The 67,778-nt window shown below is 44.1% G+C and overlaps 2 protein-coding genes across 2 annotated transcripts; both read left to right on the top strand.

The window, feature by feature from the left end:
- The first annotated feature begins 10,759 nt into the window (after positions 1–10,759).
- LOC115171814 (transmembrane channel-like protein 6) lies at positions 10,760–40,915 on the top strand. The gene is made up of 12 exons (XM_029728965.1): positions 10,760–11,338; positions 13,990–14,114; positions 14,632–14,787; positions 15,579–15,734; positions 17,430–17,538; positions 17,725–17,800; positions 17,958–18,215; positions 18,614–18,816; positions 19,213–19,357; positions 21,402–21,545; positions 22,715–22,887; positions 40,789–40,915. The coding sequence occupies exons 1-12, from the start codon at positions 11,286–11,288 to the stop codon at positions 40,835–40,837; spliced, it is 1,647 nt and encodes a 548-aa protein (XP_029584825.1). The 5' UTR covers positions 10,760–11,285; the 3' UTR covers positions 40,838–40,915.
- A 9,725-nt stretch (positions 40,916–50,640) lies between these two features.
- On the top strand, positions 50,641–52,167 carry LOC115171813 (centromere protein X). The gene is made up of 5 exons (XM_029728963.1): positions 50,641–50,720; positions 51,022–51,073; positions 51,218–51,271; positions 51,562–51,650; positions 51,754–52,167. The coding sequence occupies exons 1-5, from the start codon at positions 50,673–50,675 to the stop codon at positions 51,766–51,768; spliced, it is 258 nt and encodes an 85-aa protein (XP_029584823.1). The 5' UTR covers positions 50,641–50,672; the 3' UTR covers positions 51,769–52,167.
- The last annotated feature ends 15,611 nt before the right edge of the window (positions 52,168–67,778 follow it).

Here is a 67,778-nt window from a genome sequence, read left to right as displayed (position 1 = left end):
CCCTTACACACACCCCACTGTGTACACAATGGCTTGTATTTTTATTAACATGTTATCAACTATTAGTTTTCACACGTTTTCCGAATAATAAGTAGGCTTATGTAGCCTACTGGCTGACATCATTGTGGTGTGGAAGAGAGCAAGATAAACAATAATTCTGGCTATAGTGTATAACATCTTTATTGTCAAGGTTATAGCTCATCTTTAAGGCTATGATGGTGGCATCCACAGGAGGTTGGTGGCACCTTAATTGGGGAGGACAGGCTCATGGTAATGGCTGGAGCAGAATTGTTGGAATGGTATCAAATACATCAAACACATGGTTTCAATGTGTTTGATGCCATTCTATTTGCTCCATTCCAGCCATTATTATGGTCCGTTCTTCCCTCAGCAGCCTCCACTGGCCTCCCAATCAGCAAGGATGCTGCCTTTTGACTGGGACACAGGCTGTGCTTAATTATAATTTTTTTAACCTTTATTTAACTAGGCAAGTCAGTTAAGAACAATTTCTTATTTTCAATGACAGCCTAGGAACAGTGGGTTAACTGCCTTGTTCAGGGGCAGAACGACAGATTTTTACCTTGTCAGCTCGGGGATTTGATCCAAATCAAATCAAATCAAATGTATTTATATAGCCCTTCTTACATCAGCTGATATCTCAAAGTGCTGTACAGAAACCCAGCCTAAAACCCCAAACAGCAAGTAATGCAGGTGTAGAAGCACAGTGGCTAACAAAAACTCCCTAGAAAGGCCAAAACCTAGGAAGAAACCTAAAGAGGAACCTGGCTATGAGGGGTGGCCAGTTCTCTTCTGGCTGTGCCGGGTGGAGATTATAACAGAACATGGCCAAGATGTTCAAATGTTCATAAATGACCAGCATGGTCAAATAATAATAATCACAGTAGTTGTCGAGAGTGCAACAAGTCAGCACCTCAAGAGTAAATGTCAGTTGTTTCATAGCCGATCATTGAGTGTATCTCTACCGCTCCTGCTGTCTCTAGAGAGTTGAAAACAGCAGGTCTGGGACAGGTAGCATGTCCGGTGAACAGGTCAGGGTTCCATAGCCACAGGCAGAACAGTTGAAACTGGAGCAGCAGCACGGCCAGGTGGACTGGGGAGAGCAAGGAGTCATCATGCCAGGTAGTCCTGAGGCATGGTTCTAGGGCTCAGGTCCTCCTAGAGCGAGAGAGAAAGAAAGAAAGAAAGAAAGAAAGAAAGAGAGAATTAGAGAGAGCATACTTAAATTCACACAGGACACCGGATAAGACAGGAGAAATACTCCAGATATAACAGACTGACCCTAGCCCCCCGACACATACACTACTGCAGCATAAATACTGGAGGCTGAGACAGGAGGGGTCAGGAGACACTGTGGCCCCATCTGATGATACCCCCGGACAGGGCCAAACAGGCAGGATATAAACCCACCCACTTTTCCAAAGCACAGCCCCCACACCACTAGAGGGATATCTTCAACCACCAACTTACCATCCTGAGACAAGGCCGAGTATAGCCCACAATGATCTCCGCCACAGCAAAACCCAAGGGGGTTAGGGTTAGGGGGTTAGGGTCTTCCTGTCTGCCAACCCAGACAGGAAGACCACGTCAGTGACTCAACCCACTCAAGTGACGCACCCCTCCTAGGGACGGCATGGAAGAGCACCAGAAAGCCAGTGACTCAGCCCCTGTAATAGGGTTAGAGGCAGAGAATCCCAGTGGAGAGAGGGGAACCGGCCAGGCAGAGACAGCAAGGGCGGTTCGTTGCTCCAGAGCCTTTCCGTTCACCTTCACAGTCCTGGGCCAGACTACACTCAATCATAGGACCTCCTGAAGAGATGAGTCTTCAGCAAAGACTTAAAGGTTGAGACCAAGTCTGCGTCTCTTACATGGGTAGGCAGACCATTCCATAAAAATGGAGCTCTATAGGAGAAAGCCCTGCCTCCAGCTGTTTGCTTAGAAATTCTAGGGACAATTAGGAGGCCTGCGTCTTGTACCGTAGCGTACGTGTAGGTATGTACGGCAGGACCAAATCAGAAAGATAGGTAGGAGCAAGCCCATGTAATGCTTGTAGGTTAGCAGTAAAACCTTGAAATCAGCCCTTGCCTTAACAGGAAGTCAGTGTACGGAGGCTAGCACTGGAGTAATATGATAACATTTTTTGGTTCTAGTCAGGATTCTAGCAGCCGTATTTAGCACTAACTGAAGTTTATTTAGTGCTTTACCCGGGTAAGTAGAGCATTGCAGTAGTCCAACCCAGAAGTAACAAAAGCATGGATTAATATTTCTGCATCATTTTTGGACAGAAATGTTACGTAGATGGAAAAAAGCTGTCCTTGAAACAGTCTTGATATGTTCTTCAAAAGAGAGATCAGGGTCCAGAGTAACGCCGAGGTCCTTCACAGTTTTATTTGAGACGACTGTACAACCATCAAGATTAATTGTCAGATTCAACAGAAGATCTCTTTGTTTCTGGGACCTAGAACAAGCATCTCTGTTTTGTCCGAGTTTAAAAGTAGAAAGTTTGCAGCCATCCACTTCCTTATGTCTGAAACACAGGCTTCTAGGGAGGGCAATTTTGGGGCTTCACCATGTTTCATTGAAATGTACAGCTGTGTGTCATCCGCATAGCAGTGAAATTTAACATTATGTTTTCGAATGACATCCCCAAGAGATAAAATATATAGTGAAAGCAATGGTGGTCCTAAAACGGAACCTTGAGGAACACCGGAATTTACAGTTGATTTGTCAGAGGACAAACCATTCACAGAGACAAACTGATATCTTTCCGACAGATAAGATCTAAACCAGGCCAGAACTTGTCCGTGTAGACCAATATGGGTTTCCAATCTCTCCAAAAGAATGTGGTGATCGATGGTATCACAAGCAGCACTAAGATCTAGGAGCACAAGGACAGATGCAGAGCCTCGGTCTGATGCCATTAAAAGGTCATTTACCACCTTCACAAGTGCAGTCTCAGTGCTATGATGGGGTCTAAAACCAGACTGAAGCATTTCGTATACATTGTTTGTCTTTAGGAAGGCAGTGAGTTGCTACGCAACAGCTTTATCAAAATATTTTGAGAGGAATGGAAGATTAGATATAGGCCGATAGTTTTTTATATTTTCTGGCTCAAGATTTGGCTTTTTCAAGAGAGGCTTTATTACTGCCACTTTTAGTGAGCTTGGTACACATCCGGTGGATAGAGAGCCGTTTATTATGTTCAACGTAGGAGGGCCAAGCACGGGAAGCAGATCTTTCAGTAGTTTAGTTGGAATAGGGTCCAGTATGCAGCTTGAAGGTTTAGAGGCCATGATTATTTTCATCATTGTGTCAAGAGATATAGTACTAAAACACTTTAGTGTCTCCCTTGATCCTAGGTCCTGGCAGAGTTGTGCAGACTCAGTACAACGGAGCTTTGGAGGAATACGCAGATTTAAAGAGGAGTCCGTAATTTGCTTTCTAATGATCATGATCTTTTCCTCAAAGAAGTTCATGAATTTATTACTGCTGAAGTGAAAGCCATCCTCTCTTGGGGAATGCTGCTTTTTCGTTAGCTTTGCGACAGTATCAAAACAAAAATCGGATTGTTTTTATTTTCCTCAATTAAGTTGTAAAAATAGGATGATCGAGAAGCAGTGAGGGCTCTTCGATACTGTACAGTACTGTCTTTCCAAGCTAGTGTGGCACCATTTCCGTTCCAATTTTCTGGAAGCTTGCTTCAGAGCTTGTGTATTTTCTGTATACCAGGGAGCTAGTTTCTTATGACAAATGTTTTTAGTTTTTAGGTGTGCAACTGCATCTAGGGTATTGCGCAAGGTTAAATTGTCACGACAGTGACGGATGGTGGCGCCCCTCCTCGGCCGGGCGGAGCTCGGCGGTCGTCGTCGCCGGCCTACTAGCTGCCATCGATCCCTTTTTGTTTCACTTTCGTTTGGTTAGGTCTAGGTAGGCACGCACCTGTTTTGGGTTAGTCATTAGTAAGGGGGGGTTATTTAGGTTAGCGTAGGATGTATGTGGTTGTACGTGATTGTGTTGCTTGTCCGGGTTTTGTGTTCGTAAAGAACGTGTACTGAATTTTTCCCTTCTGCCAGTGGTTTGTTTTATTTGTGTACACCACCGCAGAATCGTTCAGGGCTGCGCCCCTATACCTTGTCGACCACGTACAGTGCTTCCAATAAAGAAGTGTGGTCACGAACTCTCTCTGTCTCCTGCGCCTGACTCTACCTCTCCTGTTGTTCCTCGAGCCAGCCCGTGACAGAAATCACGTACCAAAACTTAAATGGAGTCAGCAGGAGCTTCAGCGCCAGCCATGTCCATGGAGGAAACCGTGGACCAACACTCTACCCTGCTCCACCGGCTGGGGAACGCCATGGATCAGGTGTTGGCGCGCCTGGAGAGCTGGGACCGACGCGCTCTCGGCCCCCCGAACGCGGCAGTCCAACAGCCTGCGCCCCCTCCAGCACCCACAGCCCCCAGTGCCAGTGGGGTGAAACTCGCTCCCCCCAGGGAGTACGATGGAACGGCCGCTGGGTGTAAGGGCTTCTTACTCCAGTTGGAGTTATACCTGGCGACCGTTCGTCCTCCTCCCTCGGGGGAGGAGAGCGTCAGCGTCCTCGTCTCCTGTCTCACGGGTAAGGCCCTGGAATGGGCAAACGCCGTGTGGGACAGTCCGGACTCAGCCAGGGACAACTACCCAGAGTTCACCCGCCGCTTTCGGGCAGTATTCGATCATCTCCCGGAGGGGAGAGCGGCGGGTGAGCGGCTGTTTCACCTGAGGCAGGAGACGAGGAGCGCGCAGGATTTCGCTCTCGAGTTCCGGACCCTGGCCGCGGGAGCAGGGTGGAATGAGAGGGCCCTTATAGATCACTACCGTTGTAGTTTGAGGGAGGACGTCCGCCGGGAATTAGCCTGTCGGGACACGACCCACACACTGGACCAACTGGTGGATCTGTCCATCCGACTGGACAATCTGCTGGCCGCCCGCGGACGTCCGACCCGGGCCCTGCTCATTCCACCCTCCAGCCCTCCTGCTCCCACGCCTATGGAGATAGGGGGGGCAGCAGCCAGGAAGACTGGAGGGGGAGGTCGCTCCTGCACCTCATGTGGTCGCAGAGGGCACACTGTGGACCGGTGCTGGGGAGACTCCCCTAGGAGTCCAGACGGCAGGCAGAGCGCTCCTTTGACACCTCAGGTGAGTCAGCACCAGCCTCACCCAGAGCCCCCTGTACGTCACATGTATGTGTCAGTGTCTTTTCCTTGTTTCTCCCCTCACTCCCAGTTTAAGGCGCTAGTCTATTCAGGCGCAGCAGGGAGTTTTATGGACCGTGGGGTCGCGGCTAAGTTAGGGATTCCCTTGGTCCAGTTGGACCAACCCTTCCCCGTGCACGCCCTAGACAGTCGACCACTAGGGTCAGGGCTGGTCAGGGAGGTCACTGTACCTCTGGTCATGGTAATGCGGGGGGGTCATGAGGAGCGGATTAGTCTTTTCCTCATCGATTCCCCAGCGTTTCCAGTGGTTCTAGGGATTCCCTGGCTAGCCACTCACAACCCTAAGATTTCGTGGGGACAGAGGGCTCTTAAGGTGTGGTCAAATGAGTGCTCGGGCAGGTGCATAGGAGTTTCCATCGGTGCGACTACGGTGGAGAGTCCAGACCAAGTCTCCACCGTGCGCATTCCCTCAGAGTATGCCGATTTGGCTATCGCCTTCAGTAAAACGAAGGCGACCCAATTACCACCTCATCGACGAGGAGACTGTGCGATAAACCTCCAGGTGGGCGCTGCCCTTCCTCGTAGTCACGTTTATCTCCTGTCTCAGGAGGAGACAGCGGCTATGGAGACATATGTCACTGAATCCTTGAGGCAGGGATACATTCGGCCATCTCACTCACCCGTCTCCTCGAGCTTCTTTTTCGTGAAGAAGAAGGAGGGAGGTCTGCGCCCGTGCATTGACTATAGAGGTCTAAATGCCATCACAGTGGGTTTCAGTTACCCACTACCTCTCATCGCCTCGGCGATGGAGTCATTTCACGGGGCGCGCTTCTTCACGAAATTGGATCTCAGGAGCGCATATAATCTGGTGCGTATCCGAGGAGGGGACGAGTGGAAAACTGCATTTAGTACCACATCTGGCCATTATGAGTACCTCGTCATGCCGTATGGGTTAAAGAATGCTCCCGCAGTCTTTCAATCCTTTGTGGACGAGATTCTCCGGGACCTGCTCGGTCAGGGTGTAGTGGTGTACATCGGTGACATTCTGGTCTACTCCGCTACACGCGCCGAGCATGTGTCTCTGGTGCGTAAAGTGCTTGGGCGACTGGTGGAACATGACCTATATGTCAAGGCTGAGAAATGTGAGTTTTCCAAACCAGCCGTCTCTTTCTTGGGGTATCGCATTTCCTCATCAGGGGTAGTGATGGAATGTGACCGCGTCTCAGCTGTGCGTAATTGGCTGACTCCCACCACGGTGAAGGAAGTGCAGCGGTTTTTGGGATTTGCCAATTACTACTGGAGGTTTATCCGGGGCTTTGGGCAGGTGGCGGCTCCCATTACCTCACTGTTGAAGGGGGGCCCGGTGCGGTTGCAGTGGTCCGCGGAGGCGGACAGGGCCTTTAGTCGTCTGAAGGTTTTGTTCACCGACGCCCCAGTGCTGGCGCACCCGGACCCCTCTTTGCCCTTCATAGTGGAGGTGGACGCGTCCGAGGCTGGGGTAGGAGCCGTGCTGTCCCAGCGCTCGGGCGCCCCCCCCAAGCTCCGCCCCTGCGCCTTCTTCTCTAGGAAGTTGAATCCGGCGGAGCGTAACTATGATGTGGGGGACAGGGAGCTGTTGGCTGTGGTCAGAGCCCTGAAGGTGTGGAGACATTGGCTTGAGGGGGCGCGTCACCCTTTTCTCATCTGGACTGACCACCGCAATCTGGAGTACATCCGGGCGGCGAGGAGACTGAACCCGCGTCAAGCCAGGTGGGCGATGTTCTTTACGAGATTTCGGTTTAACATCTCGTATATCCCAGGTTCCCGGAACACTAAGGCCGACGCACTGTCTCGTCTCCATGACGCCGAGGAACGGTCCACCGAGCCCACGCCCATCCTTCCAGCCTCCTGCTTGGTGGCACCGGTGGTCTGGGAGGTGGACGCGGACATCGAGCGGGCGTTACGGACGGAGCCTACTCCTCCGCAGTGTCCAGTGGGTCGTAAGTACGTTCCGCTCGGTGTTCGCGATCGGCTGATTCGGTGGGCTCACACGCTTCCCTCCTCGGGTCACCCAGGGGTTGAGCGGACAGTGCGTGGTCTTAGTGGGAGATACTGGTGGCCCACCTTGGTGAGGGACGTGAGGCACTATGTCTCCTCCTGTTCGGTGTGCGCTCAGAGTAAGGCTCCCCTAGAGGGAAATTACAACCCCTCCCGGTTCCACAACGACCATGGTCCCACCTGGCGGTGGATTTCTTGACCGATCTCCCGCCGTCTCAGGGCAACACTACGATCCTGGTCGTTGTGGACCGGTTTTCTAAGTCCTGCCGTCTGATTCCGTTACCCGGTCTTCCTACGGCCCTGCAGACCGCGGAAGCCTTATTCACCCACGTCTTCCGGCACTACGGGGTGCCCGAGGATATCGTCTCAGATCGAGGCCCCCAGTTCACGTCCCGAGTGTGGCGGGCGTTTATGGAGCGGCTGGGGGTTTCGGTCAGTCTGACCTCGGGGTTTCACCCCGAAAGTAATGGGCAGGTGGAAAGGGTAAACCAGGAGGTGGGCAGGTTCCTGCGGTCCTACTGCCAGGACCGGCCAGGGGAGTGGGCAAGGTTCGTGCCATGGGCCGAAATGGCTCAGAACTCTTTGCGCCACTCCTCCACCAACATGTCACCATTCCAATGTGTGTTGGGTTATCAGCCGGTCCTGGGGCCATGGCATCAGAGCCAGACGGAGGCCCCTGCAGTGGAGGAATGGGTGCAGCGCTCAAGGGAGACCTGGAACGCTGTGCAGGAATCCCTGGAACGAGCCAGGGAGCGACAAAAAGCGAGCGCTGACCGGCACCGCAGCGAGGCCCCCGTGTTCACCCCAGGGGAGAGAGTCTGGCTCTCGACCCGGAACCTGCCCCTCCGCCTGCCCTGCGGGAAGCTGGGTCCGCGGTTTGTGGGGCCATTTAAAGTCCTGAGGAGAATAAACGAGGTGTGTTACAGATTACAACTTCCTAATTATTATCGCATTAACCCCTCGTTTCATGTGTCTCTCCTCAGGCCGGTGGTAGCTGGTCCGCTGCAGGAAAATGAGGTACGGGAGGTCCCTCCACCCCCCCTGGACATCGGGGGGCCCCCGGCGTACACAGTCCGGTCCATCTTGGACTCCAGACGCCGGGCGAGGGGCCTGCAGTACCTCGTGGACTGGGAGGGGTAAAGCCCGGAGGAGAGGTGCTGGGTACCGGTGGAGGACATACTGGACCCAGCGCTCATCCGGGAGTTCCACAGCCTCCATCCGGATCGCCCTGCGCCTCGCCCTCCGGGGCGTCCTCGAGGCCGGCGTCGGCGCGCAGCAGGAGCCGCGCGTCAGGGGGGGAGTACTGTCACGACAGTGACGGATGGTGGCGCCCCTCCTCGGCCGGGCGGAGCTCGGCGGTCGTCGTCGCCGGCTACTAGCTGCCATCGATCCCTTTTTGTTTCACTTTTGTTTGGTTAGGTCTAGGTAGGCACGCACCTGTTTTGGGTTAGTCATTAGTAAGGGGGGGTTATTTAGGTTAGCGTAGGATGTATGTGGTTGTACGTGATTGTGTTGCTTGTCCGGGTTTTGTGTTCATAAAGAACGTGTACTGAATTTTTCCCTTCTGCCAGTGGTTTGTTTTATTTGTGTACACCACCGCAGAATCGTTCAGGGCTGCGCCCCTATACCTTGTCGACCACGTACAGTGCTTCCAATAAAGAAGTGTGGTCACGAACTCTCTCTGTCTCCTGCGCCTGACTCTACCTCTCCTGTTGTTCCTCGAGCCAGCCCGTGACATAAATTGAGTTCCTCAGTTAGGTGGTTAACTGATTTTTGTCCTCTGACGTCCTTGGGTAGGCAGAGGGAGTCTGGAAGGGCATCAAGGAATCTTTGGGTTGTCTGAGAATTTATAGCATGACTTTTGATGCTCCTTGGTTGGGGTCTGAGCAGATTATTTGTTGCGATTGCAAACGTAATAAAGTGGTGGTCCGATAGTCCAGGATTATGGGGAAAAACATTAAGATCTACAACATTTATTCCACGGGACAAAACTAGGTCCAGAGTATGACTGTGGCAGTGAGTAGGTCCAGAGACATGTTGGACAAAACCCACTGAGTCGATGATGGCTCCGAAAGCCTTTTGGAGTGGGTCTGTGGACTTTTCCATGTGAATATTAAAGTCACCAAAAATTAGAATATTATCTGCTATGACTACAATGTCCGATAGGAATTCAGGGAACTCAGTGAGGAACGCTGTATATGGCCTAGGAGGCCTGTAAATAGTAGCTATAGAAAGTGATTGAGTAGGCTGCATAGATTTCATGACTAGAAGCTCAAAAGACGAAAACGTCGTTGTTGTTTTTTTGTAAATTGAAATTTGCTATCGTAAATGTTAGCAACACCTCCGCCTTTGCGGGATGCACGGGGGATATGGTCACTAGTGTAACCAGGAGGTGCGGCCTCATTTAACACAGTACATTCATCAGGCTTAAGCCATGTTTCAGTCAGGCCAATCACATCAAGATCATGATCAGTGATTAGTTAATTGACTATAACTGCCTTTGAAGTGAGGGATCTAACATTAAGTAGCCCCATTTTGAGATGTGAGGTATCACGATCTCTTTCAATAATGGCAGGAATGGAGGAGGTCTTTATTCTAGTGAGATTGCTAAGGCGAACACCGCCATGTTTAGTTTTGCCCAACCTAGGTCGAGGCACAGACACGGTCTCAATGGGGATAGCTGAGCTGACTACACTGACTGTGCTAGTGACAGACTCCACTAAGCTGGCAGGCTGGCTAACAGCCTGCTGCCTGGCCTGCACCCTATTTAATTCGATCTTGCAACTTTGCGGTTACAAGTCCAACGCTCTAACCACTAGGCTATCTGCCTCCCCAATGTGCCTTGGACATGAAAACATTGCATTTTGACCGCCAAATAGAAAACATTTATTTATCTGCATATCACTGTTATTCACTTCAATATTTTAGATTCTCTAACTAATATAGTCTCAAACAACTGCTATCATATCCCACTTAACTCCATTCATAATGTAGGTTTACCAGTAGACGACAGCAGAAACACACATAAGGGATTCCTGCTGTGAAAGACAGACAGTTTATTATGGATTATATATTCACTTCATTTTAATCTTTAGTGATGTGCCAATGCATTTCAGTTGTGCACCACTGTAATGCAGGATTGCAATTAGAATGTTACATCATTGACTTACAAAATGTATTCAAACTGTTTAGAATTAACTTGACATTCATTTGCAAATATTTTATAAACGTTTTCGAAACTTTTCGCATAATGAATACACCTCTATTGAGGATAATGTATTTCATTGGTTGAGTCTGCGCCAGAGAAAGACGCTCGAGCTGAAAGTTGCTGAGCTGAGAGTTCCATGCGCCGTAAGTGTGAACAAACAGGCAGAATCTCTTCCGTTTGATTGGTGGTTTGGGGCTGTGCATGGCAGTCTTAAAAAATGAAGTCTTCAAAAATGGTGAGGGGTAGAACATACATCGATAATGCAAGTCTTCTGCATCAAACTATTCAATTTGAAGTTACTTTTTGCAGTTACAATACATATGCAGTTTTGGTAAGTCATAAGCTACTGCCTATGAATAATGATTCAGAAGTTTAGTGTACTGACTGGTGTTGTAGGTTCTATTGTGTTTCCATCTGGAAACCTGTGGAAATGGAACTAACACAATGAATCAATTCTCAGCTGTTAATCAGTGGAGGCTGTTGGGAACAGCTATAGGAGGATGGGCTCTGTGTAATGGCTGGAATGGAATTATTGGAACGAAGTCAAACATGAGGTTGGTAGATAATGAGTTGAGAGTGTAAGTTGGTCAGAAGAAGTCCTAACTCCTTTACCCTAAACCCACCCACTAAGAGCTCCTAATAGTTCTCTCTCCTGGGAACTGGAAGACATGACTGGGACGATGCACTAACTACAGTATATAACACAACAGTACCTCTGTTCCACCAATCCTCTCTTCTTGGTGGGCTCCCCTATGCTTCTGTCTGTAACTGGAAAAAGGTAAGTCCATGATACAGCAGACAGGTGTGGCCACGCAGACTGAAGACCAGGAGGATGGCATACAGTGTGGACTTCAATCTGAGCCCTATAATGGAGCTTGAGTTAGAGTAAGTTGCTCTTTACTCTCATCTCTCTGTTAATGATGGGATGTTAAAGTAGAATTGAGCTGTGTTTTGTAGCCCATGTCTGTCCACAATTGCATACTCTTAAGGAGATACTGAATTATTGTGTGTGCTTTGTTGTTCCTCGTTGTTAGTTGTAGTTTCACAAACACTCTCTCTGTCTGGTTGTACATAGTTGGTGCATAGAACATCATTAGTTTGGAATAGGTCAAGGTTTAATCTTAGTTAACCCAGAACAAAAAGATTGTGTAATTTGTTCAGATGCTGGATTATGGTACCATTTATGTTTATGCAGTCTGTTCACGAGAGATTAGTCAAGGTCTAAACATCCCATTCAAAAGTTCCTTTACTGCTGTCCAACTACTATACATTTTAGTCATTTAGCAGACACTCTTATCCAGAGCAACTTACAGTAGTGAATGCATACATTTCATATATATATATATATTTTGTACTGGCCCCCCGTGGGAATCGAACCCACAACCCTGGTATTACAAACACCATGCTCTACCAACTGAGCTACAGGGAAGGTTGTAAGGGAAGGGAACACTGGGAAAGGAACACTGCCGCTCTCTAAACCAAGGTTGATTTGAGGAGCAAACTGAAGCGAAGAGCTTTTGGAGGACAGTGGAAGTTGATAAAAGTGCTTCTTTATTGAATCGACATTTAGGAATTGTAGATTCTCCCAGACTGTCTAGTGTTTATTTTAGTGAATGTTAGTTATCAAAGACAATCTTATTTAAAATATATAGCTACACTATCTGTTCTACATACTTTATATGTGGTTTCAGTAGTTAACGTGTACACAGAATTCTTTTTACAGAAAAATGATTTTCAATGTATTTTTATTTTTTTTCACCTTTATTTAATCAGGTAGGCTAGTTGAGAACAAGTTCTCATTTACAACTTGCAACCTGTCCAAGATAAAGCAAAGCAGTGTGACAAAAACAACACAGAGTTACACATAAACAAACGTACAGTCAATAACACAATAGAAAATAAAAATGTAAAAATCTATGTGCAGTGTGTGCAAATGTAGAAGAGTAGGGAGGTAGGCAATAAATAGGCCATAAAGGAAAAATAATTACAATTTAGCATTAATACTGGAGTGACAGATGTGCAGATGATGATGTGCAAGTAGAAATACTGGGGTGCAAAAGAGCAATAGGGTAAGTAATAATATGGGGATGAGGTAGTTGGGTGTGATATTTACAGATTGACTGTGTACAGGTACAGTGATCGGTAAGCTGCTGACAGCTGATGCTTAAAGTTAGAGAGGGAGATATAAGACTCCAGCGTCAGAGATTTTTGCAAATCGTTCCAGTCATTGGCAGCAGAGAACTGGAAGGAAAGGTGGCCAAAGTAAGTGTTGGCTTTGGGGATGACCAGTGCAATATACCTGCTGGAGCGCGTGCTGGTGGGTGTTACTATGGTGACCAGTGAGCTGAGATAAGGTGGGGCTTTACCTAGCAAAGACTTGTAGATGACCTGGAGCCAGTGGGTTTGGCGACGGATATGTAGTGAGGGCCAGCCAACAAGAGCATACAGGTCGCAGTGGTGGGTAGTATATGGGGCTTTGGTGACAAAACGGTTGGCACTGTGATAGACTACACCCAGTCTGTTGAGTAGAGTGTTGGGGGCTATTTTGTAAATGACATCGCCGAAGTCAAGGATCGGTAGGATAGTCAGTTTTACGAGGACATAGGCAGCATGAGTGAAGGAGGCTTTGTTGTGAAATAGGAAGCCGATTCTAGATTTAATTTTGGATTGGAGATGTTTAATGTGAGTCTGGTAGGAGAGTTTACACTCTAACCAGACACCTAGGTATTTGTAGTTGTCCACATATTCTAGTCAGAACCGTCCAGAGTAGTGATGCAAGTCGGGCGGGAGGGTGTGGGCAGCGATCGGTTGAAGAGCTTGCACTTAGTTTTACTAGCATTTAAAAGCAGTTGGAGGCCACGGAAGGAGTGTTGTATGGTGTTGAAGCTCGTTTGGAGGTTTGTTAGCACAGTGTCCAAAGAAGGGCCAGATGTATACAGAATGGTGTCCGTGGCGGTCCAGAATATATTCTGTATTTTGCAGTGAGCCTGCATGTTACGGGTACTCTAGTTTTAATGGTCTTTGCAGATGTTTTAGTTATTGAAGCCTGCGGTGCTATTTGTCCTCTGGTCTGTTTCTCTCTTTTGGATATGTTCCAGTGACCCCAGTTGCCTTGGGAACATTGGAGCCTTGAGTTTGATTAATCATTGTCCTGAGAATTGGAAAACATAACACCGACAAACAGGAGCTATTTTTTCTGTCAATCATATTGAATTTGTTTTATTTGTAGATAAAACCAAGAATAAGGGAAAGGGGGATACCTAGTCAGTTGTCCAACTGAAATGTGTCTTCCGCATTTAACACAACCCCTGTGAATCAGAGAGGTGCGGGGGAACAGTGGGTGACTTCCTTGCCCAGGTTACTGGCCCAAAGCTCTAACCACTAGAATAACACTGCTGTGTGTGTGTGTGCATTTGTTTACGCATTTACAAGTATCTGTCCATTCAGCCGTCCAGACGTCTGTTGATGCATGCACGTGTACCATAGCCCTCTGTCTGGTATAACCCTCTACTATTCCATTGCTCAACGTTCACCAGGAGTCTTAGGGGTGATGATATGGCCCAGGACTCTATGTGCCAGCTCATCAGGGTGACGGGAACAGGTTTGGAGAGTGGCAGTCCTGAAGCCCTGGAAATGGAGGTCCTTACAACGGAAGGCAGAGGTACTTCTATATGTGGTTGTATCCCAAGTGGCACCTTATTCCCTATGGACCCTGATCAAAAGTAGTGCACTATGTAGGCAATCGGTTGCCTTTTAGGATACACCCAGTTTGTTACAAGTGCAATGTTTTCCAGTGAACTGATATGCTCATTGAGGTGAGGACTGATACCTTCTAACCACTACATCCATAACAGTATTAGCCTGGTCCTATACTGTGCTGTAGCCAACTTGTCTTTATCGTTGCCATGCCTACTTGTATGACAAAGAACATAATACACAGAGGAGTTGGATAAAGCACAAACAGACGACCACCAGAGTCGTGTTCATTAGGCACCAAATGTAACAAAACTGACTGAAACAAGGAGAGGCGACTTGGACTTGTTCAATAAGAAATGTTTGCAGTTGAAACATTTTTAAGCATTTTCCATTGCATTCCCTAATGAACACAACCAAGGCCAGTGGAGTGCGTCTTACTGAATAAATGTGATTAATCATATTCAATCATATGTTCCCCACAGATAGGCTGGCCAGCCAGATGAGTGATGTCAGAGAGCGGGCAGATGAGAGGAGGCTGCAGAGGAGTGAGCAATCCATGCAGACCAACTTTCTGGTCAGGAACCGCTGGTCTGCCGCCACCCTGAGGGTCCTGTCCTCCATGCCCAGTCGCAGCGTCGGTGAGACCATCCTTTCGGTCACAAGCCGGTTTGTTAAGTGGAAACCTCGGGGTTGTGTTTATTAGATACAGAAGGGAAGAAAACGGCTTGAAACCGTGAGGTTTTACCACGTTGTGCTCTAATGAACAAGACCCAGGCCAAAGGTTTTTGTGTGACTTATAAAGAGACTATGGGTGATATTTTGAAAGCGTACAAAAATGTTGCAGTTCCTCTTGTATCTTCCTTGTTACCCATGTGGCTCAGTTGGTAGAGCATGGCACTTGCAACGCTAGGGTTGTATGTTCGATTCCTACCGGGGATCAGTATGAAAACCTATTCATGCACTACTGTAAGTCGCTCTGGATAAGTGTAAACGCACCACACACATTTTAAATACGTACAACGGTCGAATCTATTGGGGGTATAATCCAATTATCTTTTTTAATATTAGCAATGTTTTTGGATGGTCAAAATGGGGGGCCTAAGTACATTAATAAGTCATTAGATGAGTTTCCTGTCTCTTGTCTTACTGTGTCAGAAGTTTCAGAAAACTACTGGAGGAGAATATGGCCTATGCAAAAGCCACTGACCTCAGAAGTGGTTGACGTTTTAATAAACTACTGGGGTGTATTCATTAGTGCACACCATAGTGAACCATGTATGCTGTGCAACAGAATACTTATTGGACAAGTTCAGGTTAATCCCTCCCTGTTTTGGCCGTTTGTTTACGTTTGGTTCCTAGTGAATACACCCCGGTAGTAAATGTAATCTTCCTCCTTTTAAACCTCAGGAAATGGTCTCTCCTCACACAGGGCAGCAGAGTCGTCTTGAAATCATCTCCCAGTGCAACATCCGTTCTACTCAGCTGCGCAGGTACCACCGCCAGACCCAAGACGTTTCCCTCTCCTCTAGACCTAGTATCCGTGGCTATGGGATTGAGGCAGACTCTGAGGATGTCTGTGAGGAAGGTGAGTGCCATCCCCAAACCCACTTCACCGTCCACCTCTGAAGGCAATAGTCTTTCACCAGCTTTGAGGGGCCTTTTACCATCCACACTACAGACACAGGACAATGTGTATGGCATTTGAAACTAGACAGTTTTAGATATTTTTACCAATGCTGTATGAGGTGAGCGCCTCTTGTTCAACCTTTGAATAGAGTGAACATTCCCTGACTGTCCCTTCGCTGGGAGTCAGTGTCTGTTTTGTGTGCTCTGCTGAGATGGGCTGTACCAACAGGAATGACTCCGCTGTTAAAAGTTAAAGATATCAAGGTTTGGTTCGAAAATGCTATACTGAACAAAAATGCAGCAATTTCAAAGATTTTACTGAGTAACAGTTCATATAAAGAAATCAGTCAATTGAAATACATGTCATTCGGTCCTAATCTATGGATTTCATATGACTGGGAATCACAGTAGTTTGTTGGCACCTTAATTGGGGAGGACGGGCTTGTGGTATTTGCGGAGCGGAATAAGTGGAATGGTATCAAACACATGTTTTTTTTTTGGGTCACAGATTTGATGGTCACAGATACCTTAAAAAAAAAGGTAGGGACGTGGCTCAGAAAACCAGTCAGTATCTGGTGTGACCACCATTTGCATCATGCAGTGCATCTTCTTCATATAGAGTTTATCAGGCTGTTGATTGTGGCCTGTGGAATGTTGTCCCACTATTCACTGGCTGTGCGAAGTTGCTGAATATTGGCGGGAGCTGGAACACACTGTCGTACATGTCAATCCAGAGCATCCCAAACATGCTCAATGGATGACAGGTCTGGTGAGTATGCAGGCCATGGAAGAACTGGGACATGTACAGCTTCCAGGAATTGTGTACAGATCCTTGTGACATGGGGCCGTGCATCATCATGCTGAAACATGATGGCGGTGGATGAATGGCACGACAATGGGCCTCAGAATCCCGTCACGGTATCTCTGTGCATTCAAATTGCCATCGATAAAATGCAATTGTGTTCGTTGTCCATAGCTTATGTCTGCCCATAACCATAGCCCCACTGCCACCATGGGGCTCTCCGTTCACAACGTTGAAATCAACAAAACGCTTCCCTCACATCTGCCATCTGCCTGGTACTGTTGAAACCGGGATTCATCCGTGAAGAGCACACTTCTCCAGCATGCCAGTGGCCATTGAAGGTGAGCATTAGCCCACTGAAGTCGGTTACGATGCCCAACTGCAGTCCGGTCAAGACCCTGGTGAGGACAACGAGCACACAGATGAGCTTCCCTGAGACGGTTTCTGACAGTTTGCGCAGAAATTGTTTGGTTGTGCAAACCCACAGTTTCATCAGCTGTCTGTGTGGCTGGTTTCAGATGATCCCACAGATGAAGAAGCTGGATCTGGAGGTCCTGGGCTTTTGTGATTACACGTGATCTGTGGTTGAGGCTGGTTGGACGTACTGACAAATTCTCTAAAACAATGTTGCAGGCGGCTTATGGTAGAGAATTTAATGTTAATTTATCTGGCAACAGCTCTGTTAGACATTCCTGCAGTCAGCATGCCAGTTGCGTGCTCCCTTAATAGCCAGGCAAATGAAAGCCTGTCTCTAATATTCGCCGGTTGTGTTCAATGATTGAAGCAAATAAATGCCTGGGCTATTTAATGGAAGTTTTACTGTATCCTTTTAACTTTATGTGTGGATTACAGAGACCAAGAGACAGGAGCTGGTCAACAATCTTCAGAGTCTGTCGGCCGGTGACCGTGTGCGTATGCTGCGTGCCATGCCCCTCAGTCTGGCTGAGAAGACTAAGCTGAGGTATGTGCCATATTCTCTTCCTTGTTTGTAATTGGTTATCTTAATTGTTCCAGGACACCATTTGCTTTACATGATGCCAATGTAAAATTTGACAATAAACAAATTACACAAAAGCTACTTAAACCCTTCTCTCTCGTCATTGCTGAATCTTTAAAGACCCCTTTTACAGTCAACATCTCTCCTTAGGAAACTTGCATTCAGTGACAAAGTTGGACAGTCCATCTTGAGCAGCCAGGTTCCCTGCTGTAGCCTCCTTAAGCGAGTGAGTATAACCAAGCTATCACTAGCATAAAACATGATGTTGGCAATTTCATGGCTATCATTCAGATGTAAAATCTGAGGAAAGTGCTCCAAGCCTGACGTTAATCTCTGCACAGAGATTTTAGGCATGAAAGTAACTCTGCGTCCTGTGTCCACAGGCTTTGTATCACATCTTGTTCGGATGTCTCTTCATCCTCAGTTCCCTGCAGTTGTGGCAGGTGGCTTTGAAGAGGCTGGGCGGCCGCTTTGGCACTGGTGTGCTCTCCTACTTTCTCTTCATCAGGACTCTTCTGCTCTTCAACGTCTTCGTCTTCCTCATCAACGGACTGTTCCTGGTCCTCCCCCAGGCCATCCACCCGCCCCTTCACACCCCCAGCTCCCACAGAGTCACAGGCCTGGAGCTGTTCACCGGCACGGTAAGATGAGGGTCATGATTGGTTGGTTGGTTGGTTGGTAGATTATGTTCATCCACAAGGTTTTGACTTTAATGTGATTTTCTCTGAAGTTTAAACTCCACTGATCGTCCTAGCAAAATGTGACCGATTGCGTTGTTACAATTTCTGGCATGCACCAAAATCTCTGCTGTGTGCGGTGAAGTCACAAAGTGGTTGTTGAGCCTCTACAGAGTACACCTAGTGGAGTGTAAATCCAGCATACGCCAATAAAACAACAGCTGCTGTCATACCTAGCTATGTCACAATGCAATGCCCCCCCATACAAATGTAAAGCACCTGCAAAAGCACTTCTATATCAAAACACTACATCAGTGTTGTCAGTCTGTTTCTGAAACCACACCACCTCTCTTCCCTCTCAGGGTTATCTCTCTAACTCTCTAATGTTTTATGGCTACTACACCAACTCCACCATCAACACCAGTTGTAGACCTGCTGAAGCCACCGCCGGGACCGGCTGCGGCACCACCAGTGACCCACACATGATGGCCTACAACATTCCCTTAGCCTACTTCTTCACCATCGGCATAACATTCTTTATCACCGGCATCGTCCTCGTTTACAGGTTGAACAACAGGCCTCAAATCTTTTGAAGTGCTGATATAGGATCAGTTTATCGTTTTTAGGCTGCGTTCACACAGGCAGTCCAATTCTGATATTTTGTCCAATTATTGGTGAAAGATCTGATCTAATTGTTCAAAAGACCAATTACTGGCAAAATATCAGAATTGGGCTGCCTGTGTAAATACAGCCATTGATCATAATGTGAATACGACCCTGATCTATTCATTTGGAATCTCTGTTAGCCTGGTCCCAGATCTGTTTGTGCTCTATAGCCAACTGCTATGGTCCGTGTTGGTGTGAAAATGCCCATAAGAGTTGGCAGGACAGATTTGTGACGTTTTCCTCTTTGTTGGTCTTTCATGGGAATAATAAAATGTTTTCATTGTACTTGTCTTAGCATGTCCAAGTCCTTTGGGAGGAGTTTCCGTGTGTTCAAGTCTCAGGGAAACTTGGCCATAAAGGTCTTCTGCTCCTGGGATTTCAAAGTCAGCAAGAAGATGTCTGTCAGGCTGCAGTCGGAGAATATCACCACCCAGCTCAAGGTACGGTACAGGATCATGTTCATTAGGGCTCACAATGTAAAAAAAAAGAAACAAAATTCTAGCCAAAAACTCAAATAAGCATTTCTTATTGGACAAATCCAAGTAGTCCCTCCCTGTTTCAGTCTGTTTATTCAATTTTGTGCCTAATGAACACGACCCAGGGGTTTCCAACTCCAGTGCTGAAGAGCTAATATCAACAGGTGTGCACGTTTTTGCACAAGCCCATCACTAATACGCCTTATTCAGCCAAATGTGGTCCATGATTCACTGACTATTTGCTTAAGGTGTGATGAACCATGATAATTTGTTTAGGTGTGATGAGCCATGATAATTTGTTTAAGGTGTGATGAACCATGATCATTTGCTTAAGGTTTGATGAATCATGATCATTTGCTTAAGGTTTGATGAGCCATGATCATTTGTTTTTAAGGTGTGATGAGCCATGATCATTTGTTTAAGGTGTGATGAGCCATGATCATTTGTTTAAGGTGTGATGAACCATGATAATTTGCTTAAGGTTTGATGAGCCATGATCATTTGTTTTTAAGGTGTGATGAGCCATGATCATTTGTTTAAGGTGTGATGAACCATGATCATTTGCTTAAGGTTTGATGAGCCATGATCATTTGTTTTTAAGGTGTGATGAGCCATGATCATTTGTTTAAGGTGTGATGAACCATGATCATTTGTTTAAGGTGTGATGAACCATGATCATTTGTTTAAGGTGTGATGAACCATGACCATTTGTTTAAGGTGTGATGAGCCATGATCATTTGCTTAAGGTTTGATGAGCCATGATCATTTGTTTTTAAGGTGTGATGAACCATGATCATTTGCTTAAGGTTTGATGAGCCATGATCATTTGTTTTTAAGGTGTGATGAGCCATGATCATTTGTTTAAGGTGTGATGAGCCATGATCATTTGCTTAAGGTTTGATGAACCATGATCATTTGTTTAAGGTGTGATGAACCATGATCATTTGTTTAAGGTGTGATGAACCATGACCATTTGTTTAAGGTGTGATGAACCATGATCATTTGAATCAGGGATGTTAGTAATGGGCAGGAGCAAAATCCTGCGTAGACTGTAACAAACAAAATAGAACAGATAAGATATAGGCCTGATCAAGCTCATATTCTATGCACACAGTCAGAGACTGAAGGCCACTCCCAGTCAGTCAGTCAGAGACTGAAGGCCACTCCCAGTCAGTCAGTCAGTCAGTCAGAGACTGAAGGCCACTCCCAGTCAGTCAGTCAGAGACTGAAGGCCACTCCCAGTCAGTCAGTCAGAGACTGAAGGCCACTCCCAGTCAGTCAGTCAGAGACTGAAGGCCACTCCCAGTTAGTCAGTCAGTCAGAGACTGAAGGCCACTCCCAGTCAGTCAGTCAGAGACTGAAGGCCACTCCCAGTCAGTCAGTCAGGGACTGAAGGCCACTCCCAGTCAGTCAGTCAGGGACTGAAGGCCACTCCCAGTCAGTCAGTCAGTCAGTCAGGGACTGAAGGCCACTCCCAGTCAGTCAGTCAGTCAGAGACTGAAGGCCACTCCCAGTCAGTCAGTCAGGGACTGAAGGCCACTCCCAGTCAGTCAGTCAGTCAGTCAGGGACTGAAGGCCACTCCCAGTCAGTCAGTCAGAGACTGAAGGCCACTCCCAGTCCGTCAATTTGCCTCTGATAGATCTGCATATTTACAGTATCTAAAGGACAACTGTTCTAGCTGGTATTGAAATACACACAGGATCTAGGTCTAGGTGTTTGTGGTGTAGGGTGCCTATAGAAAGCTACATTCTTGCCCAGTGTCAACAAACAAGAATATGCATCCATTTTAAGATGTGCAAATAAGACTAAGTTAGGAACAAGGAACTACATTATGACACAGATTAAAATACTGACTGGGAAAGTTATTTTTCAGTGTTGTAGTTTCACTGACTCTACATTCACAAACACTTTGGCTACTAATAAAAATGAGCTGTATTGTCGGATTGTTGGTTATTGTGTACTGTCCTTGTTAAATAAATAAATAGACGGTCTCTTCGTTCTTTCTAGGAGCTGTTATCGGAGGTGAAAGGCGGAGAGGGGAAGGGCAGGCTCTCTGGGATGGCAGTGCACCTGCTAGCATGGAGCATTTCTCTGGGGAGCACCTTCTTCTGTGCACTCGGCATCCACTGCTTTGCCAAGGACATGCACCTGGTTAGTGTGTGTGTGTGTGTGGTAGGGAGGAGGGGGGGGACTCGTATCACACCATAGAACGCTATGCAAATCCAGCCGCAGCTAAGCTGTTGCACCCTTTTCACACTGCTGAGCCAAGCATGAGCTGTACTGCACTGGCCTGGTTAGGCATCCTCTATAGCGGCTGGCACTGTGCTGGAGAAGACAATGTGGAAAGAAAATGGGCTATACGTACCAGCACAGTACAGTTCAGGTTTGCACAATAAGGGTATTACTGCCAGAGTTTTTTGTGGCTGCTCTCTCAAAGGTAGATGAGCCTTTACCAAGGAAAGAGAGAGCTTACTCTGTCACTGACCCACTGCTGATGTTGTCACACCAGCCCATTAGCTACCTTCCAGTTTTCATACTAGCATACCACATAGAATACACTGCCCAACACTGTACACTTCCTTTTAAGTAGAACATTAGTGGGTGGATATTGGCAATACATAACTTCCTTCTAAGTAGTAAGTTAGTGGGTGGATATTGGAAGAGGGCTATCGCCACTTTACTTTCAAGTATTGCCACAGTTTTTGGGGGATAGGCTTTTTTCAGAGTTTATCTCTGAGAATCAGACAGGAACGTTTTTTGTTTGTTGCAGAATTATACTTTGGTGAGTCAACAGAGGAAATCACATTGTGAAATCAGAAAGCAGCTTAAGACATGTTGTTGCCTGCAAAACAAGACAGGGAGATGTCTCGGGGCCTACTCGAAGGGAATGCAACATTCTCAATGTTGGAGTAGGTCAGAAGCCTGGTCCCAGATCTGTGGTGTATAGCCCACTCCTATGGACTTTGTCATGCCAAATAACACAAACAGATCTGGGAGGACCAGACTATAGTCAGCGATGTAGAGCCTTACCTTAATGTCTGTCTGCACTGCAGTGTTTCTATAGCCAGGTCCCAGATCTGTTTGTTCTGTATAGCCAACTCCTATGGTTGTACGTTTGACAATGACCATAGGAGTTGAGAAGACTGATCTGCCACCATTGCCCACCCAACTAATATTCATAGCAACGATGTTCTATGGATAACGCATCCAGCACACCTGGTCTCTACTGTAGGCCTATGCAACACTCCTGCTATTTTGTTACACTCTCTCTTCTTGACAAGACAGTCCTTTGTTTAATGTTTTTCCTTCAATATGACCAGAGGAGACTTGAGGATGCAGAGGGGGAGGTCAGTTTGGTGCATGAGGCTCGTCTGCTGGCTCTGCCTGGGGTTGTGTCCTGTGGGAACCTGCTCCTCCCTAGTCTCTTCAACCTCATGTCTTGGATGGAGAACTTCAACTCGCCCATTGTATGTCTCTATGTTTCCATCTTCAGGTAAATACGACTAGAACTATGTTCAGAGATGTTCAGTGTTTGACACATATTAGTACATTAGCATTCTGGTAACTTTCCTGCTTATTCTGGGAATCTTCCAACTGGGCTTTCTGAAAAAACAGCTAATTTTGGTGAAAATGACAAATGTACAACCCTGGTTGTCCAACAAGATAAGTTGGTGAATTATCTTACCAAAGCTAATGTCACAATCCAATATGAATGGAAATATGTAAATGACATGTTGCTTAGTCTATATTAACCATTCATTTTGGATTGTGACATTAATGGGCTTCCGAGTGGCGTAGCGGTCTAAGGCACTGCATCTCAGTGCTTGAGGCGTCACTACAGACACCCTGGTTTGATTCCAGGCTGTATCACAACCAGGTGTGATTGGGAGTTCCATAGGGTGGCGCACAATTGGCCCAGCGTCGTCCGGGTTTGGCCGCTGTAGGCCGTCATTGAAAATAAGAATTTGTTCTTAACTGACTTACCTAGTAAATAAAGGTTACATTTTAAAACAATTTTGGGGTTGAAGCATACTGCTAGCTCTACACAACCGGTCGTGTGGAATGTGGACAAATCTTCAGACTACAGAAAAACATCTGACGAGTGTAATGTCCCTTTTTAATTCAAAGCATGACTGACAAGCAACAAATGTCCTAAGGAGGTTCAAATGTATGCATCTTTCCCCAGTGACATTCCCATATAATCAAGTTGCACAGGGAACATTTTGTTGGCTCTTACGTGGACAGAAAGCCAATCCAACAAGTGCCTGTATTGGTACATGGTGCACAGTGGAAACTAATGGGAGGTATTCTGAATGGCTTGTGAAGTTTCGTCTTGAGTTATTTCAGATGTCAAGTTAACTGGTCTGTACATGAGCCCATAACACAATCACAAGATGTTTCACACAGACACAACCATTGAGTCTTGTTTATTTTTCACCATATTAAAAAAAGATACCATTTGGAAAGAAGTAGAGGGTCCTCAACTACAGTGAGTCGAAGTGAAACCTAAAAATGTGTAAACATCATTGGACAGGAAAAGGCGCAACTCTGGCTCACCATTCACAATTCTTAGTTTTATTAGGCAAGTTTAAAAGATTGACGTTTCGGCCGTCAAAATAATCACAAAGGGAATGGACAAGTTTCATATAGGGCACAGGGAAGACAATTGGGGAGAACCCGCTTCAGCTGATGGTGGTAATGAGAGACAGTGGTGGACCATACAGGGTGGTACTCAAGGTGTGGGTTACTATGGTCAATGTCTCCACCTAGTGATGAAATACAGAAGTGGAAGACGTAAAAATCTATTGGAAAACTGGGCAAGTTTTTTTTCAACTGCAGTAGGTGAAATTTATAAAATACATGTTGAATATGTTGGGTATTGGAAAATAAACAGGGCTAAGCAAAACTAGGGATAGCAACAAAAAAAACATCAACAGCTTAGGCAAAGAGGTCTAACAACTGGTTTGGACAACAGTTAGTGAGCTAGAAACTCCCTCCATGTGTAAACAAGAAGTACAAATGGGAGGGTGTTGTCAATGGACCATCAAAGGGATGGGGCCCTTCATAAAAGTATACTATACCACAGATACCATAACTTCAGAGTAAACCTTTTTAGGTGCTCCTATCAAAGTGGTTAACAGAGGCCCAATTGGGGGGGGGGGGGTAATAAAGCTCTCCATCCAACGGCCAAAGTAGTACAGCAGGGTCATGTTCATTAGGCATCAAACGGAAGGAAATGAACTGAAACAGAGGGACTACCTGGTCTTGTCCAATAAGAAATGCTCATATTTGCTGTACGTTGCTGTACGTTTTTAAAAAGCGTGCCCTAACAAACTCAACAAATGTTCCTTCCTCTCTAACAATATCTGGAGCCGTGTCTCAAGCTTCTCAAAGTAGAAGTGCTGATCTAGGATCATCTCCTCCCAGGAAATGTAATCTTATTATTTGTGATCTGAAAGGCTAAACCAGTGGATGGATATTGTAATTTATTGCCGTAGTAACAAACTCTCACAGTGCGACCCCAAACTGTTCAAACCTCTCTTGTTGGCAGAGAGAAAATGTTGCAGTTTAAAGCTAATTTCCTGCAATTCTACATGTCTAATGTGTGTTCATATGATACCTGAGTGACTCAGCAAAATCAATGGGGGGCCCTGGGCACGTAATCCAGCCACGATAACTGCAAGATTTAGATAGGTAAATTAGGCTAACCAGTTATCTGGCTGACACTTACCCACAGTGCATTCGGAAAGTATTCAGACCCCTTGACTTTTTTCACATTTGTTACGCTACAGCCGTATTCTAAAATTGATTCAGTTGTTTTTCCCCCTTCAATCTACACACAATACCCCATAATGACAAAGAAAAACAGGTTTCTAGAATTTGTTTGGAATGTATACAAAATGTAAACTGAAATATCAGATTTACATAAGTATTCAGACCCTTTACTCAGTACTTTGTTGAAGCGCCTTTGGCATCGATTACAGTTTTGATTCTTCTTGGGTATGATGCCAGAAGCTTGGCGCACCTGTATTTGGGGAGTTTCTCCCTTTCTTCTCTGCAGATCCTCTCAAGCTCTGTCAGGTTGGATGGGGAGCGTTGCTGCACAGCTATGTTCAGGTCTCTCCAGAGATGTTCGATCAGGTTCAAGTCCGGGCTCTGGCTGGGCCACTCAAGGACATCAAGATGTCCCGAATCCACTCCTGCGTTGTCTTGGCTGTGTGCTTGTTGTCCTGTTGGAAAGTGAACCTTCACCCCAGTCTGAGGTCCTGAGCGGTCTTCATCAAGGATCTCTCTGTACTTTGCACCGTTCATCTTTCCCTTGATCCTGACTAGTCCCTGCCGCTGAAAAACATTCCCACAGCATGATGCTGCCACCACCATACTTCACCGTAGGGATGGTGCCTGGTTTCCTCCAGACGTGAAACTTGGCATTCAGGCCAAAGAGTTCACTCTTGGTTTCTTCAGACCAGAGAATGTTGTTTCTCATGGTCTGAGAGCCTTTTGGCAGACTCCAAGCGAACTGTCATGTGCCTTTTTACTGAGGAATGGCTTCCGTCTGGCCTCTCTACCATAAAGGCCTGATTGGTGGAGTGCTGGAGCAATGGTTGTCCTTCTGGAAGGTTTTCCGATCTCCACAGAAGAACTCCAAACTTCTTCCATTTAAGAATGATTAAAGTGGTTTTCCACTTTAATTTTGAGTGTGACTCCAAATCCAGACCTCCATGGGTTGATAAATTGGATTTCCATTGATTATTTTTGTGTGATTTTGTTGTCAGCACATTCAACTATGTAAAGAAAAAAGTATTTCATAAGATTATTTCATTCATTGAGATCTAGGATGTGTTGTTTTAGTGTTCCCTTTATTTTTTTGAGCAGTGTATATGCGACACATCTTCCACCAACAGGTTTCTGTCCCAATGCACCACACAACCAATAAACAAAGCATACCAATTTCATGCACTTCAATATCATGATTTGCATTTTCAGCACCACAACAAATAGACTGACAATCTTGACCAACTAGAAATACATCCCTCCCTACCTTGTAGGCCTACCCAGTATTGAAGGCTTGTGTTGACAATCTCCGACTGTCATTAAACTGTCATTTTGGTGTTTTGTAACAGATGCCTCTTTCTGTTTGTCAAATGGCCGCTGCACAGTTTGGATTGATCTATTTTTTTATTTGTCACAAGTCCTCAACTGGCAGCTTCATTAAATGGTACCCGCAAAACATTAGTCTCAACGTCAACAGTGAAGAGACGACTCCTGGGTGCTGGCCTTCTAGGTGGAGTTCCTCTGTCCAGTGTCTGTATTCTTTTGCCCATTTTAATCTTTTCTTTTTATTTGCCAGTCTGAGATATGGCTTTTTCTTTGCAACTCTGCCTAGAAGGCCAGCATCCCGGAGTCGCCTCTTCACGGTTGACGTTGAGACTGGTGTTTTGCGGGTACTATTTAATGAAGCTGCCAGTTGAGGACTTGTGAGGTGTCTGTTTCTCAAACTAGACGCTATAATGTACTTGTCCTCTTGCTCAGTTGTGCACCGGGGCCTCCCACTCTTTCTATTCTGGTTAGTGCCAGTTTGCACTGTTCTGTGAAGGGAGTAGAACACAGCGTTGTATGAGATCTCCAGTTTCTTGGCAATATCTCACATGGAATAGACGTCATTTCTCAGAACAAGAATAGACTGACGAGTTTCTGTCACGTCCTGACCATAGAGAGTCCTTATTTTCTATGGTGGAGTAGGTCAGGGCGTGACTGGGGGGTTGATCTAGTTTATTTATTTCTATGTGGGGTTCTAGGTTAGATTTTCTATGTTGGCGATTTGTATGATTCCCAATTAGAGGCAGCTGGTTATTGTTGTCTCTAACTGGGGATCATTTAATCCACTTGTGGGTTATGGGATATTGTTTATGTGTAGTTGCATTGTCGTCACGTTTCGTTTATTCTTTATTATTGTTTTTGTATTTTGCTTAGTTTCACTTTCTAATAAAAGATGTGGAACACTACTCACGCTGCGCCTTGGTCTGTCTATACACACGAACGTGACAGTTTCAGAAGAAAGTTCTTTGTTTCTGGCCATTTTGAGCCTGTAATCGAACCCACAAATGCTGATGCTCCAGATACTCAACTAGTCTAAAGGTGGCCCGTTTTATTGCTTCTTTAATCAGATCAACAGTTTTCAGCTGTGCTAGCATAATTGCAAAAGGGTTTTCTAATGATCAATTAGCCTTTTAAAATTATAAACTTGGATTAGCTAACGCAACGTGCCGTTGGAACACAGGAGTGATGGCTGCTGTAGATATTCCATCTGCCGTTTCCAGCTACAATAGTAATTTACAACATTAACAATGTCTACACAGAAACAAAAAAATTGCTTTTCTTTCAAAAACAAGGACATTTCTAAATGACCCCAGACTTTTGAACGGTAGTGTGTGTGTGTGATACATATATAAATATATATATATATGTGTGTGTGTGTGTGTACACACAGTACATGGATTTTTAAGTGACCGGTATTGCACAATAAATAATTGCTTGTTCTTTAGATGTTTGGGACTGCTGGTGAACCATGATGTGCAGGCATAATCAAGTGACACTGGACTAGCACACTTGCCAGAGTCTTTATGGTGTCTAGCTAGGTTTCCATCCAATTGGCAACAGATTTTCATGTTAATGTTCTAAAATCTGCATCAAAACAATGTGCTCAGTTGTGTTTCCATCAAATTTTACTTTTGCAGTTAAATTCCCATGTACCGAATAAAAGTAAAGTGCAAGGGGTTTCCATGGCATTTTCATCTCTAGGCCGACTGATGGCTGTGCCACAAAGTATGCGTAGCTGTAGCGAATGTACCCACTCTAGTACTGGCACATGCACTGTAGCCAGCAGCTCACAGATACAGTGGGGGTATAACCTACTACATGATGAGATTATTTATATTTGTCAAACATCAGCCAATCATCATGTCACCAGAATAAGACCCTGGATATTTATTGAAAGGAGCATCAAGCTCATCACTGTGCACTTTCACCACCCTGTGAAGTTCCTCATAACCTATTTCATCTGTATCCTAATAAACAGCATGCTTTCCCCTGACGCCGTGACATTTCTATCCAACATAAAAAGGTTGGATGGAAACCTGGTTAATGTCAAGCCATTTTGAGGATGCTGGAATGATATTCTGGACAAACGTGCGCAGACCTACAGGAGAGTTTAGAAGTCGCCTAATCAGATTAAAACATTGACTGGGTGTGTTAATTCCACATATAAAAGGTAATGCATGTTAAAAGTAAATTTATAAATATTTAGGCTACATTAAAGGGTTGTTTCTTTATGTAGATTGATGAGGGGGAAAAACAATTTAATCCATTTTAGAATAAGGCCGTAACGTATCAAAATGTGGAAAAGGGGAAGGGGTCTGAAGACTTTCCGAATGCACTGTAGGTATGTGAGGAATAGTAGCTTGGATTGCAGAGGAGGCAGAGCACATGAGGCTTTCCTGAATAACTGAGCATGCCAGGAGAATACTGTATGTGGCCACATTTTATAATAGGACGACTTGGGAGAATGATGATCTGCAACAGATAACACATCTCAGTATCAGAAGTAAAAATACAGCCAGACTAGACCTACTACTGTGCATTTCTAGACCTTATAGACTGTCCAGAGTAGACCCACAACTGATCCAAATGGAATTAAACATTCAAATCACAGGGCTTTTGCGCCATTATTCAAGTTACTGTACATATTCACTGCAGCCTAGAGTAGAATGTTGTACTCACTTGAAAACAATAATGCAATTATTAATTGAGGTGTTGTAGTCTAGGTGGGATCATTCTATTGTCCCTTAATAACAAGATCAATAGGTGAGCTTTTTGACCTGTGTGTTTCATTGCTTAACTGTTCTTTCAGGCGCAATGATGCACCAGGCCTCTCTGCTGCCTATCAGCTGTTCCTTTTTGTTCTTCTGGATTCATATTTAAAATGTATGCAGCTTTCAATGCTTTTGTAACCGATGTGAAATGGCTAGTTAGCTAGCGGTGGTGCGCGCTAATAGCGTTTCAATCGGGTGACGTCACTCGCTCTGAGACCTGAAGTAGTTGTTCCCCTTGCTCTGCTTTTGTGCCGTGGCTTTTGTGGCGCGATGGGAAACGATGCTTCATGGGGTGTCAGTTGTTGATGTGTGCAGAGGGTCCCTGGTTCGAGCCCAGGTAGAGGCGAGGAGAGGGACGGAAGCTATACTGTTACATTGGTGCCGTGACCCGGATCACTGGTTGCTGCGGAAAAGGAGGAGGTCAAAAGGGGGGTGAGTGTAACCGATGTGAAATGGCTAGTTAGTTAGCGGTGGTGCGCGCTAATAGTGTTTCAATCGGTGACGTCACTCGCTCTGAGACCTGAAGTAGTTGTTTCCCTTGCTCTGCAAGGGCCGTGGCTTTTGTGGCGCGATGGGTAACGATGCTTTGTGGGTGTCAGTTGTTGATGTGTGCAGAGGGTCCCTGGTTCGAGGCGAGGAGTGGGTTGGAAGCTATACTGTTACACTTTTATGTGGGGTATGATTGACTATTGCAGATATGGACATACGATCCAACTACAACTATTGTCACTGAATGGCGGATAGAGCTCAGAAAAGCCTAGTGCATAAGGGAAGTACCAAAACTCCTTGATATAGGGGAGGCTCATCTGCTTGCATGAGGACATTTGGCAAGGATGGAATAAATTATATTATAAAACCTGCAAAAGACCACAATGTAAACCAGTGAAAAAAACTCCCTACCCTCCCCTGTGTACATAAAAAACTCCCTACCCTCCCCTGTGCCCAATACAAAATGTACATAAAAAACTCCCTACCCTCCCCTGTTCCCAATACAAAATATATATAAAAAACTCCCTACCCTCCCCTGTTCCCAATACAAATGTATATATAAAAAAACTCACTACCCTCCCCATGTGCCCAATACAAAATATATATAAAAAACACACTACCCTTCCCTGTGCCCAATACAAAATATATATAAAAAACACACTACCCTCCCCTGTGCCCAATACAAATATATATAAAAAACACACTTCCCTCCCCTGTGCCCAATACAAAGTATATATAAAAAACACACTACCCTCCCCTGTGCCCAATACAAAAAATATATAAAAAACACACTACCCTCCCCTGTGCCCAATACAAAATATATATATAAAAAACTCCCTACCCTCCCCTGTGCCCTATACAAAATGTACATAAAAAACTCCCTACCCTCCCCTGTGCTCAATACAAAATATGTATATATAAAAACACACTACCCTCCCCTGTGCCCAATACAAAATGTATATAAAAATAACTCACTACCCTCCCCTGTGCCCAATACAAAAATATATTAAAAAAACACACTACCCTCCCCTGTGCCCAATACAAAGTATATATAAAAAACATACTACCCTCCCCTGTGCCCAATACAAAATATATGTCACGTCCTGACCAGTAAAGGGGTTATTTGTTATTATAGTTTGGTCAGGACGTGGCAGGGGGTATTTGTTTAGAGTGTTTCGGGGTTTGTTGGGCTATGTGTTTAGGTAGAGGGGTGTTTGTTTAGTGTTCCGGGGTTTTTGGTTATGTTCTATGTTAGTATATTTCTATGTTCTGGTCTAGTCTTTTTAGTTCTATGTCTAGGGTTATTGGATGGACCTTCAATTGGAGGCAGTTGTTCCTCGTTGCCTCTGATTGAAGGTCCTATATAGAGGGGTGTTTTTGTAATGGGTTTTGTGGGAAGTTGTTTTTACACTGCTGTGTTAGCCTTCAATACTGTTCGTTCGTTTTCTTGTTTTGTTAATTAAGTGTTCTAAATAAAAGATAAAATGAGCACTCAACCCGCTGCACCTTGGTCCAGTATATACGACGATCGTTACAGAACTTACCACCAACGGACCAAGCAGCGGGGTAAGGAGTTATTGTGAGTCGTGGACTTGGGAGGAGATTTTAGCCGGAGAGGGACCATGGAGGAAGGCTGGAGAGGACCGGGACTGTTATACTGGAACACGACTGGCATGGAAGCCTGAGAGGCAGCCCCAATAATTTTTTTTTGGGGGGGGCACATGGGTAGTTTGGCTGGGCCAGGGTTAAGCCCCAAGCCAACTCCCCGTGCTTACCGGAGGCAGCATGTTACTGGTCAGGCCCCATGCTATGGGGTGATGCGCACGGCGTCGAGGCCGAGCATTCATAGGCCGGTGTGCGCGGTGTCAGCGTCCCGCATTTGCCAGGGGGAAGCGGGCATTCAGCCAGTAAGGGTGGTGCCAGTACTGCGCTCGAGACAACCAGTGCGCCTTCACGGCCCAGTGTATCCTGTTCCCGCTCCTCGCACTAGCCCTGAGGTGCGTGTATCCAGTCTGGTGTCTCCAAAGCCAGCACCACGCACCAGGCCTTCAGTGCGTCAGCCCAGTCCAGGATGTCCTGTTCCCGCTCCTCGTACTAGCCTTGGGGTGCGTGTCTCCAGTCTGGTACCTCCACTACCAGCCCCACGCACCAGGCCTCCAGTGTGTCAGCCCAGTCCAACTCGTCCTGTTCCTGCTCCTCGCACTAGCCCTGAGGTGCGTGTTTCCAGTCTGGCACTTCCAAAGCCAGCACCATGCACCAGGCTTTCAGTGCGCAGTCCTCGTCCAGAGTGTCCGGCGACAGTGCCCCGTCCAGAGTGTCCGGCGACAGTGCCCCGTCCAGAGTGTCCGGCAACAGTGCCCCGTCCAGAGTGTCTGGCGACAGTGCCTCGTCCAGAGTGTCCGGCAACAGTGCCCTGTCTAGAGCTTCCGGTGTCAGTGCCCCGTAGGGAGACGGCCCACAGTCCGGAACCAAGAGAGACGGCCCACAGTCCGGAGCCGAGAGAGACGGCCCACAGTCCGGAACCGAGAGAGACAGCCCACAGTCCGGAACCGAGAGAGACGGCCCACAGTCCGGAGCCGAGAGAGACGGCCCACAGTCTGGAGCCGAGAGAGACGGCCCACAGTCCGGAGCCGAGAGAGACGGCCCACAGTCCGGAGCCGAGAGAGACGGCCCACAGTCCGGAGCCGAGAGAGACTGCCTACAGTTCGGAGCTCCCAGAGTCGCCCTACAGTCCGGAGCTCCCAGAGTCGCCCTACAGTCTGGAATCGGCGCAGCGAGAGTCGCCCTACAGTCTGGAATCGGCGCAGCGAGAGTCGCCCGAAAGTCCGGAATCGGCGCAGCGAGAGTCGCCCTACAGTCCGGAATCGGCGCAGCGAGAGTCGCCCTACAGTTCGGAATCGGCGCAGCGAGAGTCACCCTACAGTCCGGAATCGGCGCAGCCAGCGACGCGCTTCAGCCCGAGGTCTACAGCGACGCGCTTCAGCCCGAGGTCTACAGCGATGCGCTTCAGCCCGAGGTATTCAGCGGGGGTGGACAGGTTAGGTGGGGGACTAAGGCCAGAGCCTGAGCCACCTCCACAGTAGGAGGATTGGGGAGGGGGGGGGTGTAGCACGGGAACCGTTGGTGACGGTAGCCACCCTCCCTTCCCTCCCTTTAGCTGGGGGGTTTATTTTTCTATTTATTTTTTGTGTGAGGTGCACCCGGGGTCTGCACCTTTGGGGGGGGTACTGTCACGTCCTGACCAGTAAAGGGGTTATTTGTTATTATAGTTTGGTCAGGACGTGGCAGGGGGTATTTGTTTAGAGTGTTTTGGGGTTTGTTGGGCTATGTGTTTAGGTAGAGGGGTGTTTGTTTAGTGTTCCGGGGTTTTTGGTTATGTTCTATGTTAGTATATTTCTATGTTCTGGTCTAGTCTTTTTAGTTCTATGTCTAGGGTTATTGGATGGACCTTCAATTGGAGGCAGCTGTTCCTCGTTGCCTCTGATTGAAGGTCCTATATAGAGGGGTGTTTTTGTAATGGGTTTTGTGGGAAGTTGTTTTTGCACTGCTGTGTTAGCCTGCAATACTGTTCATTCATTTTCTTGTTTTGTCAGTGTTCAAATAAACGTTAATATGAGCACTCAACCCGCTGCGCCTTGGTCCATTATATACGACGACCGTTACAATATATATATATATAAAAAACACACTACCCTCCCCTGTGCCCAATACAAAATATATATAAAAACACACTACACTCCCCTGTGCCCAATACAAAATATATATAAAAAACACACTACCCTCCCCTGTGCCCAATACAAAATATATATAAAAACACACTACCCTCCCATGTGCCCAATACAAAATATATATAAAAAACACACTACCCTTCCCTGTGCCCAATACAAAATATATATAAAAAACACACTACCCTCCCCTGTGCCCAATACAAAGTATATATAAAAAACACACTACCCTCCCCTGTGCCCAATACAAAATATATATAAAAAACACACTACCCTCCCCTGTGCCCAATAAAAAATATATATAAAAAAACACACTACCCTCCCCTGTGCCCAATGCAAAAATATATATAAAAAAACTCACTACCCTCCCCTGTGCCCAATAAAAAATATATATACAAAACTCATTACCCTCCCCTGTGCCCAATAAAAAAATATACACAACCCTCCCCAAAGCACTTTTTTTTGTATTTTTGTTGGAAAACCCTCCCTTATTTTGGACCACCCCCACACACACACCTCCTAATGTAGGCCTTGCAAGTGAAGCAATTTTGCTGTCCCACAAAATGAGTTCCCATATTTGGGATCGTATAGACTCTTTCAGATGACAATTAGTCTGTTAATGAGCTCCCACCACAGTTGTTGTAATGTAACTTTTGGCTTTGGTATCTTGGTCTGTCTCTACAGTGCTGGGAGAGCTTTGTTGGTCAGGAGCTGTATCGTTTCCTGCTCGTGGATTTCATATTCACGGTTCTCAACACAGTCTTCGGAGAATTTATTTGGAAGTAAGAAGTGTTTTGTGGTAATAATTCCTGTAAGATGTACTGATACTCCCCTCTGTATCCCCAATGTTGTGGAGATTTGTTTGTGTTAACCTACAGTACCAGTCAAAAGTTTGGACACGCCTACTACTTTGGAAACGTTTTTCTTTATTTTTACTATTTTCTACATTGTACAATAAGAGTGAAGCCATCAAAACTTTGCAATAACACATATGGAATCATGTAGTAACTAAAGAAATGATAAACAAATCTAAATATATTGGAGATTCTTCAAAGTAGCCACCCTTTGCCTTGATGACAGCTTTGCACACTCTTGGCATTCTATATGTAGTCACCTGGAATGCATTTCAATTAAAAAGTTAATTTCTGTCATTTATTTTCTTGTTAATGCGTTTGAGCCAATCAGTTGTGTTGTGACAAGGTAGGGGGATGTATACAGAAGACAGCCCTGTTTGGTAAAAGACCAAGTCCATATTATGGCAAGAACAGCTCAAATAAGCAAAGAGAAACGACAGTCCATCATTACTTTTTAAGACATTAAGGTCAGTCAATCCGGAACATTTCAAGAACTTTGAAAGTTTCTTCAAGTGCAGTTGCAAAAACCATCAAGTGCTATGATGAAACTGGCTCTCATGAGGAACGCCACAGGAATGGAAGACCCAGAGTTACCTCTGCTGCAGAGGATAAGTTCATTAGAGTTACCAGCCTCAGAAATTGCAGTCCAAATAAATGCTTCAGAGAGTTCAAGTAACAGACACATCTCAACATCAACTGTTCAGAGGAGACTGTGTGAATCAGGCCTTCATGGTCAAATTTCTGCGAAGAATCCACTACTAAAGGAAACCAATAAGAAGAAGAGACTTACTTGGGCCAAGAAACACGAGCAATGGACGTTAGACTGGTGTAAATCTATCTTTTTGTCTGAGGAGTCCAAATGTTGAGATTTTTGGTTCCAACCGCCGTGTTTTTGTGAGACACAGAGTAGGTTAACGGATGATCTCCGCATGTGTGGTTCCCACCGTGAAGCATGAAGGAGGAGGTGTGGGGGTGCTTTGCTGGTGACACTGTCAGTGATTTATTTAGAATTCAAGGCACACTTAAACAGCATTGCTACCACAGCATTCTGCAGCGATATGCTATCCCATCTGGTTTACGCTTAGTGGGACAATGACCCAACACACCTCTAGGCTGTGTCTATTTGGCCAAGGAGGAGAATGATGGCGTGCTGCATCAGTGTGTAGGTGTACAGGTTAGAGGTAATTTGTACATGTAGGTATGGGTGAAGTGACTATGCATGGATAATAAACAGAGAGTAGCAGCAGTGTACAAAACAAATGGAGGGGGGTGTCAATGTAATAGTCCGGTGGCCATTTTGATTAATTGTTCAGCAGTCTTATGGCTTGGGGGTAAAAGCTGTTAAGGAGCCTTTTGGTCTCTGACAATTTTATGGACTTTCCTCTGACACCGCCTATTATATAGGTCCTGGATTGCAGGAAGCTTGTCCCCAGTGTTGTACTGGGCCGTACGCACTACCCTCTGTACCAACTGCCGAGCAGTTGCCATACCAGGCGGTGATGCAACCGGTCAGGATGCTCTTGATGGTGCAGCTGTAGAACCATTTGAGGATCTGGGGACCCATGCCAAATCTTTTCAGTCTCCTGAGGGGGAATAGGTTTTGTCGTTCCCTCTTCACGACTCTCTTGGTGTGTTTTGACCATGATATATCGTTGGTGATGTGGACACCAAGGAACTTGAAACTCTCGACCCGCTACACTACAGCCCCGTTGATGTTCGGTCCGCCTTTTTCCTGTAATCCACGATCAGCTCCTTTGTCTTGCTCACATTGAGGGAGAGGTTGTTGTCCTGGCACCACACTGCCAGTTCTCTGACCTCCTCCCGATGGGCTGTCTCATTGTTGTCGGTGATCAGGCCTACAGTACCACTGTTGTGTCATCATCAAACTTAATGATGGTGTTGGAGTCGTGTTTGGCCACGCAGTCGTGGGTGAACAGGGAGTACAGGAGGGGACTAAGCACACACCCCTGAGGGGTCCCAGTGTTGAGGATTAGCGTGGCAGACGTGTTGTTGCCTACCCTTACCACGTGGGGGCGGCCCGTCAGGAATTCCATGATACAGTTGCAAAGGGAGGTGTTTAGTCCCAGGGTCCTTAGCTTAGTGATGAGCTTCGTGGGTGCTATAGTGTTGAACGCTGAGCTGTAGTCAATGAACAGCATTCTCACATAGGTGTTCTTTTTGTCCAGGTGGGGAAGGGCAGTGTGGAGTGTGATTGAGATTGCGTGATCTGTTGGGGCGGTATGGGAATTGGAGTAGGTCAAGGGTATCCGGGAGGATGCTGTTGATGTGAGCCATGACCAGCCTTTCAAAGCACTTCATGGCTACTGATGTGAGTGCTATGGGGCGGTAATCATTTAGGCAGGTTACCTTTGCTTTCTTGGGCACAGGGACTATGGTGGTCTGCTATAAAAATGTAGGTATTACAGATTCAGTCAGGGAGAGGTTGAAAATGTTAGTGAAGCCACGTGCCAGTTGGTCCGCACATGCTTTGAGTACACGTCCTGGTAATCCATGTGGCCCTGCCGCTTTGTGAATGTTGACCTGTTTTAACTTCTATGGGCTACATGGGATCTGCGGGACACAGCCAGTGAAATATCAGGGCGACAAATTCAAAACAACAAAATTTCATAATTCAAATTTCTCAAACATACAACTATTTTACACCATTTTAAAGATACACTTGTCCTTAATCCAACCACATTGTCCGATTTCAAAAAGGCATTACGGCAAAAGCATAAAGTTAGTTTATGTTAGGACAGAGTGTCAACAAGAAAAACCACACATGCATTTTCCAAGCAGGAGAGGGGTCACAAAAACCAGAAATACAGCTAAAAGCACTAACTTTTGACGATCCTCATCAGATGACACTCCTAGGACTCAATGTTACACAATACATGTATGTTTTGTTCGATAAAGTTCATATTTATATCCAAAAACTCAATTTTACATTGGCGCGTGATGTTCAGAAAATATTTTGCCTCAAAAACTGCCGGTGAATCAGCACAACAATTTACAAAAATACTCATCATAAATGTTGCTAAAATATTAAACTGTTATTCAAAGAATTATAGATAAACATATCCTTAATGCAACCGCTGTGACAGATTTCAAAAAAGCGGGGAAAGCACACTTTGCAATAATCTGAGTATGGCGCTCAGAACAATACATCATACAATACAGATACCCGCCATTTTGGAGTCATCTAAAATCATAAATAGCATTATAAATATTCACTTACCTTTGATGATCTTCATCAGAAGGCACTTCCAGGAATCCCAGGTCCACAATAAATGTTGTTTTGTTCGATAACGTCCATAATTTATGTCCGAATACCTCCTTGTTGTTTGCGCATTCAGTAAGCTACTCCAAATGTAGGAATTGCGCCGAAAACTTCACGACGAAAAGTCAAAAAAAGTTATATTTACGTTCGTAGAAACATGTCAAACGTTTTATAGCATCAATCTTTAGGGCCTTTTTAACATAAAACTTCAATAATATTCCAACTGGACGATTCTAATGTCTTGAAAAACGTTATGGAACACAGCTACCTCATCACTTAAACGCGTGTCATTTTCTGAGTCACCAACTTCCCGGCCTTCTTGTTCGCTCTCTGTTCACTGCAAAAGCCTGAAACAAGGTTCTAAAGACTGTTGACATCTAGTGGAAGACTTAGGAAGTGCAAAATGTGTCACTGTGTCACCGTGTGTTAGATAGGCAATGACTCGAAGCGAGCATTAAAGGCATTTACCTCGTCTGGTAGGCTCGCGTCACTGGGCAGCTCGCGTCTGGGTTTCCCTTTGTAGTCCGTAATAGTTTTCAAGCCCTGCCACATCCGACGAGCATCAGAGCCGGTGTAGTAGGATTCAATAATAATCCTGTATTGACGCTTTGCTTGTTTGATAGTTCGTTTGAGGGCATAGCGGGATTTCTTATAGGCGTCTGGATTAGTGTCCCACTCCTTGAAAGTGGCAGCTCTTGCATTTAGCTTGATGCAGATGTTGCCTGTAATCCATGGCTTCTGGTTGGGATATGTACGTGCGGTCACTGTGGGGACGACGTCGTCGATGCACTTATTGATGAAGCCAATGACTGAGGTGGTATACTCAATGCCATTGGATGAATCCCGGAACATATTCCAGTCTGCTTGCAAAACAGTCCTGTAGTATAGCATACGCTCCATCTGATCACTTCTGTATTGAGCGAGTCACTGGTACTTCCTGCTTTCGTTTTTGCTTGTAAGCAGAAATCAGGAGGATAGAATTATGGTAGGATTAGCCAAATGGAGGGCGGGGGAGAGCTTTGTATGCATCTCTGTGTGTGGAGTAAAGGTGGTCCAGAGTTTAAAAAAATATATTACATTTTTTCCACTGGTTGCACATGTGACATGCTGGTAAAATGTGTTAAACTGATTTAAGTTTGCCTGCATTAAAGTCCCCGGCCACTAGGAGCGCCACTTCTGGATGAGCATTTCTTGTTTGCTTATGGCCTTATAGAGTTGGTTGAGTGCACTCTTAGTGCCAGCATCGGTCTGTGGTGGTAAATAGATGGCTACGAATAATATAGATGAGAACTCTCTTGGTAGATAAGCTGTAGACCAGACTATCATAAGGTACTCTACCTCAGGCGAGCAATACCTTGAGATTTCTTTAATATTAGACATCGCACACCAGCTGTTATTGACAAATAGACCCACACCCCCACCCCTCATCTTTCCAGACGTAGCTTCTCTGTTCTGCCGGTGCATTGAAAATCCCTCCAGCTCTATATTGTCTGTGTTGTCGTTCAGCCACAACTATGTGAAACATAGATATTACAGTTGTTAATGTCCCGTTGGTAGGATAATCATAATCGTAGGTCATCCATTTCATTTTCCAATGATTGCATGTTAGCAAGTAGAATTGATGGCAATGGGAGTTGACTTGCTCGCCTATGGAATCTCAAAAGGCAGCCTGATCTGCGTCCTCTTTTCCTCCTTCCTTTTCTTCACGCAAATTATGTGGATCTGGGCCTGTTCCCGGGAGAGCAGTATATCTTTCTTGTCGGACTCGTTAAAGGAAAACGCTTCTTCCAGTCCGTGGTGAGTAATCCCAGTTACCTAACATTACTGTCACCTAATGTTACTGTTGGGGTAGGTTCCTTGTTCCTTGTCAATCATTGGCTTATTGGTGAAATCAGCAATCAGACAATATCTTCTTTAAGTAAATCAATCAAACCTTTATTAATGCAACTGCAGTCATAAGATGACAATGTAAACACATCACGCATGTTTCAGAGTAAGAATAAAGTAAGAATAAAGAGTAAGAGTAAGAATAAAAAAGGTAAAAGTTGCTTTAATATGCTTGCAGTCAACCCCTAGTGATGTAACTGCCTACGTCAACACCTTCTACTCATGAGACCAAGCCCATGCATATACAGTTATACAAACTTGCAGGAGAAAACAATAGTCCCGTGTTTTCTAAGGGCTCAGCAGTAATTGTCCATTCCCATGTGGCTTACAGTGGTGTGTCTGACTTGTCTCTTATCTATTTACTCCCCTGCAGGGGTCTGTGTCTATGTATCTCTTTTAGCCTTGAGGCGCTTTCTCACAGACACCCTGTTTTGACCGCAATGGCTCACACATCTGCTCAGACCGTTTCTTATAAGAGGCAGAGACTAGGAAAGAACTGTGGAACAGTATTAAACCTTATAATGCATATATTGCTAATCTGTGGTCCAGGACCCTATAAATGTAGTGGGGGAGGGTCTTATAGCCCTTCCCCTTCTATTAATACAACATAAGCATAATCAATTAATATAATACATCAATCATTTGGTGCAGCCCCTATCATGACCCCAAGATGACCCTAATCATTACCTATTGTTACTTAACATTCATTCCTAGGAGGCAACATATCACAATGGGGAGGAGGGGGGAACAATGCCCTTTTACTCAGAAATGTCTGTGGAATTCAATCCAGTAATATGTGAGCTATGCTGCAGGGTGAGTAACATGGAACTTGTAGAAAGCCAAGAGTAGGATTGCAACATCTTCTTGGGAAGCAGGAAGAGAAACCTTGTACCCACCCCGAATCCACCTGTTGAATTCTATCTTATAATGGGTTTTCCTAGGCAATGCTCTTAGGGCTACCAAACAAACAGGTGGAAGTATTTCTCTACGACCTCTGTTGGTATGTAAGACAATATATATATCATTATACTTCTAGTGAAAGATCACATTTTAGGTTTTTTATTGCAGAAAATAAAGTCTACAAAGGAAATATTAATTGTATCTTGCTCTAACAGGTTATTTTCATGTTAAGTTAATTATGACTGATACATTTTTTTATATATTTTATAAAGCATAGAAGAAGTTACGCTGATCGATTTTGTTTTTGTCTGAAGCAAATATCCAAAGACTACAGCTTTTCACAGGGTTAAATGAAATGAAATATTGATTTATTCTGTTTCCCTCTAGTTATGGAGAAAATGGAGCCTCAAAGGAGAGTGTACATATCCCTCCCTAAAAAAAAACATGATTGATTTGGCCGAAAAGTGTAAACTGGTAAACAAACACTTATTTTTCTGACCATCCTAAAACACACTTACAGGTGTAGGATCTTAATTTGACCAGTTTGTCACAGCAGGAAAATAATCCTGCAGCAACAGGAAATGTTGATTATAATTATTGGACATTTTTAGTTATGCCAAATAAAGTCTTTGATTTGCTGCAACAACAGGGTTATCAAATGAAGGTCCGACATCTGTAGTTCTTAGTAGCCTATGAATGGATGTAGTGTATTTTCATAGTATTCCTATTACAGACACACAATATAGTTACTTTACTATGATTACATTTTAAAATAAAAATATGAATGGCTTTATTTTGTATCTGTTGGACAGGATCATTGTCATTAAGGATCTCAGCACTAACATAAATGAAGGATACCTACAAGCTTAATTCCGACAGTGGGGCAGCATTACAGCATGCACGGTAGGCTGATAAGTCATTATATCAATTATTGTAATATTAGCCTCACGTGGATAAGGCCTAAACCATACCTTTTTAAAGGGGCAATCTGTAGTTTTAAACAACATAGCATCCACCCCTCCACCTTTTTTACACTGCAGTCAGTGGAGTAAAACAAGCTTATATTTTGCATTTTGAATTAATGTCATGAGGTATTTAGAAGTTATATTCATCAAGAATCAATGGCTGTATATCAGTAATTTAAAAGTCCATATATGGATGTAGGTATCACAGATTGACCCCTTTAAATCAAAGTATTTTCTTGGATTATTGGCGTTTTTATTGGTTATGGTGATGGTCCATCCTTTGAAAACAGATCAAGAAGACTCTACAGGACTCTGACTCAAAGAGTGCCAGTGCGTTGGGATACGTGAGGTTTTCCTCTGAGGAGGAGGCAGATACGGCAGACTGGGCGGGTCCTCACTATATAGGAGGCATGGAGGTGGAGGTCAAGGGAGTTGTCAGTCTGAAGGTAAATCAAAACGGAGCATTGGGCAAAAACTTGTTGACTGAATCAGCAATGTTTCTATGTAATTTCAACCAAAAAAGTAAATATGATGTTGAATCAACGTGGAAAACTGATTGGATTTGCAAAAAGTCATCAACGTAAGGGAATTTTGTATTTTTTCACCCAACTTTTCACCTAAATCCGCTGACACTTTTGTTGTGATTTCACGTTGAAAACATGTTTTAATGAGAGTTGTGTTGACATGGTTGTGTGTAGGTTGCTTTTATCCAGCACATGCAGCCAGTCTTATCGATATGTCACTGTCTGGGTCACAGGTCTTTCAGCACCAGTCAAGTCTTAAGTCATAACAGGGCGAGTCTGAGTCAAATCTCAAGTCTCTCTCTTCAGAAACAGATGTGTGTTATGATCCATGCAGGTTAACATTGCGTTGCAGGTTAGACTCTTCTAGGTCAAAGGTCAATTTGTTTAAAAATATATTTTCATTCAATCCTTGACTAAATGTTTTAATAGTCAAGTCTAAAGTCATATGCAAGAGTCCAACAGAAGTTACGAGTCACTGTTTTTGCAACTCTTTTACCATGCTAAAATCTAATCTTCCATATAGATGGATGACCCAGAAGGTTGAGGTCAGCCCAGCCAGGTCTATCCGCGGACGGTCCATGGGTCTGTTCATCAATTGAGCATCTTCGAGAATGTATCAGAGGCTGGATGATACTGTACCTACATTATTTTTTTTTTAAATCCAAACTGGATGGGATACATGGATTTTTTTGTTGAAAAATAAATGTAGATTATATTTTTTTCTATGATTTGGTTTGATTGTAACAATTTGTTTTCAGGTGTCTTATGTTCCTTGATTTACTGATTGTAATGAAATGCCAATTGTTTTCAATGTTGTGGATATTATAAGGCCTATGTTGCATCATATTCCATTTCATGTTTCCTACATGATCCCCAGATATAACATTCTTGATTTGATTATAATTTTGCTGATAACATTTGAGTAATAGATTTAATTTCTGTTTTGTAATTTGAGTAAGTTTAACTTTTAGTAGAATAACCAAAGATATTACTAGAAAGGGACATTTCCTAAAGAAAATATGTGTGCTTGCTAGAAGTATTTATGATAGTGACAGCAGTAGTAGTAATGATTGATTGATTGCATTTATAGGGCCCTGAAAATCAGCGATATGGAGAACGCTGACTGAATCCAGACATTAAAACAGAATTGAACAATGTTCAAAAATGTATATAACTAAGTAGGGATCAACAAAATGTAGCCTATTGAAAATGAATAAATTTGCCCAAGTTTATCATGTCATAAGACATGAACACAATGCATCAGTGATTTGTATTTTCTGCAACTTCCTGCATTCGCCATCACACTGCCCTATCTAATCTGGACAAGAGGAATGCCTATGTAAGAATGCTGTTCATTGACTTCAGCTCAGCATTCAACACCATAGTACCCTCCAAGCTCGTGGCCCTGGGTCTCAACCCTGCCCTGTGCAATTTGGTCCTGGACTTCCTGATGGGCCGCCCCCAGGTGGTGAAGGTAGGAAACAACATCTCCACTTCACTGATCCTCAACACTGGGACCCCTCTCGTGGCGTTCTCAGCCCCCTCCTGTACTCCCTGTTCACCCGTGACTGTGTGACCACGCACGCCTCTAAATCGATCATCAAGTTTACAGACAACACTACAGTAGTAAGCTTGATTACCAACAACGACGAGACAGCCTATAGGGAGGAGGTGATCGTCAACAAAACAAAGGAGATGATCGTGGACTTTAGGAAACAGCAGAGGGAGCACCCCCTATCCACATCGATGGGACAGCAGTGGAGAAGGTGGAAAGTTTGTTTTAAGTTCCTCTGCGTACACATCACGGACAAACTGAAATGGTCCAAGCACACAGACAGTGTGGTGAAGAAGGCACAACAGTGTCTCTTCAACCTCAGGATGCTGAAGAAATGTGGCTTGTTACCTAAAACCCTCACAAACTTTTACAGATGCACAATTGAGAGCATCCTGTCTGGCTGCATCACCGCCTGGTATGGCAACTGCGCCACCCATAACCGCAGGGCTCTCCAGAGGGTGGTGCGGTCTGCCCAAAGCATCACCGGGGGCAAACTACCTGCCCTCCAGGACACCACCTACAGCACCCGATGTCACAGGTTTGCCAAAAAGATCATCAAGGACAATAACCACCCGAGCCACTGCCTGTTCACCCCACTATCATCCAGTACAGTACAGTACAGTACAGTACAGGAGCATCAAAACTGGGACCGGGAGACTGAGAAATAGCTTCTCTCTCGTGGCCATCAGACAGTTAAACAGCCATCACTAGCACAGAGAGGCTGCTGCCTACCTACAGACTTGATATCATTGGCCACTTTAATAAATGGATCACTAGTCACTTTAATAATGCCACTTTAATAATGTTTACATATCTTGCATTACTCATCTCATATGAATATACTGTGTTTTATACCATCTATTGCATCTTGCCTATGCCGCTCTGTCATTGCTCATCCATATATTTATATATTCTTATTCCATTCCTTTACTTAGATTTGTGTGTATAAGGTAGTTGTTGTGGAAATGTTAGATATTGTGGCACTGTTGGAACTAGAAGCACAAGTATTTCGCAATAACATCTGCTAACCATGTGTATGTGACCAATCACATTTGATTTGATTGGAATTCCTTGTCTGTATGTGTGGTGCGCAAGTATGCCACTTTGTGTAGCTGTTAGCGAGGATTCTAATGAAAAGTATTCTGGTAGATGGAAAGGCTTTCCCATAAACCTTTTCAATTAGATGTTAACTACAAAGTAGCCTATGCTTACCTTACCAATCAATACAGTGGGTATTTGTTTTGTGAACTCTGCCATCACATGTGCACTCCAAAGCACTTCTAAACTGCCTCTTGCTACTGTAGGTGCACACTGGAATTAAAGGGTAAATACACCCCAAAATCAAAAATTTGCAAAAGAAATCCAGACCTCAAAAGGGGTCTCTTGATGTTGTTTTGCTTTGGACTTAGAACATCAAATCAAATTCTATTAGTCACATGTGCCGAATTCAACAGGTGTAGACCTTAGAGTGAAATTCTTACTTACGAGCCCCTAACCAACAATGCAGTTAAAAAGAAAATACAGATAAGAATAAGAGATAAAAGTAACAAGTAATTAAAGGGCAGCAGTAAAATAACAATAGCGAGGCTATTTACAGGGGGGTACCGATACAGTTGAGGTAGTATGTACATGTAGGTAGAGTTACTAAAGTGACTATGCGTAGGTGAAAACAGAGTAGCAGTGGTGTGTGTGGGGGGGGGGGGGGCAATGCAAATAGTCTGGGTAGCCATTTGAATAGATGTTAAGGAGTCTTATGGCTTGGGCGTAGAAGCTGTTTAGAAGCCTCATGGACCTAGACTTGGCACTCCGGTACCGCTTGCCGTGCGGTAGCAGAGAGAACAGTCTATGACTAGAGTGGCTGGAGTCTTTGACAATTTTTAGGGCCTTCCTCTGACACCACCTGGTATAGAGGTCCTGGATGGCAGGAAGCTTTGCCCCAGTGATGTACTGGGCCGTTCGCACTACCCTTGCGGATGGAGGCCGAGCAGTTGACATACCAGGCAGTGATGCAACCAGTCAAGATGCTCTCGATGGTGCAGCTGTAGAACCTTTTGAGGATCTGAGGACCCATGTCAAATATTTTCAGTCTCCTGAGGGGGAATAGGTTTTGTTGTGCCCTCTTCACAACTCTCTTGGTGTGCTTGGACCATATCCAATTTAGTTGTCTTCTATTAAAATGTTTTTTTTTTCTTGATAAAATGAAGGGAAAAAAACGGGGAAACGGAAACCTTAAACAAAATGGAGGAAACGGAATTTGGAAAAAGACTAATCGGAATCAGGCAAAAAAAATAAAACATTTTATAGGGCCCAACATTTATATAGTGCCTTTCCAGATGATGACAATCATTTGTGCCAGAACACTCACCACAGCTGGAGAGGTGAGGAGTGATACATGCCAATTAGAAATGAGGGGAAGGTTAGGTGTGCCATGCATGATGGAAATGCACATGTTAGCAGATGCTCTTATCCAGAACAGAGGCAAGTAGGGTTAAGTCTTGCTCAAGGGCACATCAACAGATATCACCTAGTCAGCTCAGGGATTCAAACCATAACCTTTCAGTTACTGGCCCAACGCTCTTAACCGCTAGGCTACCTGGCGCCCGGATTTAGCCAGGACACCAGAGTGAAACACTCCTACTCTTACGATAAGTGCCATGGGATATTTAGTGACAGAGAGTAAGGTCACACGTTAACGTCTCATGCGAAAGACAGCATCCTACACAGGGCGACGTCCCCATCACTTCCCCTGGGGCATTGGGATTTTGATCTTAAGACTAGAGCGAAGAGTGCCCCCTACTGGCCATCCAACACCACTTTCAGCAGCATCCAGGGACCGACCAGGAATGACCCTGCTTGGCTTCATAGGCAAGGCAGCAGTGGGATGCACGGTGGTATGCTCATGGTCCTAATAGGGTTTTCATAGGCTATGGGTTCTGGACCAACTGGTTAGGTAGTGAAATATGAAGCTCTGCTCCACTGCTTTGGTTAAAAGAGCATATTAGCTTTCAAATGTTTCTAGTCGTTTGTTTTAATGAAATGCTGAATGTTCCAAAACCACTAAGGATCAATGTATTTTTCCCCATGTGGACCTTATCCATACTGTGACCATGATCATTAAAAATGTGGGTTGGTGATTCTGGGTAAGGGCCGATACAAGCTTAACATGTTGTTCTTCACACCTGTGTGTACTTGGGCAGAGCTACATTTTTTGGAGAAATGTGTGCTCCAGTTCATGCAGAGATGTTTTTGTTCTCTTCCCATTTGTGGTGAAAGCAAAGAAGAATCACGTTGAAAACATCAGAAAATGCCACTGGTAGTTAATTTGAAAGAACACCAAATGCATAAGTCAAACTGCCACAATATGCCACCCCAGGTTTAAACAAGAGCATGGGGAGCTCTGCCTAACACATATACAGGTTGTTAAAGTTTGGGTTGAGTGGCAAAATAAATAAGTCTATAAAACTTGCAAACTGTTATTTCTCCTTCACCATTAGTATAAAACCTGAATCATTCAAGCTTCTCTTTTTAGCCTGGTTAAAGTGAAGGAGAACACAGCTAATATACAACAAACAAAACAAATTAAAAACAGGTTCTGGTGCAGGTTCGAGGGAATCACTAATTACACATTTATTTAACATATCAATATGACATCAAACAGAACCCAACCGCTCAGACGAGCTCCAGCTACCCGTTGTTACATTGTGTCCTAAAAACAGATTTTCACCAAGTAAAATGAATATATTGCCAGATGTTTCATGATGCTTGTACTCGAAGTAGATCATTTTAAGGTTGTTATATAGATAAGTAATAAGCTTCAATATGAGGTCCTAAACCTACTATGAATGTGCATCCTTGTAGATGTGTGGGCTAATATAGTCAAAATGTTTGCCTTGGGTTAAATAGAGTGTTGGCCATGGGGTAAATTGAGCCAATGGTTGAGCCAAAGGCAAGTAGAGAAAATTGAAGTGTTTTATTCTCAGGCATAAGGCAAGGCATTATCACTGGAATATGAGGTAACAACAAGGCCTGGCATATGTTAAAAGTTGTCACGTCCTGACCAGTATAAGGGGTTATTTGTTATTGTAGTTTGGTCAGGACGTGGCAGGGGGTGTTTGTTTAGAGTGTTTCGGGGTGGGCTATGTTCTTATGTAAGAGGGGTGTTTGTTTTATGTGTTTCGGGGTTTGTGGTTAATGTTCTATGTTAGTATATTTCTATGTTCGTTCTAGTCTTTCTATTTCTATGTTTAGTTAATGGGGTTGACCTTCAATCGGAAGCAGCTGCTCCTCGTTGCTTCTAATTGAAGGTCCTATTTAAGAGGGGTGTTTTTCTGTGGGATTTTGTGGGTAGTTGTCCCTTGTTTAGTGTTTGTGCACCTGACAGGACTGTTTCGTTTTTTGGTGTGTATACATATTTATTTGTTTCTCCTTCTTCAAAATAAAAAGAAGATGAGTATACATATTCCCGCTGCATTTTGGTCAAATCCTTACGACAACCATGACAAAAGTGTTTTTGAATAGTACAAAGTGTTTGTTGGGAAATAAAGATATACATGGTTTTAAAAAGGTAGTGGTAATATTTTATTCAGTACAGAAATGTGTAGGCAGCTTAACCCTGTCCCGCAGCTCAATTTACCCGGGGTAAGGGGTACGATAACTTTTTTCAAAACTGTAATATTTACATGAATTCTGATTATTTCCGGGGATACACATCGTCCTGAAATATATGCAGATATCTTTGTTAGAAATAATACTATGTTTCCCTTGAGTCGGTGATGCCAAATGTAAAAAAAATTGCTCGACTTATCCCACTCTCCCCTACTCTAGGAAATAGACATTTACTAATAAACACAAGAGCACAGGTCTAACTGTAGTCAGATTAGCTGGGAATTGATTGACCTCTGTCCATGGTGCTGAAACTCCACTATTGCAGTCATTTGCTTGTCTGGTTGTTTAGCACAGCATGCATGGGATATTCACCAGTCAACACAATTAGCGGCTTATTAGCTAATGAATGCCATTTTCACTAGGCTATAATAACTTCATAATATCTTATCAGTCTGCCAACAGTGCTTCACGGGCCTACATTAAAACTAGGCTACATACAAAAAAATAGTTTGGACTTTGAGAGAACTTGGAGTTGATGGATTTGCAACAAATACAACAAGAAACAATTAGATTCCTGTGTATATTTCTCAATTTACAGTGGTATAATTATGTCTGATTATGTCAAATTTTTGGTCTGGTGTTATATACTTTTAAATAGCATTTCCAGTTTGAACGGGAATCTCGGGATGCCTGAGAAAGACTTGCAATTTTCTCAGGATGGAAAATATGGTGGTCTGAACTGTTGCCTGAGGAAGTGAGCGGTTAGATAGATGGTGTATGATAATTGGTGGCTGTGATTGCTGTGATCTCTTTGGCCAGTGTAATTCTCTATCTCTAATACAGCATGTTTATCTGACTGGTTTTCCTTGGGAAAGCCCGCTTGTGGATAATCTTATGACTTTACAGGAGTAGAGCCATTGTACCCCCTACTGGCTGTAAAATTCAACTCAACCATCCCTCACCTCTTTTCTCTCTCTCTCTCTCTCTCTCTCTCTCTCTCTCTCCTATTTCTCTCTCTCATCTTCTCTCTCTCTCTTTCTCTCTCTCTCCTATTTTATCTCTCTCATCTTCTCTCTCTCTCTCCTATTTTCTCTCTCTCTCTCTCTCTCTCTCTCACTCTCTCTCTCCTCTAACCCTGTGACTTTTCTGTGTCTCTGAAGGTGGATATGAAGATCTTTCTCTACCAGGTTCACCTGTCAGAAGAGGTGTCGAGGGCAAGCACATAAAATTCAAGCCCTGTCACACCTACCTGGTCAAACCGCTGCTGTGACACACACACACACACACACACACACACACACACACACACACACACACACACACACACACACACACACACACACACACACACACACACACACACACACACACACACACACACACACACTGATATACACTCACCTCCATATCCCACTGGGCACACCACATATTTTCAACGTGGCTAATTGGGAAATATTGGGTTGAGACGTTAATCAATGAGATTACCCACTCAAAAAAGACAGCTAAAAGTTGGTTGAATTTCCAATGTTTTATCACAATGCTTTCAACCATCTAAAAGCACAACCAAATTCCAATGGAAAAACAATGTCTGATTTTTGGTTTAGTTGTCACCCAAATATCTTTCACTGCGCGTTCAACCATTTAAAACCACAGCAATGTTTAAATGGGAATACAATGATATTTTATTTATACAACAGATGAATGTGTTATCACTGTGCTTCATTTAATAGCAGAACCAAATGACCTGGAATGCAGTTGAAATGACATTAAAAGTGCAAGTGATCAATGCCATTTGAGATTCTGCGCAGATTATTTTCACATTTGTGAAGATCTCCACAAACCTTCAACAACCTACTGTATGTATGCTATCTTCAACCTACACACTTTATATGATTACATAAGAAGAAATGTATAGTTACAGTAACTATGGATGTGTTACTCATTTAAGGTTTATTGTTACATTAGTTTGTAAGATAGCCTTAACTTTAGGCTATTTACTGTATTTCAAAAGTATTATTGAATTGAGTTTGGTTGTCAATGCAACTAAATATCAACATTTGAAAGAGATTTATCTTCTGCTTGGAATAGTTCCATCTGTTAAAACTGTAAATGCACTTTAAATAAAGTTTGATTTGATTTAGTCCTATTATTTAATTTAGATTTTTGGTTGAGATGGAGATGTGAAACCAACACATCAATTATACATTTCTAGACAAACTGGAATAACATGGGTTGTCATAGGCTATGGCTTAGTTCATGAGTTATTTTGGGGTGGTTTGTAGGTGTGGAGTTATTTTAGTGGGTTATACTGTATATTCAATCAATCAATTCATCTTTCCATCTACCTAATTTTTCAGCTATAACCAGTCACTACCATTATTACTGCAGCCACTACCACTACTGTAACTTATTTCACAACCATAAATAATTTAAAGACAAACTAGCAAGCACACACATTTTCTTAAGACATTTATTATTTTCTACTTTTCTATTTGGTACTATTTTTACTTTGGAATAGAAGTGGTCACTCCTTGATGGTTTGCGCGATGCGTTTTACGTAAAGAATCACGGACTCGATGCAGCCAATCACTGCTGAGAGCGCGTTGATCGACACAACAGAAAATGGCGGAAAGCAGCGCGGAAAGCAGCACGGAAATCACATTCAAAAAGGTAAGAGAAAGTTGCCAAAATACTATTCATTGTTCTATGTTGTGAGTCACATCGTTTCGACTAAAGCAAGATCACAACCCTCATTTTGTAACTAAAGCAAGATCACAACCCTCATTTTCATGTTAGACTGAACAGACTGTATGGAGCAAATTCAGCGGGGTAGCTAGCTAGATTATCAGCCGACTGGATACTTTTGACAACAATGGCAGTTGTTTTTGGAAGCAATTCACTACAGTAACTTTAATGTACTGTTGTCGAACATAGTGTTATTCAGAATCATGGGTTTTTTCTTTCTTTTTAGGAGACGGTTAGCAAACTCCTGTCAAGCTTCTTCAAGGAGGAGAAAACTAAAGGTGATTTGCTTGCTATTGGAGTTGTTTATGGAGCTATCCTGGAAAAGATTTGGACCTGATCATGTTTAGTCAAAAGAAGCAACAGTTGTAGGCTGTTAGCTAAGTCATCGCCATTTGACCTTTTGTTTCTTTGTTTTTCTCAAGTCGGTGCCGATGCTGTCCTCCTTATGGCAGAGATGCTACATGTGTTTGTTCAAGGTAAGTTCAAACGATTGATTGTGTCTGTAATGTACATGGAAATCAATGGAGGTATTTATACAGACTGAGATGATGGTGTTTATATAACTTCCATATGAGATGAAGATATCAGGGCCAGGATTTGTAAAGCTTCTTAGAGTAGGAATACTGATCGAGGATCAGATGTGTCCCCCTATCCATATAATCGTATTCATTATGATCTAAAATGCTGAATGCAAAACTGTGCCTAGATCAGCAGTCTTTACTCCGAGTTGCTGTTGGAATACAGACCCTGACTCTTAATTTCTCAGAAGCTGCGCAAAGAACGATAAAACAGGCTGAGGCAGAGGACTGTGACAGAATTGACATAGAACACTTTGAGAAGATCCTGCCTCAACTGGTCTGTAAATATACCCATGTATTCTATTAAAGATCCTCTCCTATTATTGTCAAGGAATGACCGTATAAGAATCAAGTCATGACATATTTCATTTCTTCCGCAGCTGTTGGATTTCTAGTATGACTTCAGGCCAGAAGATGGCGCCAGAGAGCTATCCAGTCCTCCATTCAGAATTCGAGAGATTGACCAACTTGGAGGACAATGGAAGTAAAGAAAAAGGCTTCTGTTTTGTTTGTAAAAGTAAAGAAGCACTTTATGTACTTACATTGCCCTCCAAGAGTGGCTGAATCTCCTCTTTACTTTTTAATTCATGCACCTTGGTTGGAGAGAGGTAGGGGCAGTGCTCCCAGTCCTCCATTCAGCCCATGTTGGATATTATATTGTAATTAATTAGTTACATTGCACACGGTCTCTAATGAACGCTGTACATTTTGCTCTGTGATTTTGCCTCAGTTTGTTGTTTGAAACGATTTGAAACCATTGCTAACTAATAAAAGTTGTGTGCTTTTGTTTATTACATCAGTCTGTGACACCTATTTTCTGGGGGAAACGTGTATTGTAAACCTAAAAGTGCTTTATTGTAATCAGTTGTGTGATAGGAATTCACATCTAGTACTCCAGCAGCATTGGGGGACGATCTGGTGTTTGACAATAAAACACATACAGTGACCTTATTGGGACCTAAATGATACAATCACTATGAGGTTAAGTTGCAGACGGCCGCTTTCATTTGAGAGTATTTTCATTCATATCAGGTGAAATTGAAATTAGTGGGGGTTTTGGTGAAATTGACATTAGTGGGGGTTTTGTACATAGTTCCCCCTTTTTTGTAGGGGACCAAAAGTATTGGGACAAATTCAGTTGTGTATTAAAGTAGTCAAAAGTTTAGTATTTTGTCCCATATTCCCAGCACGCAATGACTACATCAAGCTTGTGACTCAAACTTGTTGGATGCATTTGCTGTTAGTTTTGGTTGTGTTTCAGATTCATTTTCTGCCCAATAGAAATGAATGGTAAATAATGCATTGTGTCAATTTGGAATCACTTTTATTGTAAATAAGAATAGAATGTTCCTAACACTTCAACATGATTTTGGATGTGACCATGATTATGGATGGTCCTGAATGAATCGTGAGTAATGATGAGGTTAAAGTGCAGACTGTCAGCTTTAATTTGAGGGTATTTTCCACATGTGGATGATACCATGATTACGTATAGTCCTGAATTAATCATGAATAATGATGAGTGAGAAAGTTAGACGCACAAATATACCCCTAAGAAATGCTAACGATAATAATTGGGGGGGGGGGTTATGATATTTGTGCAACTTTCTCACTCGTCATTTTTCATGATTAATTCAGGACTATCCGTAATCATGCTATCGTCCACATTGATGTGGAAAATACCCTCAATTTAAAGCTGAGTCTGCACTTTAACCTCAGTCATTGTATCATTTCAAATTCAGAGTGCAGGAGTACAAAGCCAAAACAACAAAAATGTGTCCCAATAATTACGGGGCGCCCTGAATATGTTTATATTTAATACAATAGAAACAGAAACCAGGGGCCATGTTCAGGACTAAGAAACATTACAGAACATTTAGATAGAAATTGTGTGGAACAGATATGATTGTCTTATGCATTAAGGTCATTGTTTATACATTGCCTATCAATTGACTTCAGATGATCTTAGCTCTAAAGATGATCTTTATGTTTTTGGGAACCTTTACCCCAGAAGGTTTTGCATAAATGAATACACCCCAGTAGTGCAGTCCTCACTCTTTTATACAGCACCGCCACACTCCAGCCCACCTGTGTCTGGCTCTGCAACAACAGGTGCTTGCAGCATGCTCTCTCTGGCTGGCTTCACCCACCACTCCACTCCCCATCAAAGGCTCCTGGAGCAGTTGGAAGCAATTAGAGTAATAAGGGGAGCAGCCAGGCCCTTGGATGATGACAAGTGGCAGGAAAAAAGGAGTACCCCCTCCGGACACTTTGAAGTTCCTCTTCTTCTGTCCTGCGATGTTTAGTTAGGAGGGGAGGGGAGGAAAGGGACTTCGAGGTACAGGCCAGGGGAAAGTTGAATGGAGTGTGCATGCATGAGTGTGTTTTTGTCTCTGTGTGTGTGTCAGCCAAACCATTGCAGAGACCACACGCGTAGATCTTCCTTTTGAAAAGAAGAAGCAAAACAGAAGGAATTGGAACATGGCCCACAGGGGAAGAGCAGGGTGTAATTGTGATGGTAAATAAATTAGGCATGTGGGGGGGGCTGGGTTATTTTACCCTGAGAGAGCCTGATGACTGTGGGTTATTTTACCCTGAGAGAGCCTGATGACTGTGGGTTATTCTAACCTGAGAGTGTCTGATGACTGGTTTATTCTAACCTGAGAGAGTCTGATGACTGTGGGTTATTCTAACCTGAGAGAGTCTGATGACTGTGGGTTATTCTAACCTGAGAGAGTCTGATGACTGTGGTTTATTCTAACCTGAGAGAGTCTGATGACTGGTTTATTCTAACCTGAGAGAGCCTGATGACTGGTTTATTCTAACCTGAGAGAGCCTGATGACTGGTTTATTCTAACCTGAGAGAGTCTGATGACTGTGGTTTATTCTAACCTGAGAGAGCCTGATGACTGTGGGTTATTCTAACCTGAGAGAGTCTGATGACTGTGGGTTATTCTAACCTGAGAGACTCTGATGACTGTGGTTTATTCTAACCTGAGAGAGTCTGATGACTGGTTTATTCTAACCTGAGAGAGCCTGATGACTGTGGGTTATTCTAACCTGAGAGAGTCTGATGACTGTGGTTTATTCTAACCTGAGAGAGTCTGATGACTGTGGGTTATTCTAACCTGAGAGAGTCTGATGACTGTGGGTTATTCTAACCTGAGAGAGTCTGATGACTGTGGGTTATTCTAACCTGAGAGAGTCTGATGACTGTGGTTTATTCTAACCTGAGAGAGCCTGATGACTGTGGGTTATTCTAACCTGAGAGAGTCTGATGACTGTGGTTTATTCTAACCTGAGAGAGTCTGATGACTGTGGTTTATTCTAACCTGAGTGAGCCTGATGACGGTGGTTTATTCTAACCTGAGAGAGTCTGATGACTGTGGGTTATTCTAACCTGAGAGAGTCTGATGACTGTGGGTTATTCTAACCTGAGAGAGTCTGATGACTGTGGGTTATTCTAACCTGAGAGAGCCTGATGACTGGTTTATTCTAACCTGAGAGAGCCTGATGACTGTGGTTTATTCTAACCTGAGAGAGCCTGATGACTGTGGTTTATTCTAACCTGAGAGAGCCTGATGACTGGTTTATTCTAACCTGAGAGAGCCTGATGACTGTGGTTTATTCTAACCTGAGAGAGCCTGATGACTGTGGTTTATTCTAACCTGAGAGAGCCTGATGACTGTGGTTTATTCTAACCTGAGAGAGCCTGATGACTGTGGTTTATTCTAACCTGAGAGAGTCTGATGACTGTGGGTTATTCTAACCTGAGAGAGCCTGATGACTGTGGGTTATTCTAACCTGAGAGAGTCTGATGACTGGTTTATTCTAACCTGAGAGAGTCTGATGACTGGTTTATTCTAACCTGAGAGAGTCTGATGACTGTGGGTTATTCTAACCTGAGAGAGCCTGATGACTGTGGTTTATTCTAACCTGAGAGAGTCTGATGACTGGTTTATTCTAACCTGAGAGAGTCTGATGACTGGTTTATTCTAACCTGAGAGAGTCTGATGACTGTGGGTTATTCTAACCTGATAGAGTCTGATGACTGTGGGTTATTCTAACCTGAGAGAGTCTGATGACTGGGTTATTCTAACCTGAGAGAGTCTGATGACTGTGGGTTATTCTAACCTGAGAGAGCCTGATGACTGGTTTATTCTAACCTGAGAGAGCCTGATGACTGGTTTATTCTAACCTGAGAGAGCCTGATGACTGTGGTTTATTCTAACCTGAGAGAGCCTGATGACTGTGGTTTATTCTAACCTGAGAGAGCCTGATGACTGTGGTTTATTCTAACCTGAGAGAGCCTGATGACTGTGGTTTATTCTAACCTGAGAGAGTCTGATGACTGTGGGTTATTCTAACCTGAGAGAGCCTGATGACTGTGGGTTATTCTAACCTGAGAGAGTCTGATGACTGGTTTATTCTAACCTGAGAGAGTCTGATGACTGGTTTATTCTAACCTGAGAGAGTCTGATGACTGTGGGTTATTCTAACCTGAGAGAGCCTGATGACTGTGGTTTATTCTAACCTGAGAGAGTCTGATGACTGGTTTATTCTAACCTGAGAGAGTCTGATGACTGGTTTATTCTAACCTGAGAGAGTCTGATGACTGTGGGTTATTCTAACCTGATAGAGTCTGATGACTGTGGGTTATTCTAACCTGAGAGAGTCTGATGACTGGGTTATTCTAACCTGAGAGAGTCTGATGACTGTGGGTTATTCTAACCTGAGAGAGCCTGATGACTGGTTTATTCTAACCTGAGAGAGTCTGATGACTGGGTTATTCTAACCTGAGAGAGTCTGATGACTGGGTTATTCTAACCTGAGAGAGCCTGATGACTGTGGTTTATTCTAACCTGAGAGAGTCTGATGACTGGGTTATTCTAACCCGAGAGAGTCTGATGACTGGGTTATTCTAACCTGAGAGAGCCTGATGACTGTGGGTTATTCTAACCTGAGAGAGTCTGATGACTGTGGGTTATTCTAACCTGAGAGAGCCTGATGACTGTGGGTTATTCTAACCTGAGAGAGCCTGATGACTGGTTTATTCTAACCTGAGAGAGTCTGATGACTGTGGGTTATTCTAACCTGAGAGAGCCTGATGACTGGTTTATTCTAACCTGAGAGAGTCTGATGACTGTGGGTTATTCTAACCTGAGAGAGCCTGATGACTGTGGTTTATTCTAACCTGAGAGAGTCTGATGACTGTGGTTTATTCTAACCTGAGAGAGCCTGATGACTGTGGGTTATTCTAACCTGAGAGACTCTGATGACTCTGGATTATTCTAACCTGAGAGAGCCTTCTAGCCGGCATGGTCTTTGGGCCCTGGTCGAAAGTAGTGCACCATGTAGGGAATAGGGTGCCATTTGGGACAGGCCCTAGCCAGCGTGGTTTCACTGTGAGTCAGCATAGCTGTACAGCACCTCACACTTTATTTGTGGAGCTGATGAATGACTCACTGGGCTTACAACTGCTGCTAACATATACAGCTGGAAGTAACGTGGGGGGGGTTTGAGTCATAGCTAGCCCTGCTGGGTGCTCAAGGATACAACACTTGGCGTTTGACCTGTAGTGTCTTAGCTCTTATTACTTATTTATATAATAAGAAATACTCTGAATACCAGGAGTCGAACTGGAGCTTCACATTTACTAAAACGAGTTAGTACCAGAATAACATAGAACAACACTGCGCATGACCAAGGGTGATCCATTCTTAAAGGGGGCATCAGTTATTAACAGAACATAACATGACCCAGCCCCTTTTAGGTAGAGATTTAGATCTAGACAATCCCGTGTCCAGCACTGCACATTTATGGAGCCATTTTTACTCAGCAACCTAAAAGTGATGTGTTTATTGAGCGTATGTCTGCAGTGCACCACACAGCAGAGACTAAACTAAACTAAAAAGGGTCAACCACACACATTTTGGTAGGTATAGGTGACAATTCTCCTAAAGCCCAGGTGTCCAACTCATTCCATGGAAGGAAGTGTCTGTTGGTTTTCACTCCTTCCTTGTACCTGATTGATTAGTTAAAGGAAAAAATCCACCCAAAACCACTCATTCCTTTAATTGCAAACATTTCTACAAACCTTTTTGATTATTTAAAGAAATATATATATACACTGCTCAAAAAAATAAAGGGAACACTTAAACAACACATCCTAGATCTGAAAAAAAGAAATAATCTATTAAATACTTTTTTTCTTTACATAGTTGAATGTGCTGACAACAAAATCACACAAAAATAATCAATGGAAATCCAATTTATCAACCCATGGAGGTCTGGATTTGGAATCACACTCAAAATTAAAGTGGAAAACCACACTACAGGCTGATCCAACTTTGATGTAATGTCCTTAAAACAAGTCAAAATGAGGCTCAGTAGTGTGGACAGTCTGTGGTGCAACGTGGCGTTGGTGGATGGAGCGAGACATGATGTCCCAGATTTGCTCAATTGGATTCAGGTCTGGGGAACGGGCGGGCTAGTCCATAGCATCAATGCCTTCCTCTTGCAGGAACTGCTGACACACTCCAGCCACATGAGGTCTAGCATTGTCTTGCATTAGGAGGAACCCAGGGCCAACCGCACCAGCATATGGTCTCACAAGGGGTCTGAGGATCTCATCTCGGTACCTAATGGCAGTCAGGCTACCTCTGGCAAGCACATGGAGGGCTGTGCGGCCCCCCAAAGAAATGCCACCCCACACCATGACTGACCCACCGCCAAACCGGTCATGCTGGAGGATGTTGCAGGCAGCAGAACGTTCTCCACGGCATCTCCAGACTCTGTCACGTCTGTCACGTGCTCAGTGTGAACCTGCTTTCATCTGTGAAGAGCACAGGGCGCCAGTGGCGAATTTGCCAATCTTGGTGTTCTCTGGCAAATGCCAAATGTCCTGCACGGTGTTGGGCTGTAAGCACAACCCCCACCTGTGGACGTTGGGCCCTCATACCACCCTCATGGAGTCTGTTTCTGACCGTTTGAGCAGACACATGCACATTTGTGGCCTTTGTGGTCATTTTGCAGGGCTCTGGCAGTGCTCCTCCTGCTCCTCCTTGCACAAAGGCGGAGGTAGCGGTCCTGCTGCTGGGTTGTTGCCCTCCTACGGCCTCCTCCAGGTCTCCTGATGTACTGGCCTGTCTCCTGGTAGCGCCTCCATGCTCTGGACACTACGCTGACAGACACAGCAAACCTTCTTGCCACAGCTCGCATTGATGTGCCATCCTGGATGAGATGCACTACCTGAGCCACTTGTGTGGGTTGTAGACTCCGTCTCATGCTACCACTAGAGTGAAAGCACCGCCAGCATTCAAAAGTGATCAAAACATCAGCCAGGAAGCATAGGAACTGAGAAGTGGTCTGTGGTCTCCACCTGCAGAACCACTCCTTTATTGGGGGTGTCTTGCTTATTGCCAATCATTTCCACCTGTTGTCTATTCCATTTGCACAACAGCATGTGAAATGTATTGTCAATCAGTGTTGCTTCCTAAGTGGACAGTTTGATTTCACAGAAGTGTGATTGACTTGGAGTTACATTGTGTTGTTTAAGTGTTCCTTTTTATTTTTTTGAGCAGTATATTTCACCTTTATTTAAAACCAGTTGGGTAGTTGAGAACAAGTTCTAATTTACAACTTCTACCTGGCCAAGATAAAGCAAAGCAGTGAGACACAAACAACAACACAGAGTTACACATGGAATAAACAAACGTACAGTCAATAACACAATAGAAAAAAACGAAAGTCTATATACAATGTGTGCAAATGGCGTGAGGAGGTAAGGCAATGAATAGGCCATAGCAGCGAAGTAATTACAATTTAGCAAATTAACACTGGAGTGATAGATGTGCAGATGATGTGCAAGTAGAAATACTGGTGTGCAAAAGAGCAGAAAAGTAAATAAAAACAATATGGGGATGAGGTAGGTAGATTGGATGGGCTATTTACAGATAGGCTATGTACAGCTTTACCTAGCATAGACTTATAGATGACCTGGAGCCAGTGGGTCTGGCGACGAATATGTAGCGAGGGCCAGCCGACGAGAGCATACAGGTCGCAGTGGTGGGTGGAGTTTTGGTGACAAAACGGATGGCACTGTGATAGACTGCGTACAGTGATAGACTGCATCACCGAAGTCGAGGATCGGTAGGATAGTCAGTTTTACGAGGGTATGTTTGGCGGCGTGAGTGAAGGAGGCTTTATTGCGAAATAGGAAGACAATTCTAGATTTAATTTTGGATTGGAGATGTTTAATATGAGTCTGGAAAGAGAGTATACAGTCTAGCCAGACACCTAGGTATTTGTAGTTGTCCACATATTCTAAGTCAGAACCATCCAGAGTAGTGATGCTAGTCGGGAGGGTGGGTGCGGGCGGCGAATGGTTGAAAAGCATGCATTGAGTTTTACTAGCGTTTAAGAGCAGTTGGAGGCCACGGAAGGAGTGTTGTATGACATTGAAGCTCGTTTGGAGGTTTGTTAAAACCTATTTGGGATAGGTGGGGCGCTAGCCATCTCGACAACATCCGGTGAAATTGCAGAGCACGAAATTCAAAATACAAACATTTTAATATTAAACATTCATGAAAATACCAGTGTCTTACATTGTTTTAAAGCTTAACTTCTTGTTAATCCAGCCGCTTCGTCAGATTTCAAAAAGGCTTTACGGCAAAAGCATACCATGCGATTATCTGAAGACAGCGCCCCGCGTTCAAAAGCATTAAAAACATTTTCCAAACAAGCAGAGGCGTCACAAAAGTCAGAAATAGCGATAAAATAAATCACTTACCTTTGAAGATCTTCCTCTGCAATCCCAAGTGTCCCAGCTGCATAACAAATTGCCATTTTGTTCGATAAAGTCCTTCTTTATATCCCAAAAAAAGTCAGTTTAGTTGGCGCGCTTGATTCAGTAATCCAACTGTTGCCCTCGTTCAAAATGCATACAAAGGAATCCCAAAAGTTACCAATAAACTTCGTCCAAACAAGTCAAACAACGTTTCTAATCAATCCTCAGGTACCCTAATATGTAAATAAACAATAACATTTAAGATGGAGAATAGTATGTTCATTACCGGAATATAAATAACAAAGTGCACGCCCTCATCCACGCACGCCACAAGACTACAGTCAAAATGAGAGCCACCTAGAAAAACTACAAATTCTAGCTCATTTTTCAAACAACAAGCCTGAAACTCTTTCTAAAGACTGTTGACATTTAGTGGAAGCCCTAGGAACTGCAATCTGGGAGGTATTTCTTTGATTTTCCCATAAACAAGCATTTGAATGGGCAGACAGCTAAAAAAAAATACATCCGGATGGAATCTCCTCGGGTTTTCGCCTGCCATATCAGTTCTGTTATACTCACAGACATTATTTTAACAGTTTTAGAAACTTCAGAGTGTGTTCTATCCAATACTACCATTATATGCATATCCTAGCTTTTGGGCCTGAGTAACAGTCGGTTTACTTTGGGCACCTCAGTCATCCGAACTTCCGAATACCGCCCCCTATCCCGAATAAGTTTTTAACACAGTGTCCAAAGAAGGGCCAGATGTATACAGAATGGTGTCGTCTGCGTAGAGGTGGATCAGGGAATCACCTGCAGCAAGAGCGACATCGTTGATATATACAGAGAAAAGAGTCGGTCTGAGAATTGAACACTGTCGTACGCCCATAGAGACTGCCAGAAGTCCGGACAACAGGCCCTCCGATTTGACACACTGAACTCTGTCTGCAAAGTAGTTGGTGAACCAGGTGAGGCAGTCATTTGAGAAACCAAGGCTGTTGAGTCTGCTGATCCAGTGGTGTGGAGGCTGTGCTTTGGCAAAGTGGGTGGGGTTATATCCTACCTGTTTGGCCCTGTCCGGGGGTTTCATCGGATGGGGCCACAGTGTCTCCTGACCCCTCCTGTCTCAGCCTCCAGTATTTATGCTGCATTAGTTTATGTGTCGGGGGGCTAGGGTCAGTCTGTCACATCTGGAGTATTTCTCTTGTCTTTTCCGGTGTCCTGTGTGAATTTAAATATGCTCTCTCTAATTCTCTCTTTCTCTCTTTCTTTCTTTCTTTCTCTCTCTCGGAGAACCTGAGCCCTAGGACCATGCCTCAGGACTACCTGGCTTGATGACTCCTTGCTGTCCCCAGTTCACCTGGCCGTGCTGCTGCTCCAGTTCCAACTGTTCTGCCTGCAGCTATGGAACCCTGACTTGTTCACCGGACGTGCTACCTGTCCCAGACCTGCTGTTTTCAACTCTCTAGAGACAGCAGGAGCGGTAGAGATACTCTCAAAGATCGGCTATGAAAAAGCCAACTGACACTTACTCTTGTGTTACTGACTTGTTGCACCCTCAACAACTACCATGCTGGTCATTTATGAACATTTGAACATCTAGGCCATGTGCTGTTATAATCTCCACCCGGCACAGCCAGAAGAGGACTGGCCACCCCTCATAGCCTGGTTCCTCTCTAGGTTTCTTCCTAGGTTTTGGCCTTTCTAGGGAGTTTTTCCTAGCCACCGTGCTTCTACACCTGCATTGCTTGCTGTTTGGGGTTTTAGGCTGGGTTTCTGTGCAGCACTTTGAGATATCAGCTGATGTAAGAAGGGCTATATAAATAAATTTGATTTCATAAGAATACGGTGATTGACAGAGTCGAAAGCCTTGGCCAGGTCGATGAAGACGGCTGCACAGTACTGTCTTTTATCGATGACGGTTATGATATCGTTTAGTAGCTTGAGCATGGCTGAGGTGCACCTGTGACCAGCTCGGAAACCGGATTGCACAGCGGAGAAGGTACGGTGGGATTCTAAATGGTCAGTGATCTGTTTATTAACCTCTTAGTGATCCCTTCACGCGCCAATCCCTTTAGTGGGATCGATTTGACAACCTCCAGTGAAATTGTAGCACGCCAAATTTAAACTACAGGAAAATCAATATTCAACATTCACGAAAATATAAGTGTAATACATCAAAATAAAGCTTAACTTCTTGTTAATCCAGCTGCTGTGTCAGATTTCAAAAAGGCTTTACGGCGAAAACATACCATGCAATTATCTGAGGACAGCGCCCAGCACACAAAACCATAAACATTTTCCAGCCAAGTAGAGGAGTAACAAAAGTCAGAAATAGCAATAAAATTAATCACTTACCTTTGATGATCTTCATATGGTTGCACTCACAAGACTCCATGTTACACAATAAATGTTCGCTTTGTTTGATAAAGTCCCTCTTTATGTCCAAAAACCTCCATTTGTTGGCGCGTTTTGTTCAATAATCCATTGGCTCAAAGGCAGTCACAGCAGGCAGACGAAAAATCCAAATAGTACCAGTAAAGTTCGTAGAAACATGTCAAACGATGTTTATAATCAATCCTCAGATTGTTTTTTGTCTAAATAATCAATAATATTTCAACCGGACAATAGCATCGTCAATATAAAGGAAAAACAACGAAAGACGTGCTCTCGGTAGCGCGCACCAAACAGCTCTGGGACTTTCCACTGTCCACTCATTGAAAGTGGTCTTTCTCCCTCATTTACAGAATAAAAGCCTGAAACAATGTCTAAAGACTGTTCACATCTAGTGGAAACCATAGGGAATGCAATCTGGGTCATATCCCTTTATATGGTGGATAGGCTTTCAATGGAAAAACTGGATGGATTTTCCTCAGGTTTTTGCCTGCCCTATCAGTTCTCTTATACTCACAGACATTATTTTAACAGTTTTGGAAACTTTAGAGTGTTTTCTATCCAAATATGCATATCCTAGCTTCTGGGCCTGAGTAAAAGGCAGTTTACTTTGAGCACGATTTCCATCCGGACGTGAAAATTCTGCCCTCTAGCCCAAAGAGGTTTAACTTGGCTTTCGAAGACTTTAGAAAGGCAGGGTAGGAAGGATATAGTTCTGTAACAGTTTGGGTCTAGAGTGTCACCCCCTTTGAAGAGGGGGATGACCGCGGCAGCTTTCCAATCTTTAGGGATCTCGGACAATATGAAAGAGAGGTTGAACAGACCAGTAATAGAGGTTGCAACAATGGCGACAGATAATTTTAGAAAAAGAGGGTCCAGATTGTCTAGCCCAACTGATTTGTACAGGTCCAGGTTTTGTAGCTCTTTCAGAACATCTGCTATCTGGATTTGGGTGAAGGAGAAGCTGGGGAGGCTTGGGCTAGTAGCTGCGGGGGGTGCGGAGCTGTTGGCAGGGTTGGGGTAGCCTGGAGGAAAGCATGGCCAGCCGTAGAGAAATGCTTATTGAAATTCTCGATTATCGTGGATTTATCGGTGGTGACAGTGTTACCTAGCCTCAGTGCAGTGGGCAGCTGGGAGGAGGTGCTCTTATTCTCCATGGACTTTATAGTGTCCCAAAACTTTTTGGAGTTAGAGCTACTGGTTGCAAATTTCTGTTTGAAAAAGCTAGACTTTGCTTTCCTGGCTGACTGCGTGTATTGGTTCCTGACTTCCCTGAAAAGTTGCATGTCGCGCGGACTATTCGATGCTAGTGCAGTCCGCCACAGGATGTTTTTCTGCTGGTCGAGGGAAGTCAGGTCTTGAGTGAACCAAGGGCTATATCTGTTCTTAGTTCTAAATTTTTTGAAAAGGGCATTCTTATTTAAGATGGTGAGGAAATTACTTTTAACTTCTATGGGCTGCGGGACACAGCCAGTGAAATGTCAGGTGGAAAATTCAAAAACAACAAAATGTCTTAATTCAACTTTCTCAAACATACAACTATTTTACACCATTTTAAAGATAAACTTCTCGTTAATCTAATTAATCTAATCACATTGTCCGATTTCAAAAAGGCTTTACAGCGAAAGCAAACCATTAGATTATGTTAGGAGAGTACATAGACAAAAATAATCACACAGCCATTTTCCAAGCAAGGACATGTGTCAATAAAACCCAAAACACAGCTAAATGAAGCACTAACCTTTGACGATCTTCGTCAGATGACACTCCTAGGACATTATGTTACACAATACATGTATGTTTTGTTCGATAAAGTTCATATTGGTATCCAAAAACAGCATTTTACATTGGCGCGTAATGTTCAGAAAATGTATTCCCACCAAAACATCCAGTGAATGTGCACATCAATTTACAAAGATACTCATCATAAACGATGACAAAATATATAACAATTATTTTAAGAATTATAGATAGACTACCCCTGGATGCAACCGCTGTGTCAGATTTTAAAATAGCTTTACGGAGAAAGCACATTTTTCAATATTCTGAGTACATAGCTCAGCCATCCCGGCGAGCTATTCAGACACCTGCCAAGTTCGGGGCAACCTAAACTCAGAATTAGTATTAGAAATATTCTCTTACCTTTGCTGATCTTTGTCAGAATGCACTCCCAGGACTGCTACTTCCACAAGAAATGTTGTTTTTGTTCGAAATAATCCATATTTATGTACAAATACCTCCGTTTTGTTCGTGCGTTGAGATCACTTATCCAAAGGCATAACGCGCGAGCGCGGAACGAGAGACGAAAAGTCAAAATGTTCCATTTCCTTCTTAGAAGCATGTCAAACGCTGTTTAAAAGGAATCTTTATGGTATTTTTTATGTAAAATTGCGATAATATTCCAACTGGACAATAGCATATTCATTCAAGAAGAAAAAGAACCACTCAGTAACTGAGCTCCTATTATCTGCCCAGTGACAGGAAAATGCTCAAACCACTTTCTGAAGGCTTTAGACAGCCAATAGAAGCCTTAGAAAGTGCAACGTCCCCCACAGACACTGTAGTTTCGATAGAGAATCAAAAGAAGAACTACAATTCTCAGACTTTCCACTTCCTGCTTGGAATTTTCTCAGGTTTTTGCCTGCCATATGAGTTCTGTTATACTCACAGACACCATTCAAACAGTTTTAGAAACTTCAGAGTGGTTTCTATCCAAATCTACTAATAATATGCATATTCTAGTTTCTGGGCCAGAGTAGTAACCTGTTTAAATTGGGTACATTTTTCATCCGGCCGTGAAAATACTGCCCCCTAGCCCAGACAGGTTAAAGAACGACCAGGCATCCTCGACTGATGGGATGAGGTCAATATCCTTCCAAGATACCCGGGTCAGGTCAATTAGAAAGGCCTGCTCGCAGAAGTGTTTTAGGGAGCGTTTGACTGTAATGAGGGGTGGTCGTTTGACCGCGGACCCATAGCGGATGCAGGCAATGAGGCAGTGATCGCTGAGATCCTGATTGAAAACAGCGGAGGTGTATTTGGAGGGAAAGTTGGTCAGGATAATATCTATGAGGGTGCCCATGTTTATGGATTTAGGGTTGTAACTGGTTGGTTCCTTGATCATTTGTGTGAGATTGAGGGCATCTAGCTTAGATTGTAGGACTGTCGGGGTGTTAAGCATATCCCAGTTTAGGTCACCTAACAGAACAAACTCTGAAGATAGATGGGGGGCAATCAATTCACATATGGTGTCCAGGGCACAGCTGGGAGCTGAGGGGGGTCTATAACAGGCGGCAACAGTGAGAGACTTATTTCAGGAGAAATTAATTTTTAAAATTACAAGCGCGAACTGTTTGGGCATAGACCTGGAAAGTATGACAGAACTTTGCAGGCTATCTCTGCAGTAGATTGCAACTCCTCCCCCTTTGACAGCTCTATCTTGACGGAAAATGTTGTAGTTGGGGATGGAAATCTCAGAATTTTTGGTGGTCTTCCTAAGCCAGGATTCAGACACGGCAAGGACATCAGGGTTAGCGGAGTGTGCTAAAGCAGTGAGTAAAACAAACTTAGGGAGGAGGTATCTGATGTTAACATGCATGAAACCAAGGCTTTTTTGGTAACAGAAGTCAACAAGCGAGAGCGAATGGGGACACGCAGGGCCTGGGTTAACCTCCACATCACCCGAGGAACAGAGGAGGAGTAGGATGAGGGTACGGCTAAAGGCTATCAAAACTGGTCATCTAGTGAGTTGGGGACAGAGAATAAAAGGAGTAGATTTCTGGGCGTGGTAGGATAGATTCAGGGCATAATGTACAGACAGGGGTATGATGGGGTGTGGGTACAGTGGAGGTAAACCTAGGCATTGAGTGACGATAAGAGAGATTGCATCTCTGGATGCACTAGTTATGCTGGGTGAGGTCACTGCATGTGTGGGAGGTGGGACAAAGGAGGTATCTGGGGCATGTTGAGTGGGACTAGGGGCTCTGCAGTAAACTAAAACAATGATAACTATCTTAAACAACAGTATACAAGGCATATTGACATTTGAGAGAGACATGAAGCGAGGCATAAGACAATCACAGGTGTTGATTGGGAGAGCTAGCTAAGACAACAGGTAAGACAACAACAGCTAATCAGCTAAGACAACAACAACAGGTAAAATGGCGATCAATGGGCAGAGAGGGTCAGTTAACTACACACAGGGCCTGAGTTCGAGGCTGGGGCCGACAGATAAACAAAAAATAAACAAAATGGAGTACAGTGATTAATGAACAGTCCAGCAGGCATTGGCTATGTAGCCAAGTGATCATAGGGTCCAGTGAACAGCAATAGATGAAACAGGGAAGTCGTTGGGTAGTCGTTGCTACGCTAGCAAGCGGGAGACATGGCGTTCAAAGTTAGCAGGCCGGGGCTAGTAGAAGCGTTTGCTTCGACGTCCGGCAAAGGCCGGTTGAGGGCACAACGGATGAAGTGACGTCGACAGACACTGGGAGATATTCTATAGCCACACGGAATAAGGCTGTAATGTAACAAAATGTGGGAAAAGTCAAGGGATCTGAATTCTTTCCCAATGCACTGCATATGTAAAACTATTGATTTAGTTTCCGTATGTGTAAGTAACTGAACAATTTCAAAGTATTGCATTACAATTGCCACAAAGATACTGTAACTAATCATAAAGATGTCAATTCACAATGTGTGTATTATATGAGAAGACATGATTCCACAGAGACAGTTAACTTTACAGTTCCCTTTGATATAATAATTGTGCCTACTGTCCGTAGATATTTGAGATGCATAAACATTAACTGTAGTCAACCTCCAATACTGAGTACTATTACAAATCTCCACTGAAGTGCTCTTGGAAGATCTCTGTAATGGTAGTGAAGTAGTGGCGCTACCCAACCACTTTTCTCCTTCTGCATCTTAGTGGAACTAATGACATCTGAAGGCAGCATTACTAAACATATGAAAGCAGTTAGGACGAGACTGGGGAGGAGTGTCGAAGAGAGTAATGAGTTGAAGGTTTTCTAGATCGTACATTAAAGGCTAGGGAGTGTCGACAGCCCATGTCTGTATCCCAAATGGCACCCTTTTCTCCACAGTGCACTATTGGGCCCTGGTCAAAAGTAGTGCACTACGTAGGGAATAAGGTGGTGCCATTTGAGACACAGCCCATTCCAGACGCATTGGAGAAGCTCCGGAGCAAGGAGGCTTTTACCA

Source organism: Salmo trutta, chromosome 32 (assembly GCF_901001165.1).
Source record: "Salmo trutta chromosome 32, fSalTru1.1, whole genome shotgun sequence".
Lineage (NCBI taxonomy): Eukaryota > Metazoa > Chordata > Actinopteri > Salmoniformes > Salmonidae > Salmo > Salmo trutta.
Note: the sequence above shows the minus strand (reverse complement) of the source record. Positions and strands in the feature narration are given on the sequence as shown.

What these genes read in the sequence shown, in the direction of transcription:
- LOC115171813 (XM_029728963.1), top strand. Translation starts at nt 50,673, where the DNA reads ATGGCGGAAAGCAGCGCGGAAAGCAGCACGGAAATCACATTCAAAAAG. An exon ending in CAAGGAGGAGAAAACTAAAG is followed by an intron (nt 51,074 to 51,217) that starts GTGATTTGCTTG and finishes GTTTTTCTCAAG; the next exon opens with TCGGTGCCGATGCTGTCCTC. An exon ending in GCTACATGTGTTTGTTCAAG is followed by an intron (nt 51,272 to 51,561) that starts GTAAGTTCAAAC and finishes TTAATTTCTCAG; the next exon opens with AAGCTGCGCAAAGAACGATA.
- LOC115171814 (XM_029728965.1), top strand. Translation starts at nt 11,286, where the DNA reads ATGGCATACAGTGTGGACTTCAATCTGAGCCCTATAATGGAGCTTGAG. An exon ending in CATGCCCAGTCGCAGCGTCG is followed by an intron (nt 14,788 to 15,578) that starts GTGAGACCATCC and finishes CTCCTCACACAG; the next exon opens with GGCAGCAGAGTCGTCTTGAA. An exon ending in GCTGTAGCCTCCTTAAGCGA is followed by an intron (nt 17,801 to 17,957) that starts GTGAGTATAACC and finishes CTGTGTCCACAG; the next exon opens with GCTTTGTATCACATCTTGTT.